The sequence below is a fragment of the Gracilinanus agilis genome, chromosome 1 (assembly GCF_016433145.1).
Source record: "Gracilinanus agilis isolate LMUSP501 chromosome 1, AgileGrace, whole genome shotgun sequence".
Taxonomy (NCBI): Eukaryota; Metazoa; Chordata; class Mammalia; order Didelphimorphia; family Didelphidae; genus Gracilinanus; species Gracilinanus agilis.
The window spans coordinates 504,312,028-504,384,116 of record NC_058130.1 but is presented as its reverse complement, the minus strand read 5'-3'; positions in this window follow the sequence as shown (position 1 = coordinate 504,384,116).

Genomic DNA, 72,089 nt, shown 5'->3' with positions numbered 1-72,089 from the left:
AACTTTTCATGTTTGTTTCCTGAGGCAAAATGTCCCATTCTTTTAGTCCTCCCTATATTCTGTAATTAGTCCTCCCTATATTCCTGTCTCCTCCTCCTCCTTTCCTTATATAAATATAGTTATCTAATCTCCCTATGTGCAGAAAGAAATGGTCTAAAATATTTGTCATTGTTTAATTTTTAAATGATGTGTGGGAAATTGTCCTCAAAAACTGACATCTCAGGACCATATCAACAAAAATAATATTAACATTCATGTAGTGCTTCATGGTTGTAAAATGCTTTACATATTCTCATTTGACCCATGCCCATGGATTTTCCTCATTTGCTTCTCTCTTCTGTTAGAATCTTTTAAAATAAAACCTCTACTCAAACAATCACCAAAAATGCAAAAAAAATCTTTTTACACTATATTAAGAACTTGGGGTAAAAAGAGTAACAATATTGAGAACATGGAGGAAATCAAGACCAGTTAGGCCTTAGTGGAGGTTCCCTTGTGTTCTGAAGACTTAGTGCAATCATATTCCAAGTATTTTCATGTAACTACTAACCTAGTAGAATTTAAACTTCAAGATAGGGTCTAGACCAGTGATGGTGAACCTTTTAGAGACTGAGTGCCCAAACTGTGACTCTCATGCTGCACGTAAGCCCCCCACCTTACCCCAGACAGGGGAGGGAAGGAAACTTTCCCATTGGGCTTCTGGGCAAGAAGGGGTAGGTGATGTGAGAAATGTCCTTGGGCAAGCATGGAGAGAGGAAAGGGAGCAGCCCCCTCCAGCACACGTAACTTAGGTTTGCCAACATGGATCTAGACCCTCTTAAGGATAGAATGGTTCATTTTCCTTAGAGTAGAGTTGTCCAGAAAACTTCTATCAATCCCATGAAAAGGCAACATTTTCTAGTGTCTATTGATACAATTCAGCTTTTGTTGTCCTCTGTTTTTAGATAGATTCTTCCTTATCACTTTTTTCTCTACTCCTGAGCCAGCCTCTTGATCATACTTTGCCTGATGTCTTTTTCAGCACTGATTCCCAATTCTGAACATCTGTCTCATGTTGCTTACCTATTTCTATGAGGAGTTCCAACTTGTTTTACCATTTATTTATTTCCCTGTCTCCTAGATTCATCTCTACCCTTAGTATTCTTAATTTTCCTATCTGAGCATTAATAAAGTTGCATTCCAAGTGTAAGGAAAAAGAGATAATGATAAGGATCATGTGTAATGGGGTTCCATGTATGGAAAGGACACTGTCCTTATGTGTGGCTAAGAGGGAGGCACAAGAAACATCTCTAGCTTCTACTCTTAATCTTCTTCTCCAAAGGAAAGTGTGATTGCTTCCAAAAGGGGAAGAAGGAAGTTGGAAAACAGAGGCCACCACTCTGCTCTCCTCAGAGAGAGGGTCACCAGATCTCTGAGGAGAACAGAGTATGTGTGTATGTGCGTGTGTGTGTGTGTGTGTGTGTGTATACACAAATTGTGGCAAAAAAGAAATCAGATGACTTGTACATAGCATGCTTCCTCGGGTGTGTATATGTATATATATACATATATGTATGTATGTAGATGTAGGTATATATACCAGACAATACAGAATGAAGGAACTTTCCCATTGCAAGAGAAAGAACTTATTTCAACCTAGAGAATTGTCCTGGATCTATAATAACTAAAATTAATAGGCTGAAAGTAGATTTAATAACTTTATTACATCAAAGTAGTATTAGTAAAGAGAGGGAAAGGTAGGAAAGAGGTAGAGAGTACTTAGCTTTCTACTCTATTGGCCACCATGATGGACTGAAGCTCACCACTGACAAGAGTTCATTCAGCCTCCACACTCCAGCCAGAAGACCTGGCAGGCTCCTGGGTCTCCCCTTATAAACAATTTTCTCCACCCATTGGCTCTCACACATCATATTTCAGGAACTAACAATAGTTTCTTAATTTGCCTGGGCTGCCCAGAAGGGCAGTTTCCTGTCTCATTGGTTCCTAGATTCTTTTAACTTCCTTTCTCTGAGGGCTTATCTATACCTGAATTTACTCAGAGGTTTTTGACCTCCAGGTCAGTGAGAGATGACATCAAACTAAGTGACATAATGGAGAGAGAAATTTTCTTCCAAAAGATCTCACCAAAGGGAGAAAACCCCCCAAAGCCTCTACAGTGGCAAATTATATATAAATACATGATAAAGACTTCTAACTCCTCTCATATCTTTCCCAGTCTTTTACTTAAGCAGCCTGATGTTGGGTTTGACTATTCTCTCAAAGCTAGAAGCATGAAGTGACTGGGTGCTTGAAAAGTCTTAAAATTTGACCAATCCCAAAGGAAACTTAACCTGAAGAGTCCTAGAAGTATCCTCAAAAGGTCCTGGAGAAAACCAGAAGTCTCTCCTTTTGCCCTTTCTGTCCTGCTCCTCACGTAGAGCATTTGTCTCCACCAATAAGGAGAAAGTCCAGTATCAATAGACCTTTGGTCAGAAGTTGTATAAGTATGTGGCCTCAAAACCTATGCCCCAGTCCTAATATGCAGCCTCATTTATATATAATTATTCTATAATAGCTATTTGCTTGACTTTGTCTAGTCTCCAGCTCTGAAACAAGGTTCCCAGGATACCATCCAGTTGATTCCAGCTTAATATTACCTTTACCAGCCATTTTGTTACCTCATTGGTATGAAATGCCTACCTTTCAGGACTACAAGAGAATCTACAGGAGTAAATCTTCTAACTGTGAAGATTAGATGAGAATATAAGCCTACTTTAACCACTTCAAGAATCTTCCCTGCCACTACATTTTTGGTCTACCTTCCAAACTTAAAGAAGTGTCAGAAAAAGTTTCTAGTCAATAGTAGCAGCATGCAAGAGCATTTAGATTGTACTTTAACAATTGTAAAATCCTTCCTGTGTAATATCTCATTTAATCCTCACAATAATCCTGGAAGATAGGTTCTGTTATTATCATCCCCATTTTCAGATGAAAACAGTCTTGAGGGAGCTTAATGACTTCCCCAGGATGGCAAACATATTATCTGAGGTGGGATTTGAACTCAGGTCTCCTTGACTTCAAATCTGACACTCTATACATTGTGTCACTTTGCTGCCAAGTCTAGTTTTATTGGAACAATAGTCTCAAATAGAAACTAGAGATAAGGTAGTTTGGGGGGATAAAATATTATTACTACCAAAGATAATAACAATAGCTTATGTTTTTACATTGCTTACTATGTTCCAGTCACTTCTCCAAAACAAGAAGAGGGCTTGCTGATTAACTTATTAACTAGAGAAGCGATTTTTAACTATTTTTGTCATAGATCCCTTTGACTTTCTAGTGTTCTATAGAATCTTCTCAAAATAATGTTTACAAATGCATAATACAAAATTATTTAAATCACAAGGAAAACTGAACACTAATGAAAATAAATGTAATTTCCCCTCAAGTTTATGGAACCCTTGAAATCTATTCATGTACCCCTTGTGGGTCTGTGAAATCTAATTTGAAGAATCTTTGAACTAGAATAGTTGTTCCATGAACCACATCCATTCTGCTTATGCTAAAGGATAATTATTGGTGGATAGGTAACAGAAGGTCAAGAGACATTGAACAGAATCCTAGTATAATTTTGAAATGCATATTGAGTGAGTGATCATGTTCTTGGTGCAATATGGGACTTTTATCATCACCTGATTCTGGTAACACCGAGCTGCAAACTGTCTCCTCTCCACTCCCCCTAGTTCAAAAGATCCTTATCACTTCCTTCCAGGACTCTTGCAATCAGTTCAATGCCTTCACAACACAAAGTAAGTGTTTTATAAATGCTTCTTTTTTTTTTGTTTGTTTTTTAAACCCTTTAACTTCTGTGTATTGTCTCCTAGGTGGAAGAGTGGTAAGGGTGGGCAATGGGGGTCAAGTGACTTGACCAGGGTCACACAGCTGGGAAGTGGCTGAGGCCGGGTTCGAACCCAGGTCCTCCTGTCTCTAGGCCCGACTCTCACTCCACTGAGCTACCCAGCTGCCCCTTATAAATGCTTCTTGATAACTGATTTATTGAGAGAAGAGCAAAAGGACTTAGTGGAGATGAGAAAACAGAGGTTTAAATCTTGTCTCTAACGCTTACTGGCTGTGTGCCTCTAAGCAAGTCATTTGCTTTTTCTAAGTCTCAGTTTTCTCATTTGTAAGAAGGAGTTAGACTCAGACTGCAAGCGCTCTTATAATTCTTAACCTGACCTTGTGATTAATTACAGATAACAGAAAGTTAGGATGGATAGATAATGTTGGACAACATACTTATAATCAAAAGAATTTGACATGATCTCAGCATGATGAACCAAATGAATGAAATTTAATAGGAGTGAATGTTGTGCTCAAAAATCAACTTTACAGGGAAAAGTTGATACAGGAATGGCTGGGCAGCAATTTGGCCTGAAAAGATCAGTGTTGTTAGATATAATGTTCTCAGAAATATTGTTTGAAGAATAATTTGTGTATGTCCATCTCCAGAGAATGAACTGATAAATAGAAATAAGCAAGACATAGTTTTATATATACATTTATCTTTTTTGTCAAATGATACTTTCTCTAATGGGAGGGGGAGGGAAGGAGTTACCTGGATATTTTAATGTAACAAACAAATAATTTTTTTAAAAAAGAAAGCAAAGATGTGTATTTTCTTAGTTTGCAGTCTTGATTTGAGTCAGTATATATAGCATGGCAATTCAAAATATCAATGCCCTCCTAGACTGCATTAAGAGAAACATAATGCCCAGAAGGAGGGAGGTGATATTCCCACTGTACTTTGCCCTGGTCACACCACACCTGCTATATTGAGTTTAATACTTGTCAGCACATTTTAGAAGGACATTGACAAACTGAACTGAGGCTGACTAGAGACATCTAGGATCCTAAGAGAAGGCTTTAGGAGCTGTAAAAGTTCGACTTCAGTTTTTAGCAAAAATTCGAGGGTATTATTTGTCATTTGGAATGGGAAGCAAGGACTAAGTATAAGCATAGCTTCATAAATGTTGTCATATCATTCTAACTCCATTTAAAAAAACACTATTTTACCTGAGGTACAAGATTACCATATCAGGGGAATACTTAAAATATTTGGATGGGTATGGAACTCCTTAAATGAACAAACCAAGAGGGTAGTGATTAATGGATGGATTTCTACCCGAAGCATAGTGTCTAGTGAACTGCCCCAGAAATCTGTTCTGGACCTTGTGCTGTTCAATAAGAAGTCTGGTCCATTATTCTCTCTCCTTCATTCATGGGCTGCCAAGCTACAAGGTCTGAATTCTGCTCACTTTTCCTGTTTTCTGTCATAGAAACAATGCCCAGTCTTCCTTCACTTATTTCTTTCCCTGTGTCTTTTGTGCATCTAGAAACGAAGATTCTTGCTGAAGGGAAATTCCTTCCAATGTCAAACATTGTTGGAAATTTGAAGAATTCTGAGTAAAATGACAACATGCAGATGAGCTGAAACCTCTACACCACCCACCAAATCTCCATGGCAATTCTCAATGGGAGGAGCTACATTTTTCCCCCAGTAGCTTGATTGATGGTGGCATGCTTACAAAATCTGAAAAAAAGTTGTTATCACACTGGAAAACTGAGGTAGAATAATAATAATAAAAAAAAGACTTGGCAAGTTGAAGCATTGGGATGAAGTTAATAAGAAAATGTAATAGATATAAATATGAAATCCTACACTTAGTTAAAAAAATAAACTTCACAAGTACAGACTGGAGGAGGCATGACTAGACAACAATCCATACGAAAAAAAAGTCTGGGGGATTTAGGGAACAAGCTTTATGAGTCAACAGTGAGATATGGCAACCAAAATAACTATGGCAAACACATAGGCTGCATTGAGTGACCCAGAGGGAATATGGAAAGACAGGTACACAAATGCATTGTTGGTAGAAGGATAAATTGGATTTAATCATTCTGGAAAGCAATTTATAATTATGGCAATAAAGTGACTGAAATGTCTATATCCTTTAAATCATAGAATTCCATTTCTAAGCTTAGTACTCCAGAAAGGTCATTGACAAAAAAGAAAGGCTACACATATAGTAAAATATTTATAGCAGCACTTGAAGAAGAAAAAAAAAACTAGAAATAAAGCAGATTCCCAACGATAGAGGAATGGCTAACAAAATTGTGGTCCTTGAATGTAGTGGAATATTACTGTGTGGTAAGAAATAATAAACATATGAATTCAGAAAAGCATGGAAAGACTTATATGAACTGATTTAAAGTGAAATAAACAAAGTCAGAAAAAACCCTATATAAATGATTAGAGTAAAACTACCACAAAACAAAAGAAACTAAATGTTGGGAAATCATAATGAATAAGTTTGACTCCACGGAAGAGATAAGAAATGGACCCATGGATATGGTACGTTCAATATAATGTCATATTTTTTCAGTGTGAAATTTTATTTTGCTGAGTTTTTTCTTCCTTTTAAAAATTAATTTGTTATAATGGATGCCTCTCTGAGAAAGGGAGAAATAAAAAGAGAATTCTAAGAGATATAAAACAAAAACTAATCAAAAATCTATTCTTAAAAGACTGACAGTGCTTAACATGAAAAGGCCTATAAACTGCCTTGCTTAGACAATTTTACAAAGAGAACTTATTAAATACATGGACAAACTGGAGTGAAACGGGAAGAAGAAAATTGCCATAATGAGAGACCTGGAGATCATCCCATATAAAGATCAGTTGAAGGAACTGGTAATATTTGCTAAGATATACAAGAAAATTTGATGTGGCATGGAGGAAGCATGACCTTTGTCTTCAAATATCTGGATGGCTTTCATGTTGAAGAGGCATCAGATTTATTATGCTTGGCACCATAGAGTAACACTAAATGCAAAAGATAGAAGTTGCAAAGAGAAACACTTAGGCTTTGTAATAGAGGTTATTAATCTTTTTTTTGCTTTCATTACAATGTTTAAGGCATACTAGTGAATCCTATGGATACCTCAGGAAAAAAGTTTTTAAATAATTGGAGGGAATGCTCATTTTTGCTTAGTGATTAATAAAAATAAATTTTATTTCAATTTAAATAATTTAATAATTTTACTTTATTTAAAATACAATATTGTTCTTCCATTCAAACACACAGGCCCATTAACTGTCAATAGGCCACAGAGTAAGGGGGAAAATGTCTATAACATGATCTTTGTCATGGCAAAAGTTGTCTCTGAAGACTAAATTTTATCATTTTCATCTTGAGAAAAGGAGAAAGGAGGTAGGAAATTAGGCCTAAGTCTGGAGGCTGAAAGATTTTCCCTTCTGGAGGGAGTTTAGAAGAACCCTCAGGAGAGAAGGAAAACATGGTGGTCATCCCAATGAGAGTACAAGCTTGCCCACCAGTATCTGCCATACCTGCAACTTCCTTCTTTAAGAAGACCTCAAGAGATGATTTCTAAATCGAAAAGGAGAACAGTATCTAAACATGTTTTATTGCAGTCACCAGCTCCAACAGCATGAGCACTGAGAGAAAAACATACAAAAGGAATGGAATAATAGGCAAGTGGATACCATGGATTTTGTACTTTGAATATAATGTCATTCTTTTCCAATGTGCAATTTGATTTTGCTATATGTTTTTCTCTTTCTTTTAAAAATTTATAAGTTATATTGGATGCTTCTCTAGGAAGGGGAGAGGGAGAAATATGAAGAGAAATCTTTCCTATACTGTTCCTGCATTACTTCCACATATTAGCATATTTTTCCTTTTAAAGAACTCCTGGATTTAATATTATTTCCTATAAATATTTGTGGCTATGTTGCCTGGCTGGTCTTTGTTTGCAGCATGGAGGTAAAATGGAACCTCACAAGAGACAGTGGCATTTTCTAGTGCAGATACTAGAGCTCAGTCCCCCAGCCCATTGTTAGTCTCTAACTGGGGAACATAGACTCAATTTTTGATACTCAACACCACTTCATTTCCCCAAGTTGCCTTTAAATGAAGGGTTAAAAGGTAGAATATTAAACTCTTTCCGAAGCTTTCCTTTATAGAGGGCTTAGAATTTACAGGTAACTTCATTTTCCATCAGTAGCTCTGCTTGGTTTTTGAGTCTCAGAGCATCACAACCCTGAGATATACCCCATTTTTAGCTTCCAATTGTATGTTGTCTTTCCACATAAGACTGTAAACACCTTGAGGGAAGATACTGCTTTTATTTTTCTTATTTATTCTTATTTATAATCCCATCACTTACCAAAGTGTTTGGCACATAGCCTAATAAATGTTCACTGAATTCAATATTCCTCCATGCCTCCACTCACCATTTCTGTGATTTTCCAAAACAAAATGTCCTTCACTAGCCATCACTCTTCTATACCTGTTGCCCCTCTATTAGAATGTATGCTTCTTGAGGGCAGAGATTCTCCTTGATTTATATATGTCTCAAGAGCTTAGCACAAAGCTTAAACATATTTTCATTCATTCACCCTAAAGATATGAGTAGGAAAAGACTAACACCAGTCATCTCTTGCAGGGGAATTTGAACTTTGTAAACAAATTTGAGCTCTACGACTACATGAGAATTATGACCCTAAATTTAGAAGGAACTTCAGAGTCAATCTAGTCAACATCTTCATTTTTCAGATGAGTAAACTGAGTCATAAAGTGATTTAGTGTTTTGTCCAAGATCAGAGAGGCAAGAAGTGGTAGAATCAGTATTAGAACTCAGTTCCTCTGACTCTCAAACAATGTAAAGGCTGCCATCTCTCATGACTCCACTCTCTTGGGATCAGTAAAACATATTCCCCATGAGTTCTTCCAGAAAAAAAATTCAGTGAGGTGATTAAGATTCAAATGACCAGGCATCATATTCCACTAGTTTTATAAGACCTGAAAGATGAGACGATAGAGTTGAAGGATTAAATCACCAAATGTGTTTTAAAAAGAAAACCTTCATCATGGGCCCAGAGGAGGAAACAATTCACTGAACCCAGTATGGTCTTCTCTGCATAAGGGCTCTGCACTCACTCTGGATGCCCCATCATATCATTAGAAATGTCATAAGAAAATCAATTGGAAGAATGCCAGTAGAAGGAAATCAGGAAAGGACATGAATGACAGGGAACAAGAATGCTGCTGTACTTCTTAGTCAGTTTACTGGACCATATTTATGATTCATCACCATCAGAAGGCTGTTATGCAAGATTTGTAACTCTGAAGCTGTATTTGTAGTCAAATCTAAAAGGATTCAGAAAGAGGGTAGGATCCTCCCAAATATGGGAGTTTTCCAGAATCCCATCACTCAACTTTTGATCTGAGGAATTAGGGATTTCTATTTCTTGAACAAAATCACAAATAGTGGGATCACCATTGAAAGAACATCATTTGGGGGAGGGAGGGCTTAGTAGGTAATAAGATGATGTCATTCTTTTAACGCTTTGGAGAATATTAAGAGGAAGTCTTCTTAGGGGGCAGCTGGGTAGCTCAGTGGAGTGAGAGTCAGGCCTAGAGACAGGAGGTCCTAGGTTCAAACCCGGCCTCAGCCACTTCTCAGCTGTGTGACCCTGGGCAAGTCATTTGACCCCCATTGCCCACCCTTACCACTCTTCGACCTATGAGACAATACACTGAGATTAAGGGTTTAAAAAAAAAAGAGGAAGTCTTCTTAATTCTCCTTAACATAGGCCTAGGGAATGTGGTGCTTGGTTTCAAATAGCTATATAAGAACTATTCAGTCACAGCAGTAATATATTCTTTTTTACCCAATTTGGAGTTGCTCTTGCAGGGAGAGAGATAATTAATTGCAGGTTGGTATAGTAGAGAGGGTAAGGGATTTGGAGTCAGAAGACCTAATTTCAAATCAGCCCCTTTGTCATTTATTCTTCTTCTCTCAGTCCTGTCACTGGCCTTCTACACTGCAGGTTAGGAACCCCAGTTGTTCCTTTGCCTACCACCCAGTGTTCTTCTATTGCCTTCCCTAAATTCAGCCTCTCCCCCAAAATCTGAGAGGTCTTGGTTTATACTGCAGGAACCTAGACTGGACTCTAAAGAAATGAGTTATCGATTCCTTGGTGCCACTATTGGGTCTGACTAAATTTGGCCTGGAACAATACTATTCCTGTCTTCTGGAAACATTTTCCTGAGAAATAGCCTCTGATGTTCTGGAGTCCTATCTCTCATCTATTGGGTCATTTCCTGGGATATCACCCTTCAAAGAGCTTGTATTTCAAGGTTCACACTCTTAGACTTATCTACTGCATCCTTATCTTCAGGTTCTAGAATTGCTAGCTATGATTCTGATTATTAAAAGTCTTCCCTCATTAGTGAAATCATAGAGTGTCAGGAATCTATCAGACTAGACTCCTTGTACAAGGCACATAATCTAGAATTCATCTGGTAAAACATCAAATTGAAGCACCATACTTCTGTTGCCTTTATGAATACCAAATTATGGAAAATACATGTCTGACATGTTAGAGACCACAGCTGAAACAGAAAACAGGACTCGTCTGCAGTGAGAAGCATTATATAAAGCATATGTTGATTGCCTTAATCTCACTCCATGTAATTTATTCCAAATATTTTGTTCTTTCTTCTCAACCTTAACTCCACTGCCGCTCTCCATACTTAGAGCAAATTTCCTAGATTCCTACTTTGTTGTGAAGATAAATGGCATTGAACACAAACTGAGTTCCTTTTCTCCATTCCTCAAACCTTCTTGGCATCATCACCCTTTCTTTACTTTTCCCCTTTAATCACAGAAGATATATTCACTAAGACTAATTCTTGTCTCTGCCCTTGGTGCTTTCTACTAGTCATTCTCTCTTTCTCATCCATCTCATCCCTTTCTCTTCAACCTAAAAATATGTTCAACTTGAACCAATTCTTCAAAAGTCTTCCTTTAACCCTTTGTCATCATACAGTTACCATATCATCTCTCTTCTCCCCTTCATTATTCTGGAATAATAATAGCACCTAAATATTATGGCTTACAAAGAAGTTTACAAATATCTCATCTTATCCTCAGGACAACCAGCAGGGAGAGTAGATGCTATTATTATTATTATTATATTAATATATTCATTTTAGAGATGAGGAACCTGAGGCAGACGGATTAAATGACTTGGTCACACAAGTAAGTGTCTGTGATTGGATTTGAACTCATCTTCCTGATTCTAGATCCAATACTCTATCCATTATAACATTGAGTTATCTCTTTTTGAACAAGGTATTTACAAATATGCCCATATTTACTCATTCTCCTCTCCATTTTGCAACTAGGATTTTCAACATTTCTAATAATAATAATAACAACAATATCTGGTGTTGATGTTTTGAGTTCTCAGAAGCTTTTCTTTATATAACAGGAGAGCTATTCAAGGGAGGTCCATTCTTCACATTAGAGGCAAGAGATTTTGGCTGCTGCCAATCTGCAAGGCAAGATTGGGGAAGTTGATGATTCTGCTTTTGGAAGTACATGTTAACATATACGGGAGAGTCCTTCCCTCTAATTCAAAGCATGTATAGGTGTTCCATGATTGCTTCCTGTCTCCTTAATGGATGCTGAAAAAAGCCTTTTATTTGGCTGTTGAGATGGAACTGAGAATGCATTCAAAAGGCTCACCTGAAGAAACTCAATCTCTTTTCTGAAGCAAGCAGGCAAGGCAAAAATTGCTATAAACTTGTGGGTGGAGAAGAGGTAATATTAGTGAGCCTCCTTTTACTACTGGAGGGAAAACATAACCATGAACACATAGTCCCTCCATTTCTTTGTGCTTATTCTTTCCAACTCTTAGGGGAATGAGTATCAAAATCTAATGGATACAAGTCATTCCCCAAATGACAAATGGTCAAAGGTTCTGAACAGGCAATTTTCATGAAGAAATAAAAAAAAACTATAGTCATATGAAAAAATGCTCCAAATCACTTTTGATTAGAGAAATGCAAATTAAAACAACTCTGAGATATCACCTCATACCTGTTAGGTTAACTAATATGACCAGAAAGGAAAATAGTAAGTGCTGGAGGGAATGTGAGAAAATTGGAACACTTATATACTGTTGATGGAGTTTTGAACCGATACAATCATTCTGGAGGATAATCTGGAATCATGTCCAAAGGGCCATATATATCTGTGCATATCGTTTGACCCAGAAATTTCACTAAAAGGTCTGTATCCCAAAGAGATAATAGACAATAGAAATGGAAATATATGTACGAAAAGTACATACAGAAAGTCTCTTTGTAATGACAAAAAATTGGAAACTGAAAGGATGATCATCAATTGGGGAATGGCTGGACAAATTGTGTTATACGGTTGTAATGGTATATTATTTTGCCATTAGATATGCCAAAGAGAATGATTTCAGAAAACTTGGAAAGGCTTATATGAACTGATGCAAAGTAAAGTGAGCAGAACCAAAAGAGTATTGCATACAGTAACATAAATATTGTAAGATGATCAACTTTGAAGGACTAAGCTATTTATTACAGGCAAGTGCAAGGATCCAAAACAACTCCAAGGGCCTCATGATTAAAAATGCTATCCACAGCCATAGAAGTAATTGTCAGTGTATAACACAGAACAGTATTTCTACTTTAGTTTTTGCTGTGTCTTTTTTTAACCCTTACCTTCTGTCTATTAAGTATCAGTTCCAAGGCAGAAGAGTGGTAAGGGCTATGTGCTTGGAATTAAGTGACTTGCCCAGGGTAATATGACTAGGAAGTATCTGAGGCCAAATTTGAACCCAGGAGATCCTGTCTCTAAGCCTAGTAGTCTATCCACTGAGCCACCTAGTTGTCCATTGCTATATCTTTTTACTAAATATTCCTTTATAAAAATACTAATTAATGTTAATTACGTATCAGTGATATCAATGAGTATGTGATATTGGGGGAGTAATCACTGGCAATTGTTATTGGGATAAATACATTGGAAGAATTCAAATCAATAATACAAGAAAGGAAAATCTCAATACCCTTTAGGATACCCCTAGAATCCTTAGGGGGAGAAGAAAGCTGCCATAGTCTGAGGACTCATACTTAGTTTGTGCCAGTAATTGATGCTTAGATTGGGTGAGTAAACTCAGAGATCCACTAAACTTGTATTGTCTCATTTGATACTCATATAAACTTTGTGAAGTATCAGTTGGAAATAAAGTAACAATTCGTTCCTGTTCAGCAATTTCAGTGGATTTTTATCCATCATTCTTCCTCCTTTCTATAATGGTGGACCAACCTGCCATCCTGGGAATGCTCTTTTCACTCAATTTAAGAGACAAAGTTCTCCTGAATATTCTCTGATATCTCTAACTCTTCCTTCTCTGCTGATTTCTTATTCACTTCCTGATACTTAGTGTTGCCATTCCCCAAAGACCTATCATTAATCCTCCTTTTTTGCCCTTGGAAATATTCACTCTTTATAATACCAACCATAATCTCTTGGCAAATGACTTCCCTCCATACTCCCGCCCCAAATCTCTGTCTCCAGTGCTGGAATTTCTTTCTTTTTCTTTTTCTTTTTTAGAAAAAATTTCCATGGTTACATGATTCATGTTTTTGCTTTCCCCTTCGCCCCCTCAAACTTCCCCCCATAGCCAATGTGCATTTCCACTGGTTTTAACATGTGTCATCTATCAAGACCTATTTCCATATTATTGATAATTGCACTAGGGTGGTCATTTAGAGTCTACATCCCCAATCATGTCCACATCAACCCATGTGTTTAAGCATTTGTTTTTCTACTGTTTCCACTACTGTAGTTCTTCCTCTGAATGTGGGTAGCGTTCTTTTCCATAAATCCCTCAGAATTGTCCTGGGTCATTGCACTGCTGCAAGTACAGAAGTCCATTACATTTGATTTTACCACAGTGTATCAGTCTTTGTGCACAATGTTCTCCTGGTTCTACTCCTTTCATTCTGCATCAATTCCTGGAGGTCTTATCAGTTCATATGGAATTCCTCCAGTTTATTATTCCTTTGAACACAATAGTATTCCATCACCAACATATACCACAATTTGTTCAGCCATTCCCCAATTTAAGGGTATACCCTCATTTAATTTCTTTCTGAGTCACAGACAAAATCTCCAACTATCATTAGGAGGCCTTCACTTGGATTGTCCCACTGTGCAGATCCAACACTGAAATCTATGTCCCATGAAAGCTGATTCTCTTGTTGGATTTCACTCATTTTGTTTATGGCAAAACATTTTATCCTTTCTTCCTCTCCTTCATCTCACAAATCCAATCAGTTGCTAAAGTTTGTTTATTCTACTTCCAAAACATGTCTCCTATTCATGTAGATAATCTCATTTCTACCATCTCAAAATAGAATCTCTTACCACTAGCCCAAACTATTATGGTAGCCTTCTGAAAAATATGATCATCTCTCTTTCTTTTTTCCAATCCATCCTACAACCCTTGGCCAGAAGACATAATCTCTCTTATACAATAATATGGTCATTCCACTCTTCCAAAAAATCTTTTAAAATTCATATTGTCTATTAAAATGAGTGTGCACTGCTTTGCCAGGCATCAGGCAACTTCCACAGTTTGGCATCAATCTATGTTTCTGGTTTTCTTCTTGGTCTCAAATAATCTCCAGTGCTTATCGTAACGTCTAGAACATAGGAGGTCTTAATAAATACTTATTAACTGACTTATTTCTCTGGCCAAACATTCCCCAACCAAAAGCAATAAAAAGATAAAAAACACTGTGGACTTCCATGTATCTGCAAATGTTTTCACTTTGTTTCCTGTGCTTGGAATGTACCTGCCCATGACTTTGATTCTTGAAGAATTCCTACATTCCCTTTAAAACCCAATGCAATGGCCATCTAGGAAGTACTCCTACTATTAAAATACTCTCATATATACCATGAAATTTTCTTAAGTAAAACTCTTAACTTTCTTCTTAATTATCATATAATATTGTATATAAATGCTATCTGTATTTTGTCTTATGCCTCAATTAAACTGTAAGTTCTTTGAGGCCAAAGGCAATGTATTTTTTAATACTGCATTCCCCCAGAATCTAGCACAGTGCCCTGCATATGGTAGACACATTCATATTTATATTGTATTAATTGTTTACAATGTATTTCATCCATTTTTATTCTATTCTTTTTTTGTTCTTTTAAATTATTTTTCAGTTCCATTACTAATATTCTGGTTCTCTGGTCCCAGGCTGATTTAGTAAGCATATCTATCCTTTTTCTACTATATGCCAAGCAAAAACAAAAACAGATTTTAGGGAGGATGATGATAAGCTTGAGAGTGTCCAGAGGAGAATGTTCAAGATCATTTAGCGGGACAAGGGATATTTAGACTGAAAAAGAGAAAACTAGGTGACCTCTTGTTGAGTATGTTACATACAGTAGGGTTCATTTTCATTTCTGGGTTATATTTGATAGCTGATTAAGTCTCTTCTCCTTCTGAAATCCTGTGATTCTATGTCTCCAAAGAATATATCAGATGATTTGCATTAGAACAAAAATATTCAGGTAATAAGGAGCTAAAACTTTTGCTAAACTTTGGATTCTGAACTGACAACATAAAAATTGTTTTCATGAAGCTGATTTACTTTGTAATTTACTAAGAATAGTGTGGTTGACATCTCAGTCCAACTGCTCAGCATTTCACATTTTGGCTTATTCCACAAAAACTTTTGAAGGCTGAGACTGATTTCGGAAGTACCACAAAAAAAAATGTAGCAAGCTCTAGTTTACGGTTGGTTTGTGAGCCAGTTTGACACCTTAAAACAAAATGTCATTTTTTTCAAATGAGCACATGTTCTTATATTTTAATGGACTTCGAAGAAATTTGGAATGTGGGTAGAGGATATAAAGTTTTATCAGAGTACTCACTGAGCTCCATACTTCACAGAACTAATATAAGTTGACCTTTTCTATTTATAGACCTATTTAATATTTTCTGATTATTATTTAGTATTTTAATTATTTTTACTATGCAAGCAACATAAAATTCTAAAAATACTAAGGAAATGGAAAAGTAACATATTAAGGGATTATTCATTCTGTAAGTACTTTTCCAGAATATTTTCTCATTTTCTTAAACAATACACAAAAATTTTAATGTAATATCTTTATTATTTCTGCCTTCCATTTCTAGTCCCTTTTGACAGCATCTTCTTTTGAACAGAAGTGTGTCTCTTAGCAGTGAATAACTATGGAGATTTAGTAGCTACAGGGCATAATGGATATAGCACTGAACTTAAAGGAAGATAGGATTTCAAATCCTACCTCATATACTAGCTGTGTGACCCCTGGGAGAGTCATTTAAACTATCTCAGACACAGTTTTCTTGTATGTCAAATGGAAATCATACATAATAGTAGCGATCATATAGACATTTTATGAGAATTTAAAGAGATTTAAAGAAAAAATACTTGTAAAATATTTTGCAAATAGCAAAATTCTATATAAATCGTCAGCATTATCTTTATCATCACCATATTTGTCTCAGAAATATGATCTGGGGTAAGTTAACACTCACGTATAGGGTCCATTCCTCTCTGTAGTAAACTGATCTGTTCATAAGACAGCTCTGGATCCCTTCTGCCCTACACAGACACTAAGGGAAATGGGCATTGATAAAGAATTCTACTCTTCTGGGAACAGAGATGCAATTATGGACTTTTCTAAAGCAGAGATCAGGACATGGACATGGAAGCAGATAAAGAAGAGGAGGTAGTTATTTTTTAAATATGTTTATATTTCTAGACTGGAATCGTAAGCCCTAGGTAGCAGTTCACTTTGTTTGCTTTTACCCAGGGCCCCTTTTGATTCATTCCCCAAGCATGAAATACATCTTCTCTTCCTAATTCCAGTCTACATATGTATGTACCTTGAGCAGCAGAGCTTTCCCTCAGTTGTTCTTTTCCAACTTTCATCATTCAAATAAAAAGGTGATTTCATGCATTTGCCATAATTATCTCAACCTAATGGGAATAAAAAGTTAGCTCTAGGTCTTTTGAATCTCTCAAAGACAGATATGTGGTGTTTAAATATGTATATTTATATGTGTGTATGTATATATATACATATATATACACATATATTCCATATTATCTTTTAGATAAAGGACACAAAATCCCTGAGAGCTTTATCCTTAGAACCCTGAGGAAAAGTTGCAACCCTGCCCTAGGTTAGCTATTCATAAGTATGAAGGCAAGCTGAGATGAGGATCCTCAACACTTTATATGGGCTACAATTATGTATTTTAATAGTTACATGCAAAAAGAATGCAAGCTACTTGATGGCAAGGAATCTTTCATTTTGGCATTATATTCCTGACACCTAACGCAGGGTCTGGCCCATAGTAGATACTTAATAAATGTTTTTCAGTTGATTGCTCTATCATTAGGATATTCAAACAAACATTTATAATTAAAGGGAGTTTGTCTTTGCAGGGATATTATCTCAATTTTTCATGTTGTTTTTAAAACATTTGGGACTTGAGGACAACGAATACCAGGAAAAATAAGTCCTTGAGGAGCTATGCTCCTCAAAAAGTGACTTGATGTCTTTATCAGTGGTGATTTTCCTTGCTCTAACAATGACATGCTGGGATAATCATAGGCACAGTGTTCTCCATAAAAACAACCCCCAATTTGGAGAAGTGGAGAAAGCACTCAGTGGAGTCTTTAACCAAGTACAGATATCATTTTTGTTTCACCTTCGAGTCCGTTGCCCTATGTGCCCCCACCAGCTGGTCCAGTGGCAGCTCTATTTTTCCCCAAATGCATAGATATCTAGATGCTCAGTAAGAACACTGACAGGAAGATTTTAACTAGTAAAATCAAGAGAGGCTAGTACATCATCTTCCTCATCATCATTTGCTTCTCTCTCAATATCCTCATCATTAAATACTTGAGTATTCATAAAGCAGTCAAAGAGATCTGGCTCTATATCCACCACATTACAGAGCATTTTAAATAGGTATGATACTCTAGACCAAGGCAGCTCTGAGGGATTTTGGGGTGTCTTTTTCTACAGCCCCTTGTTCTATAGCAATTTATAGTACAAAACAGATAAGAATATTAACCCTTCAGGAATCATAATAGATGATATTTTATAGTATTCGGAAGTTACTAAATTACTTTTTGTGCATTATAACATATAAGAAGCTAGGTTAACCAAAAAAATAAAGCTAGGTTACTCAGTATATAAAGTGTTGTTGGGCTTGTAGTAAAGATGATTTGAGTTCAAATCCATTTCTCAAACACTAGCTAGGTGTCCTTGGGTAAGTCACTTAACCTTTGTCTATTTCAGTTTCCTCAATTACAAAAGGGGGAAGGGGAAATAGTACCAGTTGTGAGGATCAAAGGAGATATTTTTAAAGTGCTTGGCACAGTGCCTGGTACTTAGTAGCAGTAGTAGTCATAATAACAACAATAATAATAAATAGCTAACCTATAGAATACTCACTATGTAGATAACTAGTGACTGCTTGTTTCATTCTTCATATCATTGGACCCTCTTAATTGCTTTTGGAGAGAAGTACTACAAATCATATTGCCCTGTTACAGATGTGGAAACAGGTTCAGAGAGATTTAGTGATTTACCAATAGTCACACAGCTAGAGAATGTCCTTGAAAGACAGTGAAAGAAAAAGGTCAAGATTCAAAAAGGATGTTATGTTACAATTCAAATGAAAAAGTTGAAGAGTAATTTGAAGGAATAATTCCTACTTACCCAAACCTAAATCAAAAAAATAATGTTTGGGTATTAAAATTTCATATTGAGCTTGAAAAAATCAACAATGAAAATCCAGTTCTAGACAAATGTATTGATTTCTACAATGACCAGAAATTTTAAATTGACTTTCAATCAATGAAATTCTAAAAATTTTGGAATGCTCTAGAAGAAGTAAATACTATTCTTATTAAAAAAGTGTTTTTTCAGCTTTAATTCTGTATATAACAACAACTTGCCTCTCAGAATTAGTCCTCTTCTCTAACTCATATCCAATGCAAAAAAAATGGAAAGATGAAAGAAATATGTAGCTTCCTCTTTCTGAAATTATACTGTGGGGCAGCCATGTGGCTTAGGGGAAAGAGAACCAGGCCTGAAGTTGGAAAAACCTAGGTTCAAATATGACCTCAGACACTACCTATATTTTGAGTCAAGTCACTTAAACCAAATTGCCTAGCCTTTACTACTTTTCTGCCTTAGAACTGATATTTAGTATCAATTCTAAACCAGAAGGAAAGAGTTTTTTTTAAATAATAATGATAAAAATTTTAGAAAACTATATGGAGAATCAAACTCTTAGCTGACAAGAAAAAGAATCGAGAGTTTGAATAATATAGTTGACTTTGTAAACTACTTAAAAATATCAAAATGTTATCACTGAATAACATTTTATTTATGAAAAATTAACTTTTTTATTATTATTTCCTATATGCAAACATGCCAGGAAAACTCTAGAATCCATTTCACTTTCATATTGTACAGTGATTACAAAAAGGTCTACTGGAGGGTCAGGGGTATGGAGATTGAAAAAGGTTTTTACGAATAAAATCAGATTTAAATAATTGAAGAAATATTCATTGTTAATGGATGGGTAGAGCCATTATAACTAAAATGACAGACCTACCTAACCTAATCTACTTATTCATTGCCATCCCAATTAAATTACAAAAAAAAAACAACTCATTTTATGAGCTAGAAAAAATAATAACAAAATTCATTTGGAAAAACATAAGTTTAATAATATCAAAGGAAATAATAAAAAAATGTTAAGGAAGGAGGCCTAGCAGTATCATATTTCAAATTAGATTATAAAGTAAAAGGTTAGAATAACTTTGTATTTGACAAAGGAAAATTCCAACTTTGGGGAATAAGAATTCACTGTTTGGTAAAAATTGTTGGGAAAACTAAAAAGCAGAAACTAGATGTAGACCAATATCTTACACCTTTTACAAAGATAAGATCAAATGGATGCATGACCTAGATATAAAGGGATATATGAAGAACAAATAAAACATTACCTGTTATATTTATGGATAGGAGAAAAATTTATGAATAAATAAGTGTTAGAAATCATGAAATGTAAAATGGATAATTTTGAATTTATTAAATTGAAAAGGTTTTGTACAAATAAAATTAAAGGAGCCAAGATTAGAAGGAAACCAATAAGTTGGGGTGAAAATTTATAGACGGTTTCTCAGATGAAGGTCTCAGACCTAAAATATATAGGGAATCTTGTCAGATATATAAGAAAAAGAGCCATTCCCCAGTTCCTAAATGGTCAAAAGATATGAACAGTTTTTTATGTGAAGAAATCAAGGCTATATATAACCATGAAATATTCTATAAATCATTATTGATTAGATAAATGCAAATCAAAACATCTCTGAGATATCATCTCATACCTATCAGATTGATCAAAATGATAAAAGGGCAAAATAAGAAATATTTGAGGGGATATGGAACACTAAGACATTGTTGGTAGAACTATGAACTAATCCAATAATTCTGGAGAGAAATCTGGATTTATACTCAAAAAGTTATAAAACTGTGTCTGTTATATGTTCTAAATTATTTAGAACAACTCTTTATGGTGGCAAAGAACTGGAAACTGAAGGGATGTCCATCAATTGGAGAATGGCTGAACAAATTGTGGTATATTATTGCAATGGAATACTGTATCATAAGAAATGACAAATAAGCTCTCAAAGTCTTAGTTTCCTAATCGTCAGAAGGAACTCTAAAAGTCATGAAGTCACAATTCAAATGAGTATATGAACAAAATGGGGGAAATGTAAATTTGCATGATATAGCTCAGTATTCACTGTTAACATTTACTATATAAATCTTTGATGATTATGAATCATAAATTCAGAACCAGAACCAATAAAGATATACAAATCAGCAGTCACTTGGGAGACTGCATAATTAGATACATTCTTATGGTATTTGCCTCACCTATGTGGTGCCAAGACAATATAAAATCTACTGGGGCACTGCTATTTAAATGTGAGCTCTTTGAGAACAGGAACTGTCTTTTGCCTTTATTATTTATATAAAGGCACAGCAACTAGCACATTATGAACCCCTTGTAAATGCCTGCTGACCAATTGACCAACTAGAAATCTTCTTTGTTCACTATTAATTTTAAAATTCTGCCCTCCAGTCCCAGTTCGCTGGCTAATTTCCTATTCAGGATCACAGTATCAATCTACCTTTTACAGGACTTTTGGATCACAATTCAGATTCTCAGAGACAAAAGAGACCTCATAGGCCATTTAATCCAACTCATTATTTGACAGAAATCTCATTTATAAGATCTGTAACAAGTAGTCATAAATATTGCCATCTGAAGACCTTTAGTGATGGAAATCACTAAGGTAGAACATTTTGCTTTTGGACAATTCTGCTGAGATTTCTTTCCTTATTTTGAATCTAAATCTGGATTTCTTTTCTACTATTTGAGACCAAGCAAAACAAATCTAATCTTCTCACATGAGAGCTCTTCAAATACTTGAAATTGTCTATCATGTCCACCTTATATCTGGCTGCCCCACATCCACAAGTCTTCTTTTCTCTAGGTTAAATATTCATAGTATTTTAAACAATTGTTTATGCCATAGCCTTTTCTCTGTAGTCTGGTCATCCTCCTCTGGCTTTGCTACAAGCTCATGAATGCTCTTTCTAAAATGTGGTGCTGAGAATTGAACACAGCACTCTTCTAATATAGTTCCCTTTTTGAACTGTGAAGTATTGCATCTTTTATCTCTCATTCTTATGAATTTTAGTGTTTTGTTTCAGAGGTTTTTTTTTGTTGGCACAGGAGAATTGTTATGTTGATGTTCTCCAGAGAAGTTACATAATCATCTTGGATTCTGACTGGTCATTAAGTGCTGCTTTTGGGAGAAAGTTAGCAAAGAGGAATCTTTCATTAGCAAAGTTAATAGTAGTGGGAGAGAATGAGTTAGAGTTGGCCTGAAACCCTACTTTTCTTAGTAGAAATATATGGAATGAGTATAGAGGGGAAAGTGGTTTACTTGAAGAATGGTAAATACGAAAGACAGAATGTCTCCAGCTACCTGACCTTCTACAACACTTCATTTGACCCATTCAATCTGCACTTGATTCTATTCTGTCTTATTATTATTCTCTAATTATTTCATCTGTGTTCCTCTGTCTCCCCAACAATTCTTTAAGCTTCTTGAAGGCAGTGACCTTGTCATATATTTCTTTGGCATCTCCCATGGTTCCTAGTACACTTCAAAGAAAATAATAGGTGTTCCATAAATACTTGTCAGGTGGAATTTAATTTAAAACTGTACAACATGTTTTAAAAAGTAACAGCATTTGGTCCCAAAATGAGTTCTAAGTTTATGCTCCTATTTTTTGTATACATTTTTTTCCTTTTTTCTACAAGCTCTGTGAATACATCACAGGATCCAAAGAATTATTGCCTCAGTTCCTTTCAGACAAGAAGATTTTCTGAAAGAATAAGAGAAAGATAGGTTGTGAGGAATGGGAGAAATATTATAAGAGATAGCTGAAGAAATACCAAAAAGATATTTGCAATCCTAGCTTAAGAAGCATTCCAGTCACAACTAAATATATGTATGAAAAAAATGATCCAAAGATGCTAAAATCCCATAGTTCCAATTCAACAATAATTTATTAAGCCCTTGATATACATCAGGAATGAGAGAGAGGAAATGCAGCATGTGAATACAAAACTGACCTAAAAATTGGGAAGATCTGATCCATACTAGCTATGTCTTTGGTCAAGTCATTTTTCATCTCAGTGCTCCCAGAAAGTGTTCTAAAAAAAGTTGCTGTTCTGCATTGGTAGATAGTGTTTTTCTCACTAGGAGTTATCATCATAACAGTGAAATCTGGTGGTGGGTACAGACTGAGCAAAGGAAGAAGAATGTGAAGCTCTCTGCTTTGTTTTGGGGATAAAATGATAAAAACAAAATGAATTTATACAGTATGAGACCTTATGTGTGGGGAATATACCTTTGTCTCTCTTGAAAGAAATTTAAAGAATATATGCATATATCCATTTAGGTATTAGGTGAGAATTACGATGTCTTAGGGCAAATGGACCACAAGACTCTTAAGAAGCTCAAAAGGTTATCTGTCCATACAGCTATGTCAAATTACCAAAAGTCCCTGACACCATGATAGCACCCAATCAGTACACAATTCATATCAGCCTCACTATCTATTTACTTATCTGTGTTTACCAGCTCTGCTCCAACTCTTCTTTAGGTCCTTCTCTTCTTTAGTTTTATCATCTTTGCTTTCTATTTTCTTTGTGTTTTTAAAAATAAATTTTCACTGGCGTGTTTGTCTTTTCACATTCTTTTTATTTTTTATTGACCCATTACACTTATTATCTGAATGACCAATTTCCATACCATGTTTCAGATTCATATACTCTTCTATGCACTTGGCATGTCCTTTAGGTTTCTTCCTTCCCTTGACTTCATAAAGGTCATCAAGTTAAAACTGGAGGGTAATGTAGCTGTCCAATTCTCTCCTTTTAAAGTTGAGGGAAATAATATCTAGAAAGATTATTATCTCATAAGATCACAGACCTAGAGCTGAAAGAAACTCCAGAGGCCATTGGCCAAGCATCTCATTTTAAATCTGAATAAACTAAATCCTAGTGAAGGATCATATAAACTGAGTTGCCTAAGGTAACAGGTAGTAAATATCAGAGGCAGGATTAAAATCCTTTGACTTCAAATCCAACATACTCCCTTGTTCTACAGGCATAACTAGAACTTGGAATGGCTAGATCATAAGGTTTCTCAAACCAGGGATAGTGGGGCAACTTTCTGGTCAGCTAATCACCCCAGGGCTTCCCTTAACCCCATTGATTGTATATTTCCATTTTAGTCCATAATGGAAAGAGAGAAACTACATAGTCATGGACCATTAAGTTAAATAATTGTTGGAAGATGGTGTCGAACATGACCTTAGTGTGCTGAATGACCTATAAGGGGAAAATAATGACCTCTGTGTCAGGGAATAAGGGTATAGGAGGGAGTACAGATTGTGTTGTTTAAGGGAAGATGGTCAGAACAGTAGAATTTTAGGCAGGACAAGTATTGAAGTAGAAATATTCCAATCGACTACTATTTCAATTCTCTTTTTTTAAAGGTTCAAGCAAATAGCTGAAGGAAAACAAGGAATGATCATCTACTCTTGGAAACATTTCCCTCACATGTTTTATGAAGGTAGAAGAATACCCATAATAAATATTATTAGTTATAATACTAATGTCAATAAATGTCCTAGGCTAAGACTAGCAATCTAGAAGTATAAGGAAAAATAAAAAATAAAAGAAAGGATGTAAAGACATGATAGATGTCATCTGTTAAGTTAAGGACAGTCAAGCTGTGAGTTTGTTGGGAAGCAGTTACGTCAGTGACACTCCTTGCCAATGATGGAAAAGTTGAGAAGGGAGAGAGGATTTCAGAGTTTGATTTCTCTCCCTTTTTTGAGAGAGGAAATTGTGTGTATATTTGTGTGTTTGAGTGTGAGTGTGTGTGTATACATGTGAGTGTGAGTGTATGTATGTGAGTGCTTTAGGAAAGATGAGAATATCTACATTTCTAAGAACCACAACAGAATAGCATAATTCAAGAATTAAAATGAGCCCCAAAGGCCATACCTGCACAAGAATTTCCTCAATAACTTCCCCAACAAGTAATCATACAACCTTTCCTTAGAGATGTCATAAGATGGAGCACCTACTATCTTCTAGAAGATCCTGTTCCTCTTGTGGATAGCTCTAATTATTAGAAGTTTTCATTTGCATTTTTCCCCTCAATCTATCTCTCTCCATTTTCCACCAATTACTGGCAAAAGGCAAAAATAAATAAATAAATAAATCATTTTTCTCCAAACAGCCCTTCAATACTTGAAAACACCTATCATGGGCCCTTAAAGTCTTCCTTTTGCTAGGCTAAACAGCCCAGTTCCTATCCTCATATAGATTTATCTCAAGGTGCTTCTTCATACCAGCTGACTTTTCTTTGACACGCTACAGATTACTCATGTCCCTGAAATACAATGCCTAAGGATGAATACATGTGCAGTATATGGTCTTTCTAGAATAGAGCACCTTAGGACTATTACTTCCCCAGGCCTGGAAACTATCTCAGTCTTAATTCAGACTAAGATCACTTTAATTATTTTGATCACTATATCACACTGTTGCATTTTATTTTGCAAAAGTCCATTAAAATAACCAGTTCTTTTTTCAGACAAACTGTTATCTAGTCATGTCTCCCCCACCTTGTACTTGTGAAATTGGTTTTTTGAGCCCATGTAAGTCTTTATATTTATCCTTATTAAATTTCATACATTATTTAGTCTTTCAATAATTATTCTGGATCCCAATTCTGACAGTCTACACATTATCTCTCTCTTCCAGCTTTGATAAGTATGTCAGCTATGCCTTTATCCAGTGTATTGATATAAATGTTAAACAGCACTGATCCCTGGGGCTTGCCACTAAAGTCTTCTCTCCACATTATCTATGGTGCCTACCATAGGGCTCCTAATGTTAGTCCCAGAAAAAAACAACAAATATAAACTCTGAATGAAGCATCATCATGTGCCTTGACTCTTCAACAACATGATAAGTTTCTTAATCATTTAACATGTTTTAACTTTATGCTATGGAAATGTGACCTCAATATGAATCTGATGTATGAAAAAGCACTTTGTAAACTATAAGCTAACAATGTTATGATTTAGTTGTCTTAAATTCTCCAACAACATTAGAAATTATTATTTAAAACCTTTATTTTTACATTTCATCCATTGTATATTTCCATATAGTACTCAGCTATGTATTTTTAAGATTCGTAATACTTGAACTTTTACTTTTTGATTCCTTCTAGCAGAAGAGAAAAATGTCTAACATTAATTGTTTGATGCACTATCTCAACTATGTGGATTTTAGGTTTCTCAATCTTTCTTAAATAATAATTTCAGACAATCTCCTGGTTACTTTGGTTTTTATGGCAAAAGAATGATGACTTATGACCTGAAGGAACAATCTATTTTTAACGTGGTTCTCCTGAGGATCAGTGGGAAATCTCAATGTTTTAGGACCCTTTTTCAGAGAGTAAGTCAGGCTATCTCTGTGGCATTTCTTCTCTCTCTCTCTCTGTCTCTCTCTGTGTCTGTGTCTGTGTCTGTCTGTCTGTCTCTCTCCCCCTCACTTTCTCCTCCTCTCTCCCCACAAAATACTTATAAATTTCTTTAGATGCCTTCCAAAGAGGGCTCCCTGGGCTGTAAGACAGTCGTGTGACCAGGAGAATTGAGCTTAGCAATTCTGTAAGAACCAAGTCTATCTGAGGTAATGTATCTTTAGTATCTAAATTAAAAGTTTGAGACTCAGTTTTCCCAGCAGTAATTTCTACTCTCATTAGGGAATATATATGCTATAAATAAGAATATGTAGCTCAAAAGCTAATTGTTTTAGAACATTTAATTGAAAGTAATGGCTAATGAGAGGGTCACATTAGTAACTTAATGTTAGTGGTCACATTAGAAACCTACATTCACACACCTGGTTCATTTGCTCCTTCACAGCTCACATTAGTGTATAAGTAATTTGTTTCAGAATGGCTGCTGCATATAGAACATGCTGGACCTAGCTCTGCATCCATTAGAGATTATAACAAAAATAAACATTCCTCTTGAACTCAAAGGTTCTTAGAACTAGAGTGTAATTCTCCTAAAAACTGAATGCATTAAAAGGGCCTGAAATCATTTACTCTCCATTAATAGCAAACAAGAGAAAGTCAATTTTCTTTCTTACACAGCTGTCTTAATGTATATGAAACGTGGGTAGATATGAAAGCTGGAACAAACATGAAAATCATGACTGCCCACATTCTATTAAACAAAAATATTAGTAAATCCCAATCCTTCTCTAGCCCAGAGATTCTACAGGAAAACAGAAGTATAAAGAGGAGACTATCTTCTTTAGTACCCCTTATTCTTTCCCACCACAGCTATGTGCTATAGTTCCAGGATCAAAAAATATGTTCCGAACATTCAAAAGAATGGTATTACCATATTGTCATCATCTGCAGACTAATGCACACATTAAAATAATACTGCATGAATTTTACATTTTAGTAAATGGCTGATATGACATGACATACTGGGATAGAACCATGAAAACAGAGCAATGATTATAGGCCAAAACTTTATTCTATTTAACAAGAATTATAGAGGTAGTGTTATGACTATTTATTAGTATAGCTAATACCTGAAAATAAATTTATAATTTATAATATAAATATAAAATAACAAAATCCAGAAAAATAAAGAATATAGTAATTATAGTTAAGCCAAAATAATCACAAAAGTTGAGAATTTGAGGAAGTCCATTGAATGAATAAATGAATGAAAGTTGTTAAATGAATCAGAATAAAGCAGTATCTCAAGTGATTTCATATGTAGTAGTCAAAAATCATACTATGTTCATTTGAAAAGTAGTATTTCTGATATTTGCCATATAGAAAAGAAATCTCTATTCACTATTATTAATTCATTCTTTCATTTACTCATTCACTGACATTTATTATGGACCATTGGTTGGGATGAGGTGATGATATCAGGCATCAGAGAGATTTGAGAGCACTCACAAGTAATTTTTATTGTTTTCTCTGACATCGAGAATGATCTTTGCATTGGAAATGAATTTTTAAAATGCCTAAAGGAAAATGATAAGCAAGGGAATAACAAGAGTACAATGTTACCTTTGATGACTTCAAGTCACTTGCCCTATTATGCTTAACTACTGGAAGAACTCATGAATATTTGGTGATCCATTGTCCTTAATATTTACTAGATCATAGAGAATGAGAGAGGTCATAGGACTGAAGGACAAGTACTGTCCTAATTTTCAAAAAGGGAAGAGAAGAAACTATAGAATATAGGTAATGCACTTGACTTCAACTCCTGGGAAGATTCCAGAGTGGATCATTAAAGACAGGTTTAATGAAGAACTAGAAAGGGAAGTGAGGATTATAATTATCTCATGTGGCTTAAAAAAAACAACAGAAAATACCAGATTAGCCTTGTTTCCTTTTAAATAAGATTTCAAAATTAGTAATTCAGAGGAATGATGTATATATCATTTACCTATATTCTGGCAAAGCATTTGACAAACTTTGTTATTCTTGCAGAAAAGGAGGAGAGATATGGACCAGATAATAATGCTATTAAGTGGATTCAGAGTTGGATGAATAGATATACTCAAGGAGTAGTCACAATTACCTCAAGGTGGCCCTCAGTAGATCTCAAGACCTAGGAATTGAAACTTACTGATTCAGCATTTTAATGACTTGGATAACATGTAAGATTTAGTCAATTTCATGATGACATAAATTTGAATGGGGTAGATCATCTACTGGATGAAAGTGTTAGGTCCAAAAAGATCTTGATAAGTGCTAAAACATTAGACAAAATCTTATAACATGAAGTTCAGTAAAGATAAATATAAGGACTTTCTCATGGATAGAAGGAGAAAACCTCATAAGTAGATGAGGGAGGCATAGTAAAAGCATCTTGTCAGAAAAAGATTGCACATTTTAGTAGATTTTATGGTTGATATAAATCAAAGGTTTGAAGTGGCAGCTAAAAATATAATCTTGGTCTATGTTGAGAGAGAAGCATAGCTTCTAGGAATAAGTAAGTGATAATAGTCCCTATGTACTCTGCCCTCATCGGTCCACATCTGAAATAATCTGCTTAGTTCTGGGCAAAACAGTTTAGGAAGTATGTTAATAAGGTAGAGAGCATATGGAGGTGGGCAATTATGATGATGAAGGAATTTGAGTCCATGAAATATGAGGATCAGTTGAAGGAACTGGGATGGTTAGTCTCGAGAAGAGAGGGCTCAAGGGGAGCATGATAGTTGTTTTGAAGATACTTAAAGGAATGGCATATGAAAAAAGAAAGTTTGAATTTATCCTTGGGAGTTCCAGGGGGCAGAACCAAGAACAAAGAATAGAAGTAGCAAAGAGGAAAATTTAGGTCAGATATCAAGAAATGACTTCCTAATAATGAGAGATTTCTAAAAGTGTGATGGATTCCCTTAGGAGAAAACAGGTTTCTTCCACCAATCTACCACATTACTGCATTTGGAAATCTGGTAGAGACTGGAAGATGACTTCTAAAGAACCAAGTGTACAAAAAATATTTATGATAACTCTTTTTGTGGTAGCAAAGAGTTAGAAACATAGGGGGTGTCCATCAATTTTGGAATGGCTAAAACAATTTATGGTATATGGATGCGATGGAACACTATTATGCAATAAGAAATGAAGAAGGGAGTGGCTTCGAAAAACTTGGAAAGATTTATATGAGCTGGTCCAAAATGAAATGAGGAGAACCAGGAGAACAGTCTACACAATAACAGTAGTAATATTAAGATAATAAACTGAGAAAGATTTAATAACCCTTATCAATACAATGATCCACCAGTTCCAAAGGACTTATGATATAAAATGCTATCCACCTCCAAATAAAGAATTGAAATGAAGAGAGAAGCAAATTTTACCCTTTATTTTCCGTGGGTCTAGGATTTGTTCATTTACAGAACATTGCTAATGCAGAAATATGTTTTGTATAACTTTATGATATACAATGGATAACTCTGAATGGGGAAGGGGTAGGAGGAAGGAAAAGTTGAAGCTGAAAATAATATTTATACAAAATTTTGAAAAGCAAATGGAAACTGATTAGAAATTATTAGTTTGTATACAATCATTTTTATTTTGCTTAAATGTGATCATGTGTCTGTTTAAAAGAAAAAAAATTAATCTCAGAAACAAAAGTACAGAAGGCAATTTGAGGCAGTAGAAGCAACTGAATTTGAATCCTAATTCTGCTACAGAATTGTGTGAACCAGAGCAAGTAACTACACTGTGTCTGTTTTCCCATTTGTAAGAATAAAAGGATTAGACTTGATGACCTTTCTACAAGAATTAGAACTATGATCTTACAATCCTGTGAACTAGGAAACCAAAGCATTTTATAAAACTTAAAGTCTTGTATAATTGTGAGTTCATGTTTACTAATGTTTAGGCTCCGAAAAATCTGCTCTCCTTTACATCTGAAAGGTTGTTAAGAAATACACTTAAGAAACTAGAAAACCCTGAATCTACTTCATCCCAATTTCTCTCTTTTCTCTATCTTATACACATTCAAGATAGCTTAGTAGTTATTTTAGAAATGAGGCAAATGGACACGCAGGATCTAACAATATATTATTAATTTATCCTGTTGTATAATTGAAACTGATGTTAATGTTGTGGTTTGACAAAAAATCAAGACAACATCACTGATGCTAAAAATATGTATACTAATGTGATAAGGTAAAAAAGAAAAAAAAAGCATCTGGGGTAATTAAGTGAATATGTTCCTTTATTATGTACTGTCAAAATTTGTTCACTGACACAAATTCAAATTTTATGCGGCTGATTAAAATAAAGTCAAAAATATATTCCACAATCAGAATAGAGTTAAAAGAAAAATCATCTGTAAACATATTAAAACATCAAATCCAGGGGCAGACAACAAAGTCCCTGTGGTCTACCAATTAATATGTTCTAAAGTTTGCAATAGGATTCCCATAGCTAATTATGGGCCTATAACATGTCACAAAATCTTCTCTGTGTCCAAATACCCTTCTCTGCCTGGGGAAATCACTATATCTCCATCATGTAGTCCAGTGATAGGTAGAACATTTTAAAATCCCAGGGATATGGACAGATATCCCACAAAGAGATTAGAGATCTCCATTTTAGCTAAGTATATTAATTATCCATCTAAGTGAATATTAAGCTAAAATATTTCATATGATCATTTAAATAAAATATTGAAAAATTTTCTTTCAAAATAAAACCCCCAAACTTGAAAATATTATTAATATTATTTATAATATCTCATTAGCTGTCACTAAAAATTTAGAAATTATGTTTTATAGCAATGCATATAGCATTATTTGAAATGCATTATCATCTACTATGATAGATTTGGACAAAGCAAGAAAAGGGGAAAACATATAGAAAACTGATATAAGCTACATTCACCCATGATTATTATTTCTACCTTGTAGAAATGTAGGTCTATCCCACTGAAATTGTATATCCATATACAACTTGAAGTAGTAAATGGAGGTGCATATGTAATTTTAGAGGTCCATAAGATACTAAAGATACCTAGAATTTCAGGGATATTTTTAATTGTTCATATTAGGACTGTGAAGACAGAGTAAATAAATCATGTATAATGTTCTCAGATGATTTTCTCTACTGAGTGGATTTCTGTGCTGCTTAATTCCAGTTTCAGAGATTGATTTCTCTAGTGCACAACAAAAAAGAAATGGAATTACTTCATTGGTTGGCACAGTAGACATATTCCAGGAAAATTTGCAATAATGTACATTTGTTCTAAAAGAATCCTATTTTCCCACTGACTTCAATCAGAAAATTATAGGTGCATTTTAATGGAAATTTTTACTTTTATTTAAGAAAAATATACTTCAGTCTATAGGTTTTAAAAAAATTAAATATTCAATTAAAATGTCATTTACTCTTTTAATTCTAAGAATGGACTGATTTGCTTTGATAGAGGAAGTTCCTTCATAGGCTTTCCCTATACCAATAAAATCACAAGTCCAATCCATAATCCAAAATCTTATCCTTTAAAAATGTGACAAAATGTTTGTACTAGCAGTTTTGTAGTAGGAAACAAAAACTGGGAACAGAGTAGGTATCCATCAGTTGTGGCATAGCCAAACAAATTATGTTATATAAATATAATGGGATGCTGTTGTTCTGCAAAAAATTAGTGACTTTAGAACTCAGAGAAACATAGGATGATTTATATAACTGATGCAGTCAATGTGAACTGACAAGAGGCTGAAGAACTATATTTATAACAATCAGAATAATATAAAGTAAAAGACAGCTAAAACAACTCTAAAATGTTGCAACTAGTATTCTTTATCCTAAAATAGAAATGAGTAAGTGACTTCCTCACTTCAATTAATATACAGAGGGTATAGAATATTCTGTCTGATGTTAGATGGTTAGTTTTGTTTAAATTTTTTTTGTTACAAGGAGTGGCTGCTCTTTTCTCTACCCCCCTCCACCCAGGTTGATGGCTAGGAGTGGGAGACAAGTATTGCTCTACCTAGAAATGACCATGATTTTTAAAAATTAATTTAAAAAAACTTTATTTTTTAAAAAAATTTAGGAGAATACTAAGATCAAATGAGATAATGTTTGTAAAGCACATAGCACAATCCCTGGCACATAGCAGATGCTTGATAATGTCTTTTCTCCCTTCCTCTCCCCCAAAAGTATTTAAAAATATTAACTAATAATACTCTACTAACAAAATAAGACACAACAAAACCTCAAAATAAGAACAGAAATGAGCAGTAGAAACTTGTATGGTATGCGTACAGCATAATCACCATTTTTCTTTGAATTGGACCATCTCTCTACAAAGGAGAGTCTTTGGAAAAATGATTTTCCCTCAAAAGTGTTTGAACTGCAAGGCAGATGCAGAAAAACCCAACGGTTTTCAGCCAACTCTTTCTGAGAGTCCACAAGATCTGTGATGTCTACCTTGAGGAAGTGTTGAGAGTGTTAAATCAGATGTCACATTAAAGCACTTTTCAAAATGTAAATTATTATATGTTACTCATTTTTATTCTTGATGTATGAAGGGAAGTGCACTAGGTTCTGAGCATACAAATAGATATCAAAGTAATAATTACTTCAGATGTTTAATTTCAACCACAGTTTGCAAAGCACTTTCCTCCCAACTCCATGAGATACAAATGTTATTATCCTCATTTTTTATAGGTGAGGAAACAGAGACTTGCCCAGAAAGGACAGAAGGTCAATCTAAGGTCACATAATGATGAAGTAGAATTCAAACCCAATTCTTATTGTAAAATTCAATATCCCCCCCACTAAACCATAATACATAGTTTGTAAGATGCTTATGATAGCCCTGAAGAAGATCTCAAATATCAAGATATCTCTTAGATGTATAATTAGCCTCCCAAGAACTTTCAAGGACATAAGTTGGATGAGACCAAGGAACCAAGGGTCACTCTGAGCAATTGTCTTCTTTTACCATGAACAAATACCCTAATCTATACAGAGCTAAACTAACTTCTGTGAATGAAGATGGGAAAAATAATTTCTCCTTGCATTTTGACTAGTGTCAACTCATGCAGAAACATGCATGAGTGCCCTACATTTTTGACCTTCTTAACCCTATTTTCAATATATCTTTCTACCACACTTTCCATTAATTATGAAAGGAAATGCATTCTCGAAATTGTAGTACATATGGAAATAAGAAATCAAATAAAGGGATGAATTAATTCTTCATTAAAAAGATTTAGTTAATACATATCAACATTTTTTAGGATCTATTCTGTCTCCAGTTCACAGATTTTTTTTCACTAATACCATGGTTTTGGTAATATTTCATTAGGATGGCATAATAATTTTAAAAATATTTGTTATACCTCTTCAACAAAATTGCCATGCCCTGCAGGCACATATATGGCTTGTCCTTCATGTGAGAGAAGAACCAACATGATATCACTGTGATATCATTGAATCTGACTGTGGCTGATAAAGTCAATATGAATTCCAGAGTTTCTGCCACAAGTCAGGCACAAATAGCTTGTATGAATATTTGAGAAGATGACTCTAAATTTGTGTGTCTCATGTTTCTTTTAAGATTTTTCTTTGCTCAGAGAACAGCACATTCTTTGATGTAGGCACGCTATGAAGGATGGTCCTGTGCCAGCATCTCCTATGTCTCACAAATGACGCCAAAGTTCTTCGGAGAGACCTTAAGAGTGTCCTTCTATCACTTCTTCTGACCTCTCTGAAAGTGCTTGCCTTGTATGAATTCTTCATAAAATAATCTGTTAGGCAAAATATGCTTGGAATTCAGGCTGTGTGGCCAGACCATTGAAGTTGCCCTTTCCACAATAAAATTTGAATGTTCGGCATTTCAGCTGGAGAAAGGACCCTGGTGTCTGCTACCTTATCTTGCCAGGTGATCTTCAGCATCTTCCCAAGACAATTCAAATGGAATTGATTCCATTTCCTGGTATGGCACTGGAAGATCATTTAGGTTTCAGTCATACAACAATGAAGTCAGCATAATGGCTCTGTAGACCTTCAGTTTGGTAGGCAGCTTAATCCCTCTTCTCTCCCACATGTTGCCTCCCAAACACTGAGTCAGTTCTGGCAATATATGCAACAACTTCATAATCTATGTGGATATCTCTGAAAAGTATACTGCAAAGGTAAAGGAACATATCCAAAGCATTCAAAATTTCCCCATTTGCTATAACTGATGGCTCTACATATGGATGGTGGAGAAATTCTGTTTTCTTGCTGTTCATTATGAGGCCAAAATTAGCCCAAATGGCAAAGAATGCATCCATAGTCTATTGCATCTTGGTCTCAGAGGCTCCACTGAGTGCCCAATAACCTGCAAAGAGAAAATCAAGAGCCAGCTCTCCCTCCACTTTGGTTTTGGCTTGTAGCACTTTCCAGTTAAATAAAATTACCACCAGGGTGGTAGCTGACCTTGATGCCATTTTCTTTCACATTGTAGGCATCAAAGAAAGAAAGAAAGAAAGAAGGAAGGAAGGAAGGAAGGAAGGAAGGAGGGAGGGAGGAAGGAAGGAAGGAAGGAAGGAAGAAAACTAAAGGAGATATTTGTAAAGCCCTTAAAACAGTGTCTAGTATATATTAGGCTCCGTATAAATGCATATTCCCTTCCATCCAAACACCCCATATGGAGTCCTTGGCACATGGATTTGACAGTTTAGCATATACATAGGGTAGTGAGACATAATGAGATCAGAGATGGATAGCAAACCTTGATGTCAGGAAGACCTGAGATCAAGTCCCACTTTCTGATACATGTCAACTGTGTGATCTTTGAACTTCAGACCATTCTAAAATTGTAAGTTAAAAACAAATTGCCCTTTGCAACAAAGGAGCAAATTTCCATACAGGAAACTCCCTACATAGATGCATCACTGGGTTGTGCCCTCCCTGAAAGTCTATATGAGAATGTAATGTTATCAGGTTATATTCTATTTGATAACTTAAAACCAAGCATCCAACTATACCTGGCAGGCTTTCAAGTTCATGTGTGGCATAATTTGTAGTCTCTGAAAGAATCCTTGAAGACATCTTCAATTGGGCCCTTAAATACATCATGTAAAAGAAAAAAATTAGTCTAACAGAGTGCCAACAGAATAGAACTAATTCAATTCCACTGAATTCAACAAGAATTTATTAACTGTTTACCATGTATGTGGTAATGTGCTGGGAGAAAATAATCTTATATTTATATAGTCCTTTAAAGTTTACAAGTCATGCTATAAGTATCATGTCATTTGAACCTTACAACAACCTTGTGAGATATGTGGTAGAGAAATATTATTCTTTGGGCCTGTTGTAAACAAGAGAAATGGTGCTCTCCTATTTAAAATTCATATCTAACCATTTATCAGTTAGTATTTTTAAGGAGATGAATACTTTGTGAAAAAATCAAACTGAAGTTGATTCCCCATAAGATTTTCAAATACAACTTTTTTAAAATTCATCTTTTTCATTTCCTGAATTCTCATTTTCTCCCATTAATCAATAATTCCCCATTGACATCCTATTGAGTAGATTTCTTCACATCGTAAAGATAATATGATCTACTCCTGAAGGACCAGAGCAGTGCTGTGATGGTCTTATCCAGAAAAAAACACAGTGCTAATCTTTTATTTCTAATTAAAGATATTAAATTTGTTTTTCATCCTTAGAAATGTGTGCAGTTTTCCACATTTTGACACATCAATTTTAGATTGTATATCAGTCTGGGTTGCAGCTCATGAAAGAAGGATGAGGGAGATTATATAACTGAAAAATTATATTTTCTGTGGAGGTTTTTCAGATGAGAAATACTGAAGGCTTATTGTTTATTACAATGTATCTTTTGAATTAGTTTCCTGAAGAAATATGATAACTGACAATCAGTGAGAAAACTTGGCTCAACATAAAGGTAAGTAAAAGCAAATAACCTCCAAATATTGGTGCCCCCATGACTCATCCTCACAGAAACTCAACAGCAGAGATATAATGAGGACAGTGTGACTGGGGATTTGTCCCATGTGCTTGAATTAGAGGGTACCTCTTGCCCCAGTTTTATAACCTATATACCATGGTGTGGGGGGCCTCAGCTACAAGAGAGAAAAGAATAAGATCACAAATTAGTTGATAGAATATGGAGGGAATAGGAGAGTTAAGTTGGCTTATCTCTTCTCCTAGCCTGATTCCACTCATGTTCAGAGGGTCCCAAATATTGCTCTTACCCACCTCATCTCCTCCAATTGTTTTTTCCCCAAGTGAAAAAATTTTTTAGCCATACCTCTATTCAATAGTGTAAAACAATTAATGAAATCATATAGCAAGATAATCAATGCAATTTTACTCTAGCCATGTTGTCATCCCATCATGTCAGGTACTAAAACCAACGACTTTGATGAAGCATTCTAAGGCAACTACTGATTAATGATTTAATTTTCCAGCAACAAGATGCAAGAGGGATTTATTCAGGCCTGAATTTTCTTGCTTTTATTTATTTGGGTAGCTCACCAGGAATCTTGGGTTGCTAGAGTTCGAAAAACTCTTCATCCCTGTAGATAGCAATCTGTTCAGTTTTGCATTTGGAATTTTTGTTATCTGATCTATTAGAATGACAACAGGTTCCTGGTCTAGAACTAGTTTGTTATTTTCCACATATGTAGTATCTTCAGGAGATATTTTTCACTGTTTATAAGTCTTAAATTGTCTACATGACATAAGCAAATCCTCATTTTGTTTTTGGGAAAGTAAAACATTCTTTTTTTCTTTTCTCTTTGAAAAACAAAAACAAAAATCAGAAACAAATGTCAACAACCAAGCCAAAGAGTTATGGCCTCTCATGCCCATAGTATCCAGAACGTAAGAAACATAATAACTGACATTTATATTTGGCTTTCAGCTTCCCAGTGTGTTTTACCTAATCCTGTGAAGTAGAAACTTGAAATATTGTCATCCTTATTTTACAGATAAGGAAACCAAGGATCACAGAAATTCAGTGTCTTGCCCATGGTCCCATAGCTAATAAGTATGGATATCGTAAAGATTTTTGTTCTTTTCCTAGGGAAACTTGAGTTGGAGGGAGGAAATACCCCTTCATTTGGCATAACAGATGAGAATTCAAGTCCAGGGCAGGGTCCATGTCTTTGTATCATACCAATCTCTCTATTCCCACCACCCATCCTGTACTATACAACTTTTATACCAGTTTATCTGGTAAGGAAGATGACTAGAACCTGTCCCATCACCTCCAAACTTAGTCAACCATCAGAGTGCTCCAGCAATGAATACATCCTCATCCTTGTAAAGTGAAAATATTTGCCTTTACTCCTATGGATTCCATTGGAGTAATGCTTTTCAGTTATGTTACATGATGATGTGCACATGTGCACACAACACACTAGGATCGTATCTAGGATGACTTTAGAATTAGAAGGGATCTTCAAGGATAAATAAGTCCAATACTGTCTTTTTTACAGAGGAGGTTAAACCTATAGAAGGGAAGTAATTTGGCTTAAAGTGACAAAGGTAGTAAGTAGGAGAGGCGATTTTTGTACCAAGGTCCAAATTAAGCACTCTTTCTTCCACAACACAGTTACCATTCACCAACTTCCCTTCATGCCCAAGCTCCCAAATAAATCACTAGCAAAAATTACAAAATGTTTTCTTTTAAATATATATATATATATAATATTTTGTAATATACATTGTATACGTGGAGAGAGAGAGAGAGAGAGAGAGAGAAGGCTGAAAAATATTGGAGGGTATGTAGCTCTATGTGTGTGTGGTTTGGTGTGTCTGTATGTGTATGGGAAACCTCCTAAAATAGAGCACATCAATCCAGGGGAAATATTATTCTGAAATATTTCCTTGAGGGGGAATAGGTTCTGTCATTATAACCAGCCACAGACATGTACTCCAATTTCTTCTTTGCAGTTGTATGACTACTGGTGTCCTGAATACAAATAGAGTATTTTTTACAAAAAAGTAAATTTAAAATATTAATGATTAATAATAATAAATAATAATAATATATTTGCTTATAGCTATTCTGCCTGAAGTTATATCTCATTATGTTAATTTACTTAATAGAATTTCAAAATTAAAGACTTTATGATTCATATCCCAAATTTACATTCCAATAATATCTACACAGACCTCTTCCCTTTCCAAAAAAAAAAAGCAAATAAGCATTTAAGAGAATGTTATGGTCTGATAACATCAACTTGTCCCTATCTTTTTGGCTTAACTCTGAAATAGGCTAGCCCATGTCCAACAAAAATCAGTACTTTGCCAAGCTCAACAAATACTGTCTTGATGTGTCCCTCATGAGAACATCATCCATTCATCAGTTAAATACACCATTAGGTTGGGTATAGAGCTGTCAGCACAGAACACTATACTAATGTGCTGATTATTGCTGGACATTAGCCAGCAGCTAAATGTCTGATCCTTGTGAAAACCTTGATTTATAAATAAAAATTGGGCATCTGAGTTCCCATCAGAAGAGAGATCTGCTCACTGCCTATGGTATATATCCAGGATATGACAGAGCACTTTCCAAGATTTATCAAACCTGATAATTATTACCCACTGATGGTGATTCACATGGGGACAAATGATACTGCCAGGGGGTGGTGGAAAAATGTTACTAAGAACAATGCAGTCCTGGCAAGAAAATGAAGACAGAGGGCCTCAATCAGTATTTTTATCACTGCTGCCGATTGAAGGCAAGGACTTATAGTGCCCTTTACTTCATCTCACATTGTCCATCTTCATGTAAGATAACCTAAGTATAAAGGTTTATTAAAGTAATATTGGCTCTAAAGAGCCAATATTATTCTCTATGGAACAAAATTTTGAATCATCAAGTGGCTTTTCATTTCATTTTTATCACTTTTTGTGAAAAAAAAAAATTAGGTCACGTAATGACTTTTAAAGATCCTTGGGTAGTTTCCTTGTCTTGCTTTCAGATTGTGACCTATCAAAGCTCTATTTAGTAGTTCACATTTAATTTAAAATTAAACTACTATATTACATTTTTATTTCAAATAGTAGAGGTCTATGTCTCTATAATCTTAAAAAAGTAGAGCATCATACAATTTGTGGATTCTAAGTAAATATTAATTGATGATGATGATGGAAATGATACATAAAGTCAAATTCTCCTGGAGCTTAATCTACTCCCTGTTTGCTAATCAGTAAGTTCCTACAGGAAAACCTCATTAAGCTGATACTGCTTCTTTGAAATAGCACATAATTCAAAGAAACTGCTATTCCCTAGCCAATTAGGTACCCTATTGTCTTTCTTAAAATTATAGCATTCCTCCTATCCAGCAACATCAAAGACAATTTTTTTGTCTTGTGTTTCCAATTAATGAAATGTTGTTGTATTAAATAATATCCTGGTGCCTTAAAAGAGCATTCTGATGAGACTTAGCTTTTAGGAATGTACAGAGTAGTGGTTTAACACTGGACTTATGATGAAGTGACCTGGATTTGAATCCCTGATTTATGTCTTCACAGGCATGTTACTGTGAGCAAATGCCTCTACTGCTCTGAACCTTAGTTTCCTCTTCTGTAAAATGAAGATAATAACACTTGGACTACCTATCTCAATCAATCTTTATTAAGCATCTACCATGTGCAGGACATTATACTAAGCCATCACCTGATTTTGAAAACTACTCTGCATTATGCAAATATTACTATTATTATTAGTGTTTGAGGCTATTTAGCAGCAAATAATAACACACAACAAAACAAACTTCAAAATTTTAAAATTACAAATGTCTCGAAGGGCTATAGAAAGATGCATTGTAGGTGTAACAAGGTTTAACATATTGCTAATCATGGAAAGAATTATTCTTTATGAACATTAGGACTAATTTGAAAGGACAATGTATCACCATATTTCGTAATAGGACTGAGGTCCTTCCTTTGGAGAAAATCTATTCTTATTTATGCTTCCTCTTCCATTCTAGTCTGGTGCAGTACTGTGTCTTTAAACTCAAATGTCTGTATTATAGAAAGATTTAGGGTATTGTGTTAAAACTATCATCCAGCATCACCAGTATTTGCTATATAAGTATGCAGTAAGATAGGCAGAGACCTTCTTAATCTTGTTCTTGGCAGAATCTCCTAGGTTTAAATTTCATTATCTCATGGTGTCCCCACTGCCAGAATCTTTCTGGATCCCAAATCCTGAAATGGTGCTCATTTTGTCCCATAAAATATCAGCAGGACAACAATATGTATTCAAATTTATCCAAGCAACAATACATCAGTTTGTGATCGTTTTCTCAACAGGTAGAATGTGGGATTTTAATTAGTAATATTTTTTTTGAAAACCCTTACCTTCCATCTTAGAGTCAATACTGTGTATTAGCTCCAAGGCAGAAGAGTGGTAAGGGTAGGCAATGGGGGTCAAGTGACTTGTCCAGGGTCACACAGCTGGGAAGTGTCTGAGGCCAGATTTGAACCTAGGACCTCCCGTCTCCGGGCCTGGCTCTCAATCCACTGAGTTACCCAGTTGCCCCCTGTTAGTAATATTTTTAATGTGGTTGCCCCTTTAAAAATAGAAAATTTAAAAAATGATTTTGAGTAGTCTTGGAGGATATTACTTGGCAAGTAATTTTTTTTCTGATGCAGAATCAATGCTGGGACAGTTTGTGGACAAAACATTTCTTCCTGTACTATTCTTCCTCACTGGTTAAAAGAAAGGGTGGTAGTAGTGGTGGATGGACTATATGAGATCTGATGTTCTATCCAGTACTATCTTTATGCTTCAAAACAATCTTGAAGAAGTTGACAACCAAATCTCACAACTTTGGAGATAACACTGATCTCATTATTGTGGAAATGAAGAAGTCTATTAATAATTCTAAGATGCTGAAATTGGATGACCTTGCAAAGCCAGATGGGTAGAAGAAAAACTGTTCCACATGATGGGTGGCAATTAACTGCACCATCTTACAATTGATGACATCTATGAGAAATGGCACATGTCAAGGGTATTTATGACTGAAAAAGGAAATGGGCTAATCCTATAGTGAGGAGGGAAATGGGTTGTATTAGTCAAATGCCACATAAGATATTAAAGGAAACAGAGGAAGACCTCCATCATTGGTTGAGCACTGTGCCTAGAGTCAGGAAGAGAGGGATTCAAATACAGCCTCAGATAATTTCCTAGCTATGTGACCCTGGCAAGTTACTTAACCCCTGATTGCCTGAAAAAGGGTCCAATAAAATAACAAAGCATTCCAGTATCCTTGTCAAAAAGACAACCCATGCATAGCTATGGTCCACAAGGTCCCAGAGTAGAACACTGCTGAATGTCTAAATGACAACAATAACATGTCCAAAATTATTCTGATATGGACCAAGATAAGATTAATGATATACTCTTGCCTGGAGATATTATCCTACTGAATCCAAAATGGTCAACAAATAATGGGACAGAATGAGGAAAGAGTACCTAAGATGACAGAAAATATTTGCTTTCTCTCATAAAGAGTCACCTAGATTGCTACATAAAATAATTCTAGCAACCAATAATCAACTTCAGTCTAAGAAAAAATCTGGTTAGTGAGGTTTAATGTCCTAGTTTTTCAGTTTTTGTATTAATTTTTTTTCGCACTCCAACTAAAATCTTATCTTTTACAGGAAGCTATTCCCAGCTCCTCTCAATTCAAACACCTTCCCTCTGTTAAACATTTTTTGTGCTGTATATTGCTTGCTTTGTATATATTTGTTTGCATATTGTCTCCTCCATTAGATTGCAAGCTCTTTAAGGGCAAAGATTATTTTCTGCCTCCTTTTGTATCCTCAGCAATTAGCACAGTGTCTAATATGTAGTAGGCATTTAATAAATGTTAATTAATTAATCAGTACCTCCCCTTCACCCAAATATCCTTAATTATTTCTCCTCCATCTTCTTAGCAAAATCTTTTTTCTTCAGAAATGCAGCTCAAATTCTTTGAATGTATAAATGATTGACAAGAATATAAAATATTAGCTTCCATGAGGGATTCAAAGTTTAGCAAAGATCAAAGTTGTAAAATAAAGGAATGAATAATTCATATATGTTTATTTGTATGATGCCTTACGATTTAAAAGGCACTTTCATCACAACTTTATTAAGATAGGCAATGTACTGTCCCATTTGATAGATGAGGAAATTAGAGGCACAGAAAAGACGAAATAACTTTCTCACAGTCTCAAAGCTAGTGTCAGAAACATGACTTGTATACTTCTTTAGCCTTTAGAAATAGCAGTTCTAGAATCTGTCCAGAATTAACTAACTGCTTCCTTTGCATCACAAATTGGATGACCCACAGGCATCTCAATTTCAATATATCCAAAGAGAACTCATCTTATCCCTAGAGCTCTTCCAAATTTTCTTACATCTATCAAGATTTAACTTTTCAGGCTTCCAAGACATCCACCTTAGTATCATTCTGGATGTCTCACTCTTGATCATCACAATGTCCAGTCAATTGCCAAATCTTGTCATTTCTATCATTACATCTCTCACATTTGCTCCCTTCTCTCTTTTTCACGCAGTCACCATCCTGGTTAAAGCTACATCAGCTTTCTCCTGGGCTACTGTAGTAACATCTTCAATAGTCTTCCTGCCTCACATTTTTCCCCACTGCAATCTCCACACAACTACCAAAATAATTTTCCTAAAGTCCAGGTCAAACTATGTCATAGCTCTATTCAATAAAGTCCATTCATTCTCTATTATCTCTAGGATCAAACATAAACTTTTGTTTTGGATTTAAAGCAATTAAATATTTATTCTACCTTCCCAAGTTATATATCTATTATTTCTCTTTCTAAAATATCTTACATATTCCTCCTCACACCTACCTGGTGCACCATGTCCCATTTCCATGCTTTTGCACAGGCTACCCCTCATGCCCTTAATTTTATCTCCTTCTCATCCCACTTCTTGGAATCCCTAGCTTCTCTCAAGGGAAGCTCAATTGCACTTTCTACAGGTCCTTTCATAATACCCCTACCTGTTAGTGTTTCTTTCTCCAGAACTATCTTATATCTATTCTATCTCTATTTTTACACATCCTTATATGCATATATATCTCCCTTCAGGGGATGATAAGCTCCTTAAGGGCAGGGGTTATTTCACTTTTTTATTTGAAGTCACAGTCTACCACATAGCTAGAGCTTAACAAATTCATGATGATTGATGGATTCTCATTGTGTTATATAAAACACCAAGAAGACTGGTAAATACTTCTGTCTCAGACATAATTATTAATGTTGATGGGAGAACAAAGGGATAGTCTTCCGGTATTTGAAAAGTAAACATGTGAATGTGGGATTTGGCTCATTCTGCTTGACCCCAGATAGCAGAGCAATGCATAAAAGTTGCAAAAAGAGGCAGATTTAGGCTTTATTTAAGAAAACCTTTCTAATACATAAAGCTCTCCAAAAGTAGAATGACCTGCTCTGGAGATGATAGGTTTGCCTAAATTGATTGAATTCAAGAGAAAATTTTATAACTTTCAAATGTTTTAGAAAGGAATTTCATTGAGATATAGGTTGAATGATGTGGCTCCTTCCAACTCTGTTTCATGATTCCGTAATTAGTCCAATGGTGCCTAATGTTAGCTAGGTAGAACTAAAACATCAGTCTCCTAATTTACAACCTAATCTATATAGATTATCATGTGCCTGTCTACACCTCCAGAAAGAACGTTCAGAGAAGGGAAACTTGAAATGGTCATGGAGCTAACATATAAACAAGCTGCTAAAATGACTAACTGTCCTTTTCAGCTTGGAAATATTATAATAAATAAATAAATAAATAATTGCTTCTCAGCCTGAGAAGTAATTATGATCAATGACTATGAATCAGAAAAGGTGATGGTGAACAGAGATTTGAAATTTAGATCTGGAAGGGGCAGTTGAAATCATCTAATCCAGTATCCTCCTTCTATGGATTTTATGGTTTAAACCTAGGAAGCCTGAGTCTTGCACAAACTAATACTGTTACAATTTAACTGAATGCCAAAGCAAACACTCTGGCTTTAGAGCCATGACACTTTTCACTACCTGTGGATTTCTCCTCAAAATGTCCTCCAAGTACATTTAGCTAATACTTACATAATGCTCTAAGGTTTGCAAAGTGCTTTCCAAATACTAACTCATTTGATTCTCACACCAATCCAATAAGGTAGCTGCTATTATCATCCCTGTTTTATAGAAAAGGAAACTGAGTATGAGAGAGCTTAGGTGCCTTGTTCAGGGTCACACAGCTAATTAAGTATCTGAAAAAGGATTTGAACTCAAGATCTCCTGACTCCAAGTCCAACATTCTATGCATTGTATCACCAAGTTATTACGAGAGATATAACATGCATACATATAAGCATGCTGAAAACAAATGCAAATAATTTTGCAGAAGGTTCTAGTAATTAGGGGGATCAGAGAAGAACTCACACAAGTAGTGGTACATTAATCTGATCTTGGAAAGAAACGAGGGTATCTATAAGAGAGAGGGGAAGTGGGAGAACATTTTAAGCATGGGGGAGGGCCAACTCTGGGAAGGCAAGGAAAAAGACAGTGGGATATTGGATGTAACTGGCAGCAAGAAAGGGAGTTTGGGTGAATCATAGAATGTATGAAAGGAAACACTATGTAAGCCTGGAAAGAGGTCGAAGCCAGGCTGGGAAAACTGTTTTTCAATCATTTCAGTCATATCCACTCTTCATGACACCATTTTGGGGTTTTCTTCACAAAGATACTAGCGTGGTTTGCCATTTCCTTCACCAGCTCATTTTACCAATGAGGAACTGAACCAAACTGGGGAAATCAAGTTTTCCAGAGTCATATAGATAGTAAAAGTTTCTAAAGCTGGATTTGAACACATGAAGATGAGTCTTCCTGACTCCAAGCTTAGTGTTCTATGCACTGATTCATCTAGGTGTCAATAAAGGAGCTAGAACTTGAGATATAGGTAATAATAGTGAGCTAATATAATTTATTGGGCAGGAAAGTGATATAGTCTGATCTCAGTTTAGAAATAGGACTTTTGCAAGTCCCTGGAGAATGGATTAGAGAAGGAAAATCAAATGGAAGGATATTATAACAGTTTGGGGAAAGAGATACTGAGTTAAAAATAGAGAGGTAACCATACAAATGGAGAGAAAAGGATGGATGCAAAAGGTGTTTCTAAGGTATAATTGCCAACTAATTAGATATATAGGATAAAAGAGAGTCATGGCATCAGGACTGTATACCCAGAAGACTGGTGAAGGCCTTGACAGAAACAGAGAAGTTTGGAAGAACATTTGACAAGATTCAAGTTACTAATTCTTGGCTTCAGTTTCCTTGTCTTTAAATGGGAATAATAATTATGTCACTTGCCTGTCAAGGCTCTTACTGAAGAAGGAATTTTGTGAATGATAATGTGCAATGTAAATATGAAATATTATTATAATGATGGAGCATTATCATGCCATTACCTCTATCTAGAACAGCTACAGATGTTATTACTTGATTCTATACTGGCTCATAAAAAACAGGTATGAGTTCAGCAGCAAGTCTCCTGGGAAGAATGGTTCTTTGCCTGAAGAGCTCAATCTGATTTTAAATATAAATACCATTCTTTCAAAGGTTGGTAGATTGAAAAATGAATTAGTCACTGCAATACAAAGGAGGAAATTGTTGGCAAGAGGTTGATCACATAGGGCAAGCTGGGTGTGGTGTAGAGCCATTGTGATGTCTCTATCATTGAATTTGGGAATTGCTGAAAACAAATAGAGAAATATGTGGTTCTAAAGTACAAATGAAGGTTAAAATAGTTTCTTAAACTTAGCACTGAATTGTTGTCATTGTGTTTTCATCCTAAACTGTGTTTGTAGCCTGTTAATGAAATATTTTACCACATATGCTTAGATATACTCTTTTTATGGTGCGTTGTTTTATGTTTCTTGAACTAATAATTTAGCAAGAGAAAATTCATAATTCATAAATGTACTAATATAAAATAAATGTTGCTTCAAGCATTGGCATTATACACTTGAGATGCTGCTATGTGTTTTATTTATAAACTCAAAACCAAATTCCTCCCTCAAACTCAAATAGCATCAGAAATCTTTCCAGAAATAAAAGTAAACTCCAGATTAATCAGCTCTTGCTTAAATTATGCTTGCAAGTTGTCTGCTTAACAGTGGGATGGAAAGAATAAATGAAAGGCAGGGAAAGATGGCTTGGTAAAGCTCACAGCTGCCAACCCCAAGCAACCAAAGATGTAATCACTTCAGATTGTCACGACAAAGCCATGTTACAGGGACATTTCCCCAGATGTGAGTAGAGCTGGAAGTGAAAATAAGGGAATGGAAACACAAAGGATATCCTTTTCTGTGCCTCAGTTGTTCTGTAGATACCCAAAACTTTGTGACACTAAATGACAAACTAAGATCAAGTTTGGAAAAAAAACATTTGTAGTCTTATCAAGTTACCTAGAGCACTTAGAGCTTAAATGTCTTATCCAGAGAAATTCAGTGTGCTGCAGTGGAGAGTGAGCTAGCCAGGAAGACATGGTTTCAAGTCCTTCCTCTGGCATTTACTGATTGTGTGATACTGCACAAATTACTTAATCTCTCAGGTCCCAAGAAACTCTCTAAGGCTAGAAGTTGTAGAGCAGATGCCCATCTGTATAAGTAAATGAAGTTTCAGTGTAGAGAGTTTGTTGTTGATGAATCTTTTCCAATCTTGTTAGATCCTTCGTAACCCCATTTTGGGTTTTCCTAAAAGTACTAAAGTAGTTTGCTATTTCCTTCTCCAATTTATTTTACAGATGAGGAAGCTGAAGCAAATATGGTTCAATGACCTGCCCAGGGTCACACAGCTAGTCAGTACCTGAGATTATATTTGAATTCACAAAATTCTATCCTTTGTACCATCTAGCTTGAGAGTTTATTATATAATCACAGATCTAGTAAAGATCAACACAATTTATGGTTTTAAAAAAGATGGATTATCATATCTTAGATTTCATAGCATATGTCATCTAAAGAGATTAAAGTGTTTCTATGACACTTATTTATACAAAAAGCAGGATTTCTGCAAGTTGTAGAAGTTAAAGCAATAGGTCTGTAATACTTAAAATTGAAGACTTTTTCCTACCTTCCAGACTGGGTCAGGTGCTGCGGCTATTTCCAGTTTCAGAAAAACCTAAACGTGTTGAGGGCAGACACTGCTTCATTTCTTGTCTTTTATTCCAAATCCAGTACAAAGCATGAAACAAGGTCAGTATTTAACCAATGTCTGTTGAATTAGATTGTTAGCATTACCAATTTAGCTTTTTAACTTGAGTAGAGTGAACTCTTTCAAAGTTTAACCGTATATTTTCTTCATTACTGTTTGAAAGAGTTCCAGAGTGACTGAGGCACAGAAAACTACATGCTTTGGGCTTGTGTTACCCAGCTCTCACCTCAAACCCCATATGTGGCGGGGGAAGTATACTATGATGTAGTTTTGTCAGTATAATCTGAGGTCTTTCCATGTTTTTATACACTTTGGTCTATTTTATTGTTCAATATCCTTATGAAGAAACTGGTTAAATAACTATGACCAACAATTTTCAGAAGAGAATAGATTGGGTTAGGATATTAATTGACTCAAAAGCATAATCAATGTGATGATTATCCATTTAGCAATACATCATAATATCACCATTCTCTTACTGAAAAAGTTATTTTCTACCAGTTCAAACAATGTTAGAGATGATTTAGTCGGGTATCTAAAAGCTGGACAGGGTGTGGCATTTAAATGCCATTTCCAAAGGGATAATTTGGACAAAACCCAAACTCTTTACTTTCCTTAACCTAGCTAGAGCCATGACAAAGGAAAGTTTTTCATGTTTCAATAATTTTAAGTGTCTTTTTTCAGATATAGTAACAGTAATTAAACAGTAAAATTTACTCTGACAAAAAAAACTCAAAGGCTCTAGTTCAATACATCATTCCCATCAAGACAAAGTGAGCATGGGGCAGCTCGGTAGCTCAGTGGATTGAGAGGCAAGCCTAGAGATGGGAGGTCCTAGGTTCAAATCCGGCCTCAGACACTTCCCAGCTGTGTGACCCTGGGCAAGTCACTTGACCCCCATTGCCCACCCTTACCACTCTTCCACCAAGGAGCCAATACACAGAAGTTAAGGGTTTAAAAAAAAAAAGACAAAGTGAGCAAATGGAGATGAGCAGCTCTTTTTATTTGCATATTTACACACATCAATTCAAGTACTTTAATGGTTTTTTTTTAAATTTACTATATTCCTCTCTTCCACTTACCATTCTTTTTTACCTGATAGACCCAAATAGAGATGCAAGAGAAACAAGCGAAATCTTGCTGGTTTCCTTTATAGAAAAATAGTATTCTTCCTTCTCCAACCCTACTCCAGGACTACCTGTTTAACACTGCTTAACACATACAGTTAAGGAAGATATGTAGTGCTAACATTCAAAGAGTTCCAATACAATCACAAAATTTAGAATTGGAAGTAACCTCAATGTCTATCTCTTCCAACCCATACATAAAAATAAACTAGTTGGTGTAGTGGAAAGAGAATTGGCCTTAAAGTCGAGAATACCTGAGTTTAAATCTGGTTTCAGATATAACTAGCTGTGTGACCTTGGGCAAGTCACTTAACCCCGTTTGTCTCAGTTTGCTCATCTGAAAGATGAACTGCGGAGGGAAATGGCAAACCACTCCAGTATCTTTGCCAAGAAAATCCCTAATAGTATTACAAAGAGTCAAACGTGACTGAAATGAATGAACTACATAAAAGCAATCCCCATTATAAGATACCTGGGCAATTATAATACAATTTTCATTGAAAAATTCTAAGGAGGGAGAACCCACCACCTCTTTAGATAGCTCTTTCAACTTTTAGAAGAGCTCTAGTCATTAAGAAGTTTTTACCTTCATCAAACTTAGAATTTCCTTTTTACTTCATCCATAGCACTTGGTTCTTCCCTCTGGAGTCAATGGAACAAATCTAGTCCCATTTCTGTATTACATCCCCTCAAATATTTGAAGACAACTATCAAGCTTACACCTGTCCCTATGTATTCAGTCTTCTGTTCTTCAGGCTAAGTAGTTCCTTCAGCCAACCCTAACATGACACAGACTTCAATGAATTTGACCATTCTAGTTGCCCTCCTTTGGGTACTCTCCAACTTATCCATGTCTTTCTTAAACTGTGGCTTACAAAAAAAATGAGATATGATGAAGACAGTATAAAGTAGGACTATTTTCTCCATTTCCTAGAAGTCCTCCAAATATAGCTCAAGATTCCATTAGTTTTTTTTTGGCTGCCACATCACATGAGTAACTTCGATTGAATTTTATCCCTATGGAATTTTATCTTATTAGACACAAGTCAATGCTCTAGCCTATTAAGAGCCCTTTGGACTCCCCCATCCAACTTGATTTTGTATCATCTGTAAATTTGATCACCATACCCAGCCATGCCTTTATTCGAATCATTGTTAAAAATATGAAACGAGAGAAATCCAGGCATAGATTCCTGGAACATTATACTAGGGTGCCCCTTCCATGTTGACATTAACAATTGCTCTTCAAGTCTGACCACCCATGGATTCGAATCTTTGCTATGCTAGTTAAGACTTATGTATTAAGTTAATATTAGTATTAACACCTTTGAATTTAACCTCATCCTCCCAGTCATACAGGTTTAAAACCCAATTTATCCTTAAATCTTCCTTCGACATTATTCTACATATCCAATCAATTGAAAACACTTATTGATTATATTTCTATTGATCTTTTGCAGCCTTCCACTTTTCACCACTAAAATGACCACCATCCTAATTCAGGCCCTCTTCATCTCTAACTTGGATTACTGCCGTAGTGTCCAAATTTATCTTACTGCCTCCACTCTCTACCCTCTCCAATCTATCCTCTACAAAGCTGCCAAATTGATACTCATAAAGTATGTCTGACTGTGTTACTCTTCTATTCAAAAACCTTCTATGACTCCTATTGCCTTCATAGTAAAATGCAAACTCTATGATTCAGAGTCCTTCAAAGTCTAGCATTTTTTCTTTCCAGATTTATTTCACATTCCCTATTTCCCACCCATACACACTACATTCCCCTAATTAACAGTATTCTTTCTCTCTTCCAATTATTATGTTAACATTTTTCTTTTGGAATGTTACATCCCTATTCTCAAGCATAAGTTGCTTGAAGACAGAAATAGCTTTTGATTTTGACTTTGTTTACCCAATACAGAGGGACTTGCACATGGAGTTTAATAAATTATTGTTGAGTTGGGATGAAATAGACTAGATTATGTTGTAAATGATTTGACAAGTTACTTCATTTCACTAGGTCAGTTTCCCTATTTGCTAATTCAGAGGGCAGGACTATTTAATCCCCAAAATATTTTTGTGCTAATCCTAACTGAAATTTATCTATAACAAATTTGTGAGATTTACCAGAAGCCAGAAATTCAGATATGAAACTACTTTCAAGGCCCTGGCATATAAAATAATCAGTGGGTAGAGTGCCAGGCGTGGAGTCCAGAAGATTTGAGTTCTAATTCAGCTTCATATACTAGCTGTGTGACTTAACCTTGTTTGCCTCAGTTTCCTCATCTGTTAAATGAGCTGGAGAAGGAAATGGCAAACCACTCCAGTGTCTTTGCCAAGAAAACTCCAAATGGGGTCAGGAAGAGTCAGATGTGACAGACAACTGAACAATAACTCCTCTAATCCACTATATTCTTTTCTCTCCTGACCCACTCCTCCACTCCCAACATTACTCATATCAAAAAACACAAAAGGAGAAGTATGAGACCTTTCTTTCTAAATTATATTTTCCTGATAGCACAGCATTTTTAATCAGGTATTTTTGATAATGTCATTTTAACTGCTGCTGCTTTTTTGTGTGAGGTTTAATTGAATGTTTTAAAGTGTGCACTTGTGCCCAGAGGCAATTTAATGGAAGAGGGTACCAGATCATGAACTGAAAATAAATAAATAAAGTTATGGTAGTTAAGAGTATGACTTTGACAATGTACAAAGTAAAAGGTTGGGTTGGTCGGAGGCCTAATGTGGGCAAAATGTCATTTCTAGCTATCAGCAGTTTAGCCAATACAAGATTGGGTCCCCAGAAAGAATAATAACTACTGTTATTTACTCAAGTTTTCAGAATTGTTCCCACCAATAACTATCCTTCCTGAGTTCAAAAACCAAGTAAAACAGCCAATGATTTTAAAATAAAGTAGAGCAATGATGACTGTCATATTAATATTGATAAAAATTCCAGTTTGAAAATCTATGTTGAATATGATTTTGCTGAATGGATCAGTTAGCATATTGAACTATCTTTAAACCAATTACTTGTGTAATTATTACATGTATTTATCCATAAAATGGTAGGCAGGGCTCTCAAATAAGGTGGGTTCGCATTCTCAATATTTATTGGAATGAGCATGTTATCTGGAGAAACTTGGATGTTTCTGGAAGAAACTTCATAACTCGATGATTTATTCAGTGAAACTTAATTTTCGATTTGCCCCAACATGCTGAGCCAGGAGAAAGTGCAGACATATGCCTTGCTCCTCATAATTACTTGTAGACCCTCTCTGTACTGCCATCATTAAGTAACCTCTTCAGGTTTAGTGGAGAGATTATTATACTTGTACTCAGAAAAATCTGGGTTAATTTTAGACTTCAGGTACGTATTAGTTATTACTTATTATATATGATATTTATTGGTATAACAATGTGAAAGTCTCAAATTTGAGACCTATATACAAAATGAGGGAACTGGATTAAATTACTTCTAATTGGCCTCTAGATGACCTAGATTAGAGAGTGCCTCCATCTCTATAATCTAAGCTCCTTTAAGGATTACTCCAGTCTAAATCTTACCACTATCGTGTACTGAGAGAGGCAGTTTGTATAATGGATAGAGAATAAGGCTCAAAAGCAGGAAGACCTCATCCAAGACTTACCATAGCTATATATATGCATTCTGTCTTCCTGAGTGACCCTGGGAAAACCATTTCATCTCTTGGTCCTCTAGGAAACTCTTTTAAGACTCTAAATTGCAAGGAAGATTGACCTCCATTGGGAAAGGGAGTTTCTTCTTCTAAGAGGTCCATATATTGATGAGAGAGTGATCTATAGTACAGGTCCAGCCCCTGTTCCCATGATGTACTGAGATCATTCTTTTCTGTAATCCAGTCTAGTACTCTACTTCCAGTCACCCCCTCTGCCCATACCACTACTTCCCTTTTGGAAACTACAATATATGTTTTGATGTACCCTTGAAAACTGTTATCATGACCTATATTTTCACTCAATCTCAGTTATCCCCTAGAGCAGTGATGGGCCAACTTTTTAAAGAAGGGGTTTAAGGAAAGGAAATGCTCATCTGTCAGTCTGTTTCTAAGGCAACTCTTTCGAAGTTTCATTGTATTGTATCCTACTCATTGTATTCATCAGATTAGGAATAATATCCCCCTGCCAGATAGAGCATTTCAGGGGGCCACATCTGGCCAGAGGGCTGTAGTTTGCCCATCACTGCCCTAGAAAGTCACAATTGTGATACAGAGAGGGGAGCATAACAGTTTTGCAGGCTTTGCAGAGTTCTTATGTCAGTTAAGAGGTTTTAGAATCTTGGGAAAAGTTTCAGTTGGTCCTGGGAACTCGTGTGGGAACCAGGGTCCAGCTGATCTCCTTCTGGAGATTGAAACCTGGCCTAGATTTGCAGTTTCTTTTGAGATTTGTTAATTTAGCTAAATCCTTTTAATATCCCTACCCTACCTTATTCCTACCCTCATTTCCCCTACCTGAATGTCTGAGAAGAGTGAATAGGAGAGTGGATCTGAGAGTTAGTTCAAATCTGTGATAATTTAGTCCTACCCTTGCAGCAAATTATCTATTGAGTCTTTGTATCCAACTTCCTAACCCCTTTTGATTTCAAAATCACCTTGAGAGCTGAGTAAAGGCAGGTCCTTTCTCAGTCTCACATTCCTGCTTCCCTTCCCCCACCTGAGGTTTCTGTAAGCGGCTGTTAGGGCTTCCTTGATCCTCTACCCTGCCAATTTATTCTAGAAGACAATAAACCCTTTTGTGTTTGGCTACTTCATTAGTTAATTAGTAAGAGAGGGAGGAAGAGAAAGAGGAACAACATACTCTCTGCAGTTTGAGGGAAGCTGAGGGAAGCTGAGGGTATCCATTTTGAAGGAAGTGTAACTTCAATACTAGTCCCTTCCTGTGAAACTGACTAAAGCCTGAAGTCATTTTCAAGCTGTCTTGGCTGACTCTAACTTGGCTCTGTAAAGTGTCTTTTACTTGAAGTGTCTTTTACTTTACAGTCTATTTCCCTTCAGTGTTTTGTCTTTAACCTAAGTCCCAGTCTGTATTTCCCTGCTGCTGTTTGCCTGCCTAGATTAATTCATACTCTCCTTTGCAAACCTTGTTACCTCAGTGTACTCCCTAAACTCAGTACTCCCTAAACTCAGACATTCCCTTATTTCTCCTACCACCTCAACTACCATCCTTCATCATTGAACCTTCCTTATCTACTATATTGCCTTAACTTCCTTACTACCTAGTCTATTCCCTTGATTACCTCCAGCCTTGGGTCCCTTGCCTTGTCTTATTCCCTGATCCTACCAGTTATTACCCCTAGCTTCAGCCTCATATTACATCCTGAAGATTCCCATACTACATCCCCAAATCCCCTTATTACATCTTTCCTCAAATTCCCTTATTACCCAATTTGGATCTTAACTATAAAGGTGATAACTCCATGATAGAACTGCAAAATTTCCCACTCAAGCAAAAATCTCATTTTCTTCCATATCTCCCTCTGTCTCATTACTCCTAAACAAATTCTTTACTTTCATTGTGAGTTCTAGTTATTCTGTCTCTTATTTCCCAATTTAACACCTCCATTCTGACTTTATTTCCCCTTCCATTCTATGCTTGGACTCATTAGTTGCTCAGATCAGTTATTACTCTCCTTACTTTCGGAATCCTATTACCTCGTCCTATCACCTTTTATTCCCTTCTGATTCTCAATTCTTGGTCACTCCCACCAACTATCTTCAATTCTGCTACCTCCATGATGATTGAATGTGGCTAAAAGAAGATTTGCAACTCTACCTACTGTATCCCCTGTAAATTTGTCATCTAATCTCCGCTAGGTTCTTATTTTTGGATGGCAATGCTTTTGATTTTTCCTGATAGACTCTTTATGATAATTACCATAATACCTCTTCCAAACCTCCTTTCGCCTCAAGCCCCTTCACCATTCCTATTCTACTCTCTTGGACTAATCTCTCTCTACCTCTAAATCTCATCAGAAAATTGAAGTCTTCCATCATGAGCTACCTCACTGCTCTTAGTCTATACCTTTAAATTCCTTTATAGCCATATTATCTTCCCTTCCTTTGCTCCCATCTCTGAGAAGGAAGTAGTCTTTGTCTTTGCCACAGCTAATACAATGCACTTGTACCCTTCATATCACTCCCATGTGTCTGTCTTAAGAAATTTCCACTGTAGATCATTCCCTCGTCAATCTCTCTCCTATCCCAACCAATATGTATACCCTAGTTTAAAAAAACACCAATAAACTTTAATTTAACCTTCCATATCCCTCTAAATTAGCAGCTTATTATCCTCTCTCACTTCAGGTCCTAAACAAGGTCCTAGAAAAAGTCTCCATTTCTCCCTTCCCCCACTTCCTCAGCACCCATTCATTTCTCAATCAAGTTTCCTACATCCAGGTCTAGGAAAATTACTATCTTATATTGGGGAATGGAGAGGAAGCAGCAAGCTTACCAACTATAACCTGAATGAGTAACTATTATGACAATCATTATTCATGATCATTTGTATAACATATATATGGATATGTATGTATATATATATTAATTATATTTCTATTTCTCACTACATGCATATGATGACTTAGATGATGAGACTCTTATATGAGATAGATAAAATTATATATGTGTGTATATGTATAAATACTTATGGAAGCAAAAAGAAAAGAGAGACAGATAAACACAAAGCAAAACCATACTCCTTCTATAGCAAAGCCATAGTCCTTTATTAGAGACTTTAGGTAATGAAATATGTAGATTGTCTTTATGATTGTTTTTGTAGAGGTGAGATACCAAGGTTATATTGGTAACTCTCAGTGGCCAGTGCACTCAGACTCACAGACAGATGTATAAAACAGGTCAAGGGTTTATTTTAAACCAAAGTAATCTGGAAGGGAGGATTAGGGAATAGGATACCCTGATCTAAGGGGTTCTAGCTAAACCATCCCCCTTTCTAAGACCCCTGCAAAGGGGTGCCTTCTGGTCTTCCAGCTGTCTACTTTTCTACTCTGGCTGTCTAAAATTCCCGGCTATCTAACTACCTGAAGCTAATAATCCTCCCAGATAATGTTTGGTTAGATTTATCATCTTTCAGAGTAGTTAGGCTGACCCCTTTATAACAAGGATCAGCCCTCTTCAGGTTAGGTCCAAGATGGCCTCAGGCCTTCCCCACAGACAGTTTACTAGCTTGCCAGCAGAGATCTTCACAGCAGTTGGGAATATTCTCTCAGGACTCTGGAACACTAGTGGATCACAAGTAGGCAGGATGTATCCAAACAAGACAGCAGGATCTGTAGCTTTGGCTTCAAGGGGATAGGAAACAAACCCTTCCTAGGCTTGTAGGGATCTCAAGCAGGAGAAAGTTGTCAGCTTCAGGCTATTTCCCCAACAGGAAGTCCAAAAGCCCCTTGGCAGCTCTCTGTGTCCTATTTTATATATTCCCCAGATCCTAGAACAAGTTCTTTAGTTCCAGGGCATGTGACCAGATCCAGCACACTGATCTCTGTGGAAAATCTCTCTCTTACCTGTTTACACCCATTCTCTCCTTTCCTCGTGATAGTAAATATAGGCATTTTTGTGTTAGCATATATATGTATTTATGTCCTCATATATAGTGACTATTATATATTACATATGACCAGATAAATGTTTTATATATATATATATAATATAAATTTAACAAACAAAAATGGTCATTACATGTGTGAACATGTGGGGAAAAGGCATACACACACACACACACACACATATATATATATATATATATATATATATATATATATATATAGCTATATTACAGCATTTTTGCTTGCCTGTTGCATTCCTGAAGCTTATAAAGGGTACTCATTGTGTCTTGACACAACTCCCAGTAGAGTCATTTTCATGTATATAAACAGCCATCTGCAGAGCCATGTAGAATAGCTGAATGAGGTTAACAATAAGCTGGCTAGTCCTTCTTTTCATCCTCTCAACCAACTGTATCATCCAAAGACCTATCCCAAACATAGATTTAGATGTAGAGACAAGGGAGGGAATTTTCTCTGTTCACTAATTCTTGGAAGTACAAAACAGCTTTTGAGAAATGAGGAATCAGATAGGTACTCCCTCAAAGGCAAGAATTCTTAATCTGTCCCTATGGGTAGATTTCAAGAGATAGGTAAATTTTTAAAATCCTCCCCCTTTTGCCTCAAATTCAGTACTAGATATCTGTTCCAGAGTAGAAGGGCAATAAGGGGGTAGACAACTGGAGTTAAGTGACTTGCCTAGAGTCACACAGCTAGGACGTTTCTGAAGCCAGATTTGAATACAGGACTCCCCACCTCCAGGTCTAGCTTTCTATCCACTGAGCTACCCAGGTGCTCTGTGAATACTTATAAGAAAATCTTGAGAACTCTATTTTTCAGTATAGTTGGTTTCTATTGTAACCCTATAGATTTTATCTTTTGCACTTAAATACATTGTTCTGAGAAGGGTCCAAAGGTTTCCCTAGATTATCAAAGAAGACCATGACACACAAAAAAATCTAAGAAACCCTGACCTAAGGCATAAAGGAACTAAGATAAAGTCATTATATATGCTTTCTTTGTTCACACGCTTTTTGTCACTGTGGGCAAACACCACTGAGAAGGCATAGCTCTAGAAAAAATTGGAAAGCTTGCACAGGGGACCCAATATAAGTTAATCCTTATCTTAATTAAGGACCAACTGTGGTGAACATGCATATTTCATAGGCTGTGGAATTAAGGCAAACCAAGGACACATAAGTATGCAATAGTGTTTTTCAATGAAGAACTGAATTCAGAGGTGAAAAGGAACTGATCTCCCACATTCACTTTGTCCAAGGCTAAGCATAATGCCTGCCTATTGCATATAGTGTAATGGCGTTTAACCAAATCAATATATCTTTCTAAGGTCACCAGAAATCTCAAAGCCTAAGTTGAAGGGTCTTTGCTCTGGTTTCATTTTTCTCCTTTTGATTTCTCTGAAGCTTCTGATATTGTTGACCACTCCCTCTAACTGGATTCTTTCTCTTCCTTTGACTTCCAGCACTCTTTCTCCTGCTTCTCTTGGTTCTGGGCTTTTTCTCTGGCTGGCTATCTCTGATGCCTGGAATACTCTATCTCCTCCACTATAATTAATGACCACTTTGACTTCCTTCAAGTCCCAAGTAAAATCCTACCTTCTATAGGAACCTCTCCCCAACCCCACATAATTCTAGTAGCTTCTCTCTGTTAATTACTTGCTAATTATCCTGCATATGACTTGCTCTTTTTTTTGTTAGTTTGAATGTTATTTCCCCTGTTAGATCTTAAGCTTCTTGAGAGCAAGGCCTGTTATTTTCTTCTTGTATTCCCAGAGCTTAGCACTGTGCCTAGTCCACAGCAGGGACTTAATAAGTATTTATTGATTAGTTAATTGATTCTTTTACATTAATCATCTAACATATTCCATGTTTCAGTAAAATTGTACCAACTATTATCTAAAGTCAATATGCCATCTCCTTATGTGAATGCACAGGGCTGGGAAATGGCACATTGACTTTAAATAATAGTTGGTACCTAAAATGCACTTCTTCCTCATCTCCACCTCTCAGAATTTCTATCATTTGTCAGTGTTCGATTCATGTACCTCATTCTAAATTATGTGTTCCATCAGTCCCATCTGTATTAATGCTCCTTCCTCAAATTATCTTGTGTTTACTTATTTGCTTGCTACCTAAAATAGTATGTAAACTCGTACTGAAGGGCTAGAACATTCTTAACTTAATATTTCAAGTATATCATGTCTTTTACACTGCTCTGATCATAACAGATACTTAATAAGGATTTGTAGAGTTGAATTGAAATCAACTTTTAAAGCATTTGCAAATGACAGATATAACAGATTTCATCAGTACATGGTAACTTATTACAATTGTATTAAATTACAGTTTAAATCGAAACTTCCATGAGAACCAGAATCATGAGTCTTTACTAATCTGAGACATAAGTAGGGCAACGTAAATGAGACTTTGCTTAGGGCCATTAAAATTTAGAGTGTAAGTTTTTAAGTGATAACTTTTTTATATTTTGTTTTCCCCCAAATACTTGTAAAAAAATTTAAAAACATTTAAAAATAAATGTTAAGTTTCACACTCTCCCTCCTCCCTACTCTCCTTCTCTTTACTCTCTTCCCCCTCTCCCTACTCCTTGAGACAGAAAGAAATCTGATTATAGAACTTGCATGTTCAATCATGTAAAACATTTTCTCATATTAGTCTAAATAATTATAAATATGGTAGAAATTTTAAATTTATTGCTTTTAGATCATGACAGCACTTTCACTTCATCATCAGTGTAGAAAATAATTTTCAAGAATAATTACCTAAATTAGTAAGCTACCAGATGATAATCTTCCTTTCCCAGGTGATCACACATCAGGTGAGCTCTTAGATAGCACAGTCCAAAGTTGTCAAAACCTTTCATAAACAGTGGGTTCTCTAGCAGCCTGATGACAACAACAAAAAACATTTTATGGTACTTTAAAGATTTCAAAACACTTTGCATATGTTATCTCATTTGACCTTCACAACAACCCTGGAAGGTAGATTCTGTTATTATTCTGACTTTATAGATGAAGATCCTGATGCTAAGAGAGATTAAATGACTTGCCTCAAATTCTACAACTAAGTGTCTGAAGTTAGATTCAAACTCAGGTCTTCCTGATTCCAATTTCATCATTCTATCCACTCTGCCATCTGATAATTTCTGGGGTCTTCTCTCTTGTTACCAAAGGTCAATGTCTCAGGGTCTTCGCTTGGCATCTACCACTCTGCCCACTTTCAGCTCTATGGAACAAGATTCTCCTCTCAGGATAGTGTTCAGCACTTCTAAATTTACCACCATGCTGCTAACTCAAGCCTTGGTTGACTCCAACTCCCTCAGCCCCCTCTTCCCTTTGGAAAGCTGAAAGGTAGATTATCAAACCTTTCCCAATGCCTTCCTTTATAGAGACATAAAGTGGCCTCAACTCACTCTCTTTGCATCTGTAGCCCTGCCTGCATAGTTTCAATTCCATGGAACATGATGCTCCCATGCTACAATTCCTTTGTTATACCATTACCCCTGCTTGCTTTCCTGCTTCCTTTTGTGTGTTGTCTCTCCCTTTATATAATAACTTGATTGCCTTTCAATTAGGGAATGGCTCATGTAATGCAAGGTTGTAGCAGAAGCTTTTTGCTTTTGCAAATCAACTGTAGCAGCTCTGGCAGTTAGAAGTTTTAGAATGTTCACAGAAAAACAGTTGGAGCCTGATACCATAAATAGTGCTGAAGCTCCAACTGAGGGGCTTTTGCCTGTTGGCTTTGGGGCTTTTGCCTTTTGCCTTCTGCCTTTGCCTACGCTTTTGTCTTTGGGACATGGACCTGGCCTGATTTCTCTGGACCTGTCCCTGACCTCTCCATTTTACATCCTGCTATTTCCCCATTGGGCCCTGGGAGGAAGGGTGGGCTTGGTGGTCAGACATTGTGGGTTTAGCTTCTGTAGGCAAGAAGGATATTCTAAATTAAGCCACCCCCTTATTTAGTGATCTGATAATACCTTTGCTTCAGGGAGTGAAACCTTCCTGACTAGGAGAGCTGGCCTTTCTCAGTCTGACCTTCCTTCTCTGTGACCCTTCCCCCAGCACCAGCTTTCTCCCTAGCAGCAGCTACAAACCCTGAAACCCTCTTTCCCTCAGTTTATCCTCTAACATCAATAAAATCCCCTTTGTTATCTACACAAAGCCTCTGGTGAATCATTGTATTGAATATTAAGGCAAAGGGTAAAGAGGGAAGAAATTACTTTCCTTTTATTTCTTGAGGGAAACCTAGGCATCCATCTTGGGTAGGAAGTACCCAGCCAAGACTTCCTGCAGACATCAATTTCACTGGCAGGGAGGAGCCCTTGACTCCTCCCTCAAGGGTTCTTAGAAATTAACAAGAGAAAATCCTCCAGCCAGATCTAAACATTGCTGACTGACCCAATTCCTCTTATATCATAGAGATACTTTCCCTGCCTGAAGATCCAGCCTATTTTCCTACAAGTACCCTCTGTCTTTAACCTCTGTGATTAGCCTATTTGAGCAGCCCCTCCTATACTCCCATACATTCCTTCAACTTTCTATATTGTTATGATGATAATAACAGATAGTTTGGAGAAGCAGATAAATGTGTCAGGGCCAAATAGAGCTTTAAGTCAAGAGCCAGAGATTGACAGGCTACAGTGAGGAAAGGAGGGGGTTAAACACTCCTGGCTCTCAAACCCCTCCCCCTTTAACTGCTTCTGCTTCAGTTGGTAATGAAGACAGGAATAAGATTCTTCTGATAAGTTTCAGTTATGGCTGAAACCCCAATTGATGTTCCTTTTCTTAAATTTATATTCCTCACAGGTCAGTATGATGAATATATAGAAATTTGTTATCTAACAGTTGAGAACAGAGGAGATCTTCTTAAACTGGCAGCCAACAGGATTCAATCTAGAAGTTCAGACTGAGTTGTAAATATCTTTCCCAAATAATTATCAGGCACAGATTTGAAGGTAAAAAGTTATATTAGGAATTAACAAGGAAAATTAGAGAAGTTAATGAAGGTTTTAGGATAAAGGAAAGGCAACCCTGAACTGTTAAATTGATGTCCCCTTCCCCCCTCCTCACTGGAGGGGATGAAGCACTTAACTAAAACTGGCTCTTTTGCTATTGATAAATATCTTACTCTCTAATCACTAAGTAATCATATAATTATATTAATGAAGAATAGTAATAACAAATAGGCTAACCCTATGAGTAGAAATCACTACCTTATGCTACAATGGCCATCTCAGGTGAACCCCCAAGTCAGGAGAAGCAAGCAGAGTGTCTGCTCACATCCACTCCCACAAATTAACTGTCTCCAACCCTTCTCAACTGCCCCTCACCCAAAGTTCTCCAGGGGGGTCCCCTGGAATTCTGGGTGAGGCTATCCCTGTACCTTTGCAGGGATTCCATGCTTTGCATCTGCACACAACAATATACCACCTGCTTCATTCATCCCTTACCTCAGCTATCCCCCTTTTATTCCTCCCCTTATCAACATTTTGTCTCTTATTCCATAACACTGAATAAATTGTGGTATCTTTTGGTGATGGAATACTATTGTGCTCAAAGGAATAATGAACTGGAGGAATTCCATGTGAACTGGAATGACCTCCAAGAATTGATGCAGAGCGAAAAGAGCAGAACCAGGAGAACATTGTACATAGAGATGAATACACTGTGGCACAATCGAATGTAATGGACTTCTGTACTAGCAAGAATGCAATGACCCAAGACAATCCAGAGGAACTTATGAGAAAAAAGGCTGTCCACATTCAGAGGAAGAACTGTGGGAGTAGAAACACAGAAGTAAAACAACTGCTTGATCACAAGGGTTGATGGGGATATGATTGGGGATGTAGACTCTAAATGATCACCCTAGTACAAATATCAATAATATGGAAATAGGTCTTGATCAATGACACATGTAAAACCCAGTGGAATTGTGTTTTGGCTATGGGACAGGGGTGGCGGAGGGAAGGGAAAGATCTTGAATCTTGTAACCATGGAAAAAATATTCAAAATTAATTAATTAAATAAAATTCCCAGGCCAAATAAATAAAAAGTCTTTGAGAATCTCAAAAAAATTTTTTAATAACTTCATTGAGGACAGGTACTGTCTTTCTTTTTATTAATGTATCCCTAGCACTTAATATAACACCTGAAATGTCACAGGTGTTCAATAAATGTTTATTAGATTGAATTATGTTGGTCTCTTTTTCCGTAGGAACAGTATATGGGTCTTGCCCACAGGTATGAATAAGAGGATTTCAAGGCTGCTTGCCTCATTTGCCAAAATTGTTAGTTTCAGGACTAAATTATTTGTTTTATATTCCCAGCACTGAAAAGTGTCCCGCTCATTTGTTGAATCAGCTTATAGGATTATGGGATCACAGACAGAGCTAGAAAGGACTTTAGAGGTCATTCAGATTAACAAATCATTTTATAAAAGAAGAATTGAGGCCAAAAGAGAAGTGATTTGACCACAGTCACCTAAGCTGTATGGGGAAGAAATGAGATTCAAACTAAGGCCTTTGAAAACTAGCACTTTCTCCCCTGAATACTGTACCATATTTCCTGAGAATGAATCTACTACCTAGACCAGGTGCTCTTCACTCATTCCTTATCACAGAAGAATCCCATATTTAAAAAATACGGAAGCCTTTTTGTCAGTGTGAAAATATTTGCTCCATTTTAGTCTCTTTTCAACAGGTCTACATCTGCCAGGATTAAAGGCAATATGGTAATATATCTGACTGTGAAAAAGTAAGCAGAAGAGAAACTAAACAAGGGGGTGGATTTTTTCATTTTGAGAAAGTTAATCTACATAGGTGTCTTGATCCTTTAAAGGCAGAGAAATGGACTGAGGGTCTTCCTGTGGTTCCTTCCAAACCTATAATTCTATACTATTCATTGTGTTATTGACAATTAAGTTGAGATTCACTTGTAATCAGGCATTTTAACACTCTCCACCAACAAGGCAATAGGCAGCACCTGGTTCACCTTTCAAGTAGAAATAAACCCCAGAGATGCGGGCATATTAGCTCAAATACTAAGGACTTGATCCCAAACATCCAGTGCAGTAACATAAACCAGAGCCCTTCCCAGCCTCATCCAATTTTCACTCTAGTGCAGTTATGTTAACCCATTGGAAATGTCAGGGTATGCTGCTCAGCATATTTGGCACATGAAGAGATGTTTGGAGTGAAGACCATGAATTTTCAAACTAGTTCCAAAGTAATTGAAAATAGAATTTTGAGAAACCCTAACATGTAGCCTTATCTCCACATAAACACATCAATACTCATTTTAAAGCCTGCCAGCTATCTCTCTGCTAGAAAACACTCAATACTGCTTCTTGTACACTGAGCAGATCATTGAGTTTCCTCTCAAAAAACTAATAGTACAATCATCTACAACAAGAAATTCTTCTTTGTAAGATGAAATAGTGTCATCCATGTACTGCTGCTTTGTATTTTCAGGAAAGAAGAGAAAACATTCTGCTTTTTTCATACTACCAAAGGCTTAGAATCTGAGACACATGAATTACTGCATTTTAAAACTGTAACAGACTGAACAGATTGTTTTGCCCAGTTCAATTCAATAAACATTTATTAATCCTCTACTTTGTGTAAGAAGCTGAGGATCTAAAGATAAAACAAAGCAAAATGACCACCACAACAGCAACAACAGGCAGTCCTTGCCTTCAAAGAAAGTACAGTGCATTACAACTTTTGTTCAATTGGGGAGCCAGCTAAGTTCTCAAGAACCTAAAATTAATATTGAATTTTTATTAAGTCGTTAGCAGTGTCTACCTTAAATTAAAAAAAAATCATGACATTTCATTCTAGAAAAATCTGCCTTGAGGGCATGAACATATGCATGGAGAGGTTCTAAGCAACAACAAGGTTCAATATGGAAGGTGTTTGTGGGTGTTTGAAGTGGAGAGGAAATTGAATTCACTGAGGATGAAGATGATGGGTAATAAGTAGACCAAAGTGTAATATGGTTAGCATAATTGGTAACATCATTAGATATGGCATAAAGAGAATATTAGTGATAAAGTCATTGAGGAATTCAGTATGACATGGAGGTTGGTAGATTATAATTTAACAACGATATGTCAGAGAGGCTCATTCTCATCCTGTGGATTAAAAAAAAAGAAGAAGAAGAAGGAAAGACTCCTGAGGGATGTACTTGTCTAAACATAGCATAAGGGAGTGGAGGTAGGTTAGCCTCTCCTCTCTTGATGAATTGGGAATAGGAGAAAAGGAATACACAGTATGTGCAATATCATGTTTTACTTAAAGTAAGATCACAGAAGAGGTCATGAAAAAGTTTACAATTTTATTATTTTTAAATCTTCGGTTGCTAGAATCATGATACCAGAAACTTATACCTCAACAAAATGGCAACATAAAATGGTTGAAACCCACAAAATGGGGAAGCCTCCAGCACTGCTTCCATCTTTATTGCTAGTAGACCATGGAGTACTTATCAAAGGGGAACAAGAGTAATAGAGATTCGACAAGAAAGGGTAAATTGGTAATTCTCTGATCCAGCCTACTGCCTCTAAAAAAGATCTGACTAAATCAATCTTACAGAGATGTTCAATAAATCTATCAACAAAATATTTACTAGCCTAAATATATCCTCAACTCCATACTTACCAATGCTTTAAGAATGATGAACAGACATTATCTGTTGGATGTGTATAAATTTTCAGGCCAGACAAGTCAATATCAATTCCTAATCTTTAAAACCCTTAAGGAGGAGTTAAAGAGATCCATCCTGCATGTCTGCCAAATTAATCTTCCCAAAAGATGATGACTTTTATCATGTCATTCTTTTGCTCAAAAACTTTTCATAGCTGTCTAGATAATAAAGTTCAACCCATTATGCTGGTATTCAAAACCAAATGAAATAAGGACATATTTTGTGTATTCTCACCATTTTTTGAAGATGGGCTATACATTATAAATCTCATCTTTTGGCTCAAGTTCTTTCTCTTCTTTCATCAATATGTATAAAAAGGTCTATTCTCTCTATCTATTTAAAAGCTACCCATTTTTCAAGGCCTTGTTTAACTTTTAACTCCTCTGAAATGCCATCTCTGACCACCAAAACTGCAAGTCATCACTCTCTTTGGAATTTTTATAGCATTGATTAGTAACAGACACTTGGAACTTACAATATATATCTTATGTTGTCAATTAACATTTTGTGTGCATATGTTCTACCTTTTCAACTAGACTACCAGCCTCAATGTGAAAAATCCTAGCTTAAAGCTCTTATAATTTATCATAGCACCTTGAATCCTGGAATTGTATAATATCAAAGCAGGGATAATTTAGACTAATACCTTATTTTAGAGATAAAGAAAATGATGTTCAGAAGATAAAGTGACCTAGCCAAACTTGCAGAGCTATTTAGGAGAGGAACTCAAACCAGAAGCCATTTTTCTTGACTCTGGGACCATTATTCCTCATAACACATATAGATTCTCCAGCACTGTGTTTTATATATTTTAGGCATTCAATTAACGTTTGTTGACTGATTCCAAACCAAATCCCTCAAATCCCATTTTCAAGCTTTCTCACCAATGATAATAAGAAGTTGTAAAATAAACTGACTGGTGATTTATTTCCTTTTTCATTTGCATCCTCTAATAGCAGCATTAATTACCAGGAAAATGACTAGTAGGTGATGAGATGATAAAGAAAGACAGATTAGTAGTGTCTAGCCAATAAATTATATGATCCTTTAAAATAGAAACCAAGTCTTCTCTGTATTTCTCCAAATAGCTAACACAACCTCATTGATATCCTTGATTCTTCACTCACTTATCTCCCCATTCATCCAACCTTCTGCCAAGGCTTGTTTCTACCTTAACCTCATCTTTCATATATTTCCATATCTCTCCATTCATACTGCTATCACCTTTGAAGAGGCACTCATCATGTCACTATCAGACTATTGAAATAGCTTGCTGATTGGTCTCCATTTCTCACATGTCTCCCCAAAAAGTAATGTTCCTAAAGCAAAGGTCTAACAATGCTTCTCTTCTACTCAGTAAACCCCATTGGTTCCGTATTCACTCTAATATTAAATATAAAATTCCCAGTTTAGCTTGTAAAATTGCTTAGTCCAATCTCTCTCCAATCCTCATTTTTCTTAGAATCCCCAACACACACACACACACACACACACACACACACACTTATGCATATCTCATCACATTCACATGCAATGTGACCTTCATGCAAACTCAAGGCATAGCAAAGATTGTCTTCAAGCATCACTTAAGGTAGAATGAAAAATAAAAAAGATTGTTAGACGCTGAGCAAGAAAACTAGGTTGGAGACACATCTCTGAAACCTTATACTGTGTAATCTTGGAAAGTCATTTCCCTTCCCTATACCTTGGTTTCCTCATCTTAAAAATAAAGATAAAAATATTAATTATACCTACCTCAAAGTTGCTTTGCAATGTTTAAAGTGTTCTATAGATATCACACAATCACAACATTGCAAAGTTGGAAGGGACACAGAAACCACCCATTCCTACTGATACCAATTTATCATTCTGACTCTACTTGAAGGCTTTCATTGACAAAGAACTCATTTCCGTCCCATTATCAGTACAGAAGCTTAATTACAAGTAGAGATCTAAGTCTTGTCCTATTGTTTAGTAGACAAATTTAGGCATTGATTTGCCAAAATGAAGGGCAGCTAGGTGGCACAATGGATAGAGTTCCATGCCTGAAGTCAGGAAGACTTATCTTCTTGAGTTCAAATCTGGCGTAGACACTTATTAACTGTATGAGCCTGGGTGAGTTACTTAACCCTTTTTGCCTTGGTTATTCATTTATAAAATGAGCTGGAGAAGGAAATGGCATACCACTCCAGTGTCTTTGCCAAGAAAACTCCAAGTAAGGTCATTAAGAATCAAACCAGAATGAAAAACCTGAATAATAACATGACCAGAATGAAGATATCCAACAATATAGGCACAATTAGAGAAACAAGACTAAGCAATTGAGTGATACCCCCCTTTGCTAATCCCTAGTAAAGATCCCTTAGTAATCATTTCCTGTGCCTGCATAACTGAGTAAATTAGAGTATCCAGCTTTGTATAAGAAGGAAGGGTGAATACTAACCTATATTATCTGTGGTATATTTTGGCTTTGACTTTAGCTATCACTACTCAAAGGACAAGCTTTCTCCCATAAAACAATGCACCTAGTTCTTGGTCTTTCTCCTTTCTGATTCAATTTGATTTTCTCAAGTAATACCTACTTCCCCCAATCAGCCAATAGCAATCCAGCACCTATGGAGGGTTAAGTTGAACAACTCAATTTTAGTATAATGTAGAGAATTTGGGAACAATAGATTTATATTTTTGAGGTCTTGCATAAATAAAGAAATCTTAATAAGATTAATATAATAAGTAAGTAATGACAGTCAATGCCTTGTCCCATATTGCTGAGTATGGAGATACCTCACCTATTCCCTGGATTTTGGAGTTACAATCTTTACAGAAAGTCCACTCTACTTTGATGTATCTGGAGGAATTCTACACATTCTCCCTTAGATCTTTTTGACTGAGGGTCAAAAGCACATTGATTTTATTCTACCTCTGCACTAAAACACAATTCTTATCCTAGGGAGTCAGTCAACAGGCATTCGTCCTGGCACTAAGTGCTAGAAATTCTTTTTTTTCTGTTTCTTCTCTTTCTCTTGATGTATAGGCCATACTCTAGACATGAAAACATCTTAAATATTCTGTTCTTTCTTTTATTTTTTTTCTTCCACACTATTCTGGCCTTTGCCCTGCCTCTTAACTTAGGTCCTGCAACCTGGGATCCTCAGTTGTTCTATACAGTTTCCCCTAACTTCTAGATAATTACAACAGCTCTTAAAACCACCCTCTCATTTTTCTCTCTTCTCTCTTTTATCAGTAAGTATCCTTCAGCCTAATGCAGCTCCAGACTGTAGGTTTCACTTGACCACCTGATAGAGCTAAAATCTTCTCCCTCTTTCCAGAGTAGAGATATTTCCTTTTATAAAATCCCTTTCAAATATTCCCAACATACAATTGCATGTTAAAATAGTCCACATTCTAGATTTAAAGTCATTAAATGTACATGCTAAACACTCACAATTCTAATTCTTATAAATCATCCCACTCAGGAGGAGAGGAGAAGAAGTAAAAGAAAAAGAAGAATGAGAAGAATTCAGGGTCATGATATTATGTATTCCATTGTAAATGTTAATATAATCTTCATTTGAAGTTTTGTCTACATGAAATACACATATGTGAATATTTTATCTAATGTCAAAGAGGGTCCAGAGGAAGACAACTAGAAAGTATCATGGAAATCTGAAGGCCAACCTTTAAAAGAAAAGTTCAAGCAAAGGAACTAGAGAATTCTCAGGAGAGATATAATAGTTGTCTTCAAGCCTTTACTTTACAGTTCTTTAGGAGACAGAAGGATTAGATTTGTTCTGCTTGGCACCATAGGATTGAACGAAGAGAGGATGGCAAAAATTTCAGGGAAGCCATTTACCCTTCATGGAAGGAAAAATTTCCATGCTATGCCTCAGGACCTATTTTCTCCATTAATTTATACACGTTTTATATTAATTTATACACATGCATTTTATTTGCTTCTCTTTTTCTTTTCAATGGAAGTCATCTATTAAAGGCAAGATGACCACTTGTCAGGTTTGATATAAAGATTTGTTCAGGTATTAGTTGGTTGCCTCTGAGGTTTCTTCTAATTATCCAAGTGTGTTTATCTCTACAGAGCCATAAGAATGAATTTCAAGACCTGAAGCAATTTAGTTGAGTAGCAATAGAGAAACAAGTCCCCCTCTCCATTTTTCTTTGGGAGGAGGCTGAGGAGGTCTTCTTGACTGTGGGAAAAATAGAGTAGGGGAAGGTAGACTGTAGAGGAGCTTATTTGAGGTGAAGGGGAGGAGGTAGATAGTAGGAAGTAGGCCCTGAATGACTTCCAGTTTTAAGAGATCCTTCTTGCTAATTGGGTTCTAAGAGAAGTTGTTTCCTGAGTGCAGAAGGAGCAAAATGTCAGCATCCTCTGCAGTGTCAACACCTTGGAGCAAAGCTTTTGTTTCCTAGTTGCTTCCCTGCCTCCAACCCTTAGATTCTGTAATCAAGTATTAAATGTCATATAGTTTACCAACTCCTCTTCCAATAACTTTTAACTGAATTCAGTCTATGATTTTACTAAGTTCAATCAAATCTTTATAGGCATACACTGTAGCACAAGGAAGTTAACCTATTTTCTTTACATCACTGAATTCAAAATAAGCTTTTTTCATAAAACTCTATGCATCATAACCATACCACATTGCCTCCTTATCAACAAACATGTTAGTCCCTATATGTGCAAGAATATTTTTTTAAAAAACTCTATGAACAGGACCAAAAAGAAAGGTATTTCATTGATTCATAAAATAGATTCTTTTTAGCCAAATTTCCAATATCCTGGTTGGGATGTAAGCCTATTAAAATAAATTCATGTCTATTCTGTTTTCTGTCCTTTAATGCCAAGGCCTGCAGTAAGTGGTTTATGGACATGAAGAAGATAACAGCGATCTAATAAATCAATAAAATGGATACTTGTAAGCCAACAAAATTACAAAGATAACAAAGGTTACATTCTAGTCCTCCAACTAGCAGGCTATAGTCTGGGTGTATATAGCTGTTTACAATGTTTTCACATACACACTGACATTCTCATTTGTACTAAGGAGAAGTTGCTGACTGATAAGCCGAAATAACTTCTGGTCTTGTTCTGTAAATATGTCTATTCCCATTTACTCTTAAAGATAGTATTTGTTCTCATTAAGTTTGCACACATTTTGCCTTCCATAATATACCATATTCCTCCCCCAAATGCACACACCCCTTTGGTTTGACATGCACAGCAAATGATAGGGGTATCTAAACTGGTTTCAACAACTCATAAAGAATATTTTGTATGGACCTTCCACTAGAAGTCAGAGATACCTGATTTGTTTGTACCAAGGACCAGACCTTCATGGAGTAGTCAAAGACCTAATTAGTCCTGATCTTGAAGATCTTACTACTCTAGTCCAGAGAGAGGGCTGCATGTGGTCCATAACATACCCACTCGGATTAAAATATACCTATGGCAAAATAATATAATAAAATAACAACTGAAATATAAATCACACAAAATAATAAAGGCAAACTAAATTAAAATATAACAGAAGATAGATGATAATAATAATAATAATAATAATAAGTGGCTTTCTAAATCAATATATAGACCAGAGATACTTAAGTATGTTTTTAGTGGTTCCATTTATCTATTTGAATTTGACACCACTGGCCTAGTCTCTTCCTATATATTTTTTTTTATCCTGGGACTCCATTCTAGGAGCATAGGGCTACAACCAGTAGGCAATGGGTCACACAGTCGCTCAGGGTCACCCAGCTGGGAAGTGTCTGAGCCCGGGATTGAACCTAGGACCTTTCGTCTCTAGGCCTGACTCTCAATCCACTGAGCTAGCCCAGCTGCCCCTACTTTAGGTTGCAGTTTCTTTAGCAGATGTAGTTTTTTTTTTTTTACAGGGTGGGGTTGCTAGCCCCACGCCCAACCCTCCTCCTTTTTTTTCTCTTCCTATATACCAGACCAAATTATTACCATCAAAATATCACACATATCCCTATACCAGTCCAGATTCCACAAGACAAGGAAATGGGATGAGTAGAAAGAACCATAGAGCTCCTATTTAACACAGTTTTCTTTTTTCCAAAGAATATAGCCAATGGGGCCAGGGATCTCTCCGAAGTTCATCTGAAGGTAAAGCTTCCTAGGTGACCCGGGAAAATTTTGGGGAAAAAATAATCATTGTTTTGGGCATCCTCACATTTCTGTACCTCTCTATGTATCTCTGATTTCCCAAAATTAGCTATCTTTTTTCTTTCCATAAAATATATATATATATATATATATATGTACATGTATATGTACACACATATATATTTGTATAATAAAACAAAAAACTCTCCCTATAATCTTTGGGTAACTGGTCTGATAGAAATGCAGAGTATGTGCAAAGACATTGTCTTGGATCTTTATGGTCCCATTGATTAGGGTTCTATTTTGGTATGGATAATATCTCCCCAGATAAGAGTATAAAAGTCTTCATTATCTCACTGGTTAAGATTTGTTAATGTCTTTTCATTTAATAATTCTTTCAATAAACATTTATTAAACACCTAATATATGGCAGGCACTTTAGCAGAAAGAAATTTCCTTAATAATAGAATTGAATTGTCTATTATATATGTTCCTGGAGAAAGGGGAGCTAAAGTTCTTTTTCTCACTTGGGAAAGAGTAAGAGCTAATTAACCTACAGGGGAAAATAAAGAGTGAAATCAGAATATTGGAAGAAATCAATGTAGTTCTTTCATATATAGACAAATTAGACAAAAATTATCAAGAAAGAATTAAAAGACATAACAGAATGTTAGATGTTAGATATGATAGTTCTCAGATAATTTATGAAAGGGAACAGAAAGAATTTTGTATCTTTATAAGCCTTGAATAACTTTTTTTTCATGACAATGTGGTAGGGCATAAAATCTTCACAAACAAATGAAGAAAGTAAAAATGAAAAGATGTTATTGAGTACAATACTATAAAATCATATTCAGTAAAAGGTCTTGAAAAAAAGGATTAAAATTAATTGAAGACTAAGTAATTTAATCCAAAAGCACTGGTGGGTCAAAGAGCAAATCACAGAAACAACTGGAAATATCTGAGATAACACATAGCAAAACACATGGAATGAAGCTAAACCCGTAATCAGAGGGAAATGTGTATCTCTAAATTCTTTCACCAACAAAAGAAG